The sequence below is a fragment of the Eutrigla gurnardus genome, assembly GCF_963514095.1.
Source record: "Eutrigla gurnardus genome assembly, chromosome: 14".
Classification (NCBI taxonomy): domain Eukaryota; kingdom Metazoa; phylum Chordata; class Actinopteri; order Perciformes; family Triglidae; genus Eutrigla; species Eutrigla gurnardus.
In genome coordinates, this window is record NC_139937.1 from 2,661,415 (window position 1) to 2,732,795 (window position 71,381).

General features: G+C 45.9%; 4 protein-coding genes across 6 annotated transcripts in view; 1 reads left to right on the top strand and 3 right to left on the bottom strand.

Moving 5' to 3' along the window:
• The first annotated feature begins 10,192 nt into the window (after nt 1–10,192).
• pitpnc1b (phosphatidylinositol transfer protein cytoplasmic 1b) lies at nt 10,193–26,068 on the top strand. Its single transcript, XM_084027345.1, has 10 exons — nt 10,193–10,408; nt 14,477–14,625; nt 15,727–15,815; nt 16,047–16,054; nt 16,204–16,275; nt 18,269–18,361; nt 21,412–21,567; nt 22,396–22,459; nt 22,623–22,709; nt 24,703–26,068. The coding sequence occupies exons 1-10, from the start codon at nt 10,361–10,363 to the stop codon at nt 24,858–24,860; spliced, it is 924 nt and encodes a 307-aa protein (XP_083883471.1). The 5' UTR covers nt 10,193–10,360; the 3' UTR covers nt 24,861–26,068.
• A 22,266-nt stretch (nt 26,069–48,334) lies between these two features.
• On the bottom strand, nt 48,335–57,470 carry LOC311024916 (uncharacterized protein). Of its 3 annotated transcripts, none has more exons than XM_084027514.1 (15): nt 57,332–57,470; nt 55,412–55,465; nt 54,672–54,727; nt 54,177–54,243; nt 53,413–53,538; nt 53,105–53,295; nt 52,809–52,949; nt 52,091–52,235; nt 51,808–51,967; nt 51,560–51,704; nt 50,852–51,439; nt 50,666–50,764; nt 50,394–50,531; nt 50,257–50,311; nt 48,335–50,173 (listed from the first exon to the last, which is right to left on the bottom strand). In XM_084027514.1, exons 1-15 carry the CDS (start codon nt 57,384–57,386, stop codon nt 49,722–49,724), a joined length of 2,472 nt encoding a protein of 823 aa, XP_083883640.1. In that variant the 5' UTR covers nt 57,387–57,470; the 3' UTR covers nt 48,335–49,721. The 3 variants fall into 3 exon arrangements, with proteins under 3 accessions (XP_083883640.1, XP_083883639.1, XP_083883641.1); XM_084027513.1 differs by having other exon boundaries at nt 53,413–53,541; XM_084027515.1 differs by lacking the exons at nt 54,177–54,243; nt 54,672–54,727 and having other exon boundaries at nt 53,413–53,541.
• Nucleotides 57,471–63,841: 6,371 nt separating this feature from the next.
• LOC311024118 (uncharacterized protein) lies at nt 63,842–68,890 on the bottom strand. The gene is made up of 3 exons (XM_084026380.1): nt 68,739–68,890; nt 65,386–67,758; nt 63,842–64,861 (listed from the first exon to the last, which is right to left on the bottom strand). The coding sequence occupies exons 2-3, from the start codon at nt 67,732–67,734 to the stop codon at nt 64,517–64,519; spliced, it is 2,694 nt and encodes an 897-aa protein (XP_083882506.1). The 5' UTR covers nt 67,735–67,758; nt 68,739–68,890; the 3' UTR covers nt 63,842–64,516.
• Nucleotides 68,891–69,126: 236 nt separating this feature from the next.
• Nucleotides 69,127–71,381, bottom strand: part of ntd5 (ntl-dependent gene 5) — an 8,106-nt gene continuing 5,851 nt past the window's right edge. Inside the window, exons 5-8 of the mRNA XM_084026861.1 lie at nt 70,964–71,040; nt 69,945–70,127; nt 69,593–69,790; nt 69,127–69,507 (exon numbers count right to left, since the gene is read on the bottom strand). Of these exons, the coding sequence (XP_083882987.1) occupies nt 69,425–69,507; nt 69,593–69,790; nt 69,945–70,127; nt 70,964–71,040 (541 nt within the window). The 3' untranslated portion in view covers nt 69,127–69,424. The remainder of the gene's footprint in view (nt 69,508–69,592; nt 69,791–69,944; nt 70,128–70,963; nt 71,041–71,381) is intronic.

Below are 71,381 nucleotides of genomic sequence, written 5' to 3' on the forward strand. Positions count from 1 at the left end.
GTTGGTTAGAAACTAATTGTAGATACTGGGTTTAGGCAATCTGTAAGTAGAGCTAGTTGTAATATTTAGTCTTGTCTCGATACCTTGTAAATTCTTGTGAAGCTTCACAAGGTCCTGTGGCATCTCCGCATTATCTGTTACCCCACTCACCATGTCCGACCACTTTGTGACTTTCTCCCTCCCCATGAAGCCCACCACGTCCCTCCCCTCTACGCCTCGAACTGTCACCAGCCGCCGCAACCTGAAATCCCTCACTCCCTCCGCTCTCTCCTCAACTGTTCAAACCTCACTACCATCCACAGAACAATTCTCCTTAATGCCTACTGAGGAAGCCTCCTCCATCCTGATGTCCTCACTCTCCTCTTCTTTGGACACTCTCTGTCCCCCAATCTCACGACCTGCTCGATCATCTCCCTCCCCTCCCTGACTGTCCGAACCTCTGCGAACTAACAGATCAGTGTTGCGAGTGGCAGAAAGAAAATGGAAGAAATCAGGCCATCACGAGGACCTTGCTCACTATCACCACCTCCTCTCTGACTTCACCTCAACTGTTTCGGCAGCTAAATCTGCCTTCTACCTGGCAAAGATCAACTCTTCTGCCTCCAACCCCAGGAAACTCTTCTCCATGTTCTCCTCCCTCCTCACCCCTCCTACTCCTCCCCCTCCTTCCTCCCTCACTGCTGATGACTTTGCAACTTACTTTACCAAGAAAGTAAATGACATCAGCTCCTCATTCACTCATATACCCTCCCAGAAAACATCTCCCTGAACTCTCAGCTCTGATGGCCTTACCAGCTTTAGCCCCCTCACCTCTGAAGACATTCATGCACTTGTTACGTCTAACCGTGCCACCACCTGCTCCCTTGACCCGATTCCCTCCTCTCTTCTCCAAGACATCTCACAGGACATCTTGCCATTCCTCACCACCCTGATCAACTCCTCCCTCACCTCAGGAGTCATTAGAGTGGCTTTCCAGACGGCTACAGTGAAGCCACTCCTAAAAAAAACCACCCTAAACGCTGCTGACATCCAAAGCTACAGACCTGTATCTCTTCTTTCATTCCTCTTTAAAACCCTGGAATGTGCCGCCTACAACCAACTGTCATCCTATCTTTCACAGAACAACCTCCTTGACCCTAATCAATCAGGATTCAGGACTGCTCACTCCATTTAGATGGCCCTCCTCACAGTGACCGAGTCCCTGCGAGACGCCAGAGCCTCATCCCACTACTCCGCTCTCATTCTCCTCGACTCTGCTGCATTCGACACAGTCAACCACCAAATCCTCCTCTCCACCCTGGCTGAACTTGGCATCACTGACTGCTCTAACTTGGTTCACATCGTACCTGACAAATCGCACCTTTCAGGTCACATGGAATGGCTCTATGTCCAAACCCTGTTCTCTGGACACGGGTGTACCTCAAGGCTCAGTACTAGGGCTGTTCTCATTATACACCAGATCACCAGGCTCTGTAATCACATCACATGGATTCTCCTACCATTGTTATGCAGACGACACCCAGCTATTCCTCTTTTCCCCCAACCTCCGACACTCACATTGCAACTCGCATCTCAGGCTGTCTGGCAGACACCTCTGTCTGGACAACTGCACATCACCTTAAGCTTAACCTAAATAAAACCGAACTACTCTTCATCCCGGGGAAAGACTGCCCTCGCATGGACCTGTCGGTCACTGTCGAGGGCATCACAGTATTGCCTTCCTCAACTGGAACCTGGGTGTAATCCTTGATAACCAACTATCCTGCACCCCCAACATCACTGCTGTGGCCCGATCCTGCAGATTTGCCCTCTACAATATCCGCAGGATTCGGACTTTCCTCACAAAGGATGCATCGCAACTCCTGGTCCAAGCACTGGTCATCTCCCGCCTTGACTACTGCAAATCTCTCCTGGCTGGACTCCTGGCCTCGGCGAACCATTGCAGCACATCCAGAATGCTGCAGCACGCCTTGTCTTCAATCTACCCAAATTCTCCTCCGTAAACCTCCACTGGCTCCCTGTTTCAGCACGCATCCAATTCAAGACGATGGCACTGGCCTTCAAGGCCATCAATGGAACAGCACCTATCTACCTTCAAACACTGGTCAAACCACACGCCCCGAAGCGAGCACTTCGCTCCTCTACTTCAGCTGGCCTCAGTGGTGGAACGAACTCCCGACCAATGTCAGGACAGCAGAGTCACTGCCATCTTCCGAAAAAGGCTGAAGACTCACCTGTTCAGACTTCACCTCGACTCTGCATAGCATGACTCACATCAACACCCCCCTCCCCCACCAAAAAAAAGCACTTCTATGTTCTTACCTATAGCACTTTGATCATAGCACTGTTGTACTTAAGGTATGTTTGCTGAACAGCTACTACTTTACTCAGATGAGTACAAAAGTGTCTGCTAAATGCCCTAAATGTCATGTAAATGTAAATATTGCAATGAATAAGGCGATGTAAGACAGAGACGCGTCGCCACGTTTGTTGGAAAAGAAAAGAGCAGATGGGACGACGTTGACCACGAGGTTGTGAGAACACGTGTTGTGTCTCAGAGGAGTCGTGTTGACCGGCAGTGACCTTGAACTCGGCACGGTCACAGCGGTCACACCAGTCACACCGGTCGTATGGCGAGTTGGAGAAACAACATTTGGCTTCATCGCCGCCTCGTGAGTGCTGCTTTGCTGAAACGTCTTGTCATTTTCTGTTCTCTGGTCTCCTCTCACTGTGACTGGTGGGTTCCTCCACCTGGCGTGGATGTTGTTAAACATCCACATTGTATTTCTTTTTTGCAGAATAGTATTTGCCTTAAAGCTATTGGGATGACTGTCTGGATGGACTGCACAGTACCAACATTAAAAGACACGGAGCTGGAAGGTATGATGGGAGCTGGTTAGAGCAGCTGGAGACAAACAGTGGGCAGCCGGTTTAGTAAAGAAGAGCCACGGAGCACCGCCATGTTTGTAGAGATGCCATTTCAACTTTCTTTAAATTCCTCCACCTGGCACAAAACACATTTGCACTTTGCATTCAGTCGCCGACTCTCTGCACCCCCCCCCCCCCCCCCACACACACACACACACACACACACACGCACACACACACAGAGTGAGGGGAAAGTGGCAATTGAATTTCCTTTCTGTGGCGTTGTGTGGAATAGGAAAAAGTTCAGGGCCACAGTGCCAGACTCTATCTCACACAGACACAAACGAAGCCCAAATCCATTCCTCTGCCCTTCCCCTTTCACACACGCTCGTCTCCAAATCCCCTCCATTCCATTCCTGAAATAAATTATTTCATTTCTCCTTGGTCCGCAGCATTTTGATTCGTCTCTGTGGCGCGGCTCGACTTCTGTCCCCGTGGAGAGCCCTGATGAATGTGTTGGGCTCACACCCTCTGATCATCCCTGCTCTGAACGCCTTTAGATACACACTGGCTTCTAGCTGCCTCCGATGCACATAAGGACTCGCTCTCCTTCCCTCACCCGTTATCTCTCTCTCTCTCTCTCTCTCTCTCTCTCTCTCTCTCTTTCTCTCTCTCAGACTCACAAATACACAAAGGAATAATGCAAGCTATAGAATAGATCTGGATCCTTTATCTTTCCCTTTGTACACACAAACTCTGCGGAGACAAAAACACATTTTCACTCTCCTCTGTGGATCTCAGCCGGCACCGTTGCTCCTTGTTCAGATTAATGATGACATTTAGGAACACTGAACAATTTCAAATAACATCTATAATTCATCTGGGAACATGCGTTCGACAATGTATAGAATTCAGAACTATATGCAGAGCTCATGAATATGGAGAAAAGCCGCAAATGAATTATTCTTTTTCATAATTGGAGTCTCAGAACTTGATTACCAGAGCAAGAAGCCTGTCCCCGTGTGTGCATGTAATGGCATGTGTTCATATGTGGTGCACACCGAGCGCGCGCGCGCGTGTGCGTGTGTGTGTGTGTGTGTGTGTGTGTGTGTGTGTGGAGGAATTAATGAAGCCAGGACTTTCCCTCATGCCAAGTTATCATGTCGGGGTGTTGCATTGATTGGCGTGGCCTGGAGCCCCTAACGATGTCGGATAAGACCCCATCTCCATGACTGGTGCTGCACGTCCGTTCTCCCACCGGGACGCAGCTTGACAACACAAGATTGGGATTCGATAAGGATAAGTGAGCGCTCTGTTTCTTCCAGGTCACCGGGGGGATTCACTTCTAACTTCTAATGGACCAAAAAGCACACACACACACACACACACACACACACAGATAGAAACTACGTTCCCCCCCTGGCGGGCTCGTCCTCCAGTGGCATCAATTAAGGAGCTGGTCCAATCAATGTCTTAGCACAAGCCTGATACTCCACTACAAGGAGATTAAGTCTAAGCTTACATCTTAACACAGAGGAGTGAGCCACACAAACATACATACCCCCCCACTCAGAGCCTATTACACGTCAGAACACACAGAGATGTTAGCTCAACCAGCAGCCTCCCTTTTGTCTGCTGTGTGGTCGTATCTGGCGGCGGTAGCGCTCTGAGACGCTCCGCGAACAGAAGACAATAATGGAATGTGTACTTTTTTTTCCTCAGTCTTATTTTTCTCTCCTCTTGTCTCTCCCTTTGCTAGGCTAAAGTCTGACCTAAATACTTCAAGTTTTTGATGATTGGACCAAAACAGAGATCAGAGGCGTCCAGCAGGCTTGTCGTGGTAGGGGAGGGAAGAGAGGCTGAGGATCCGGACGCACTCAGAGAAACACCGCTGCTTACCACACTTCAGAACTGTACAACACAGAGCTCATGAAGCAGTCCGACCTTATCCACACGGACTGCTGAATTCATCATGTTAAATCTCGCTCAAAGCCTTACCTTTCACCCTGAGATGAAAAAGCTGCGGCGTATCAACTCCACGCCCCCACACCAAGCCACCACTAATCCAGGCCCAGACGGGAGGGCACCATCATTCACACGCTCGGAGGGGACACCAGAGAACCTTTGACCTTGGCTTGTGACCACATCTTGAGATTGGAGAGTCAGTAATGCAGCAGTGGCAGGCAGCCCACCAGTTAATGATCTGCTCCTTCCCGTTCTCCAGCTGCAGCTCCGCGCTGCTCTCCAGCATCGCAGCAGTGACACCCGGTCACGCTCACACACACAATGTCTTTCTATCAGACACGCACGCGTATGAACACAATCACAGCAGGAAGCACAGAGGTCAAAGAACGCCTCACCAGTTTTTTAAGTGCACCCATTCATTTTTCATTTGACGATGTGAAGGGATGTGATAGGTGTAAGCACCGTGATGAAGTCCCCTCCAATTCCATCAGCTCCTCCGTATTGCAGGACGTTAAGTAAGGACAAGCAGCTCCGACCAGGAGTCAGTTCCAACATCAGGTTTTAACATTCGGCTGCATTATGAAGTTGAGGGCAGATTCGTCAGTTTCACAGTCACAAGAAAAATTATTTTCTAACTTGCAGGAACATTTCTTTCATTTTAAGTTTAACATATTTGTCAGCTTTAAGTTGATTGGAAAAGCAGCGATTCTGTCAAAGTCGAATGCAATCTTTAACAAAAATATGATGAAAGTCTGGCTGTGAACCTTTGACCCCATCGACACCAGGCATGTACATTGATATCTCGGGGCCATCCAGACCAGAAAGAACACATTAAAGGTCATATTGATAACATTTTTATGTAAACGAATAATTAAAAAATAAATACATCCACAGAGCTTTTAGAAAGGAGCAGAATCATAGGATCTCTGCTTGTGAAAAAAAATGTTTGATTGTGAATTAATTCTGTCCCTGGTTCGCCGCGGACGGGCTGACATTATACATTTACTTTCTTAAATGTATTCCTGTTTACAGTCGCATTATGGCCACATTATAGACCACATGTGTTAAAGGTAATATTTTATATATCATTTTTTTAAATGATACATCCACAGAGCTTTTTACAAAAGGTTCAGAATCAAAGTATCACTTCTCGTGAAAAAACATTTTTGATTGTGAATTAATCATTTTAAAAAATGTTGTCGGTCCGTCATTACTGTTTTGTTTACCTCTGTGTAGATGTGTGACGTGTGGCTGCAGCTTCTAGCAAGGCTTGTGAGCCAATAGAATAACGGCGTTGGTATCACGTGGTATCTCTGTAGTCAGGGGTCAAGAGTCTTCGGGGTTGCCAGTTAGCGTGGAAAAAAGGTTGAGTTTGTCAGTAAGCAGGTGGCATTTCGGAACCAGTCCCAAGTGCTAAGTGACAAAAGGAGGAGCGAGACCAGAGTGAACGTTGGTTCAGGGTTTGATTGTCGGAATCAGCTGAAGGAGTTTCAAGGACTGAAAAGCAGAGGTGGCTACTTTCCTTCTTGACCGTAAGATACCGTTGAAGCTAGCTAGCTAATGAACTGGCAACCCATTGAGGCCGCGTGTGCTTCGAGCAACAGCTGTGTTGTGACGTGAATGCAATGGAAGGGAGTGTGACATCTAGTAGCTGGATGTTATCAATGTTGTCAACAGCACCTTTAATGCACGCTGCGAGTGCACAAAGAGCACATTGTTAAGTGAATGCAATCAGCCAGACCACATTCGAAGGAACTGTGATGCGATCTGGGCCGGGTGTAAACGCAGCTTGACCACATTCTTAAGCTGAAAACCAAATTCACCCACCGAGGTGAACGTTCACCTGACTCGACCTCTGCCTACTCACATGGGAGCTTCCCACCAGAAGCTACACAAAGCAGGTCGGTCTGTTCTCCCCTCACTACTTTGCATTTGGAGATCCAATCACAGCGCTGACAGATTCAAACAATGAGAACACTTATTAATAGCAGGTTTCCCGCTGATCAGATGTGATTATCCAGATAATGTATCCAGATACGATCACATGTTGGTACCAGGAGTAAATGGGGCCTTTGTTGCATCCATTTCCCTATAATCATCTCCTTGCCCTCATTCCCATCATCTCTCTGTCATACCTCTAATTAAAGATGTGAAAATACTTTTTAGAGTAAAGAAAAAGATTACAGACATTTCAAAACAGTGTTTCTATGAATTCTGACTTGGATCTTTTAAAGGAGGCACAGAAAATATCTATTTTTGTTTATTAATTGATCAAGAAACCAATCTTTTTATCAGCTCCATCATTTGAAGGATCAGTGATCCGGGAGCGTTATCAATATTCACCATGGTTACCATAAACCAACCCTCAAAACTCAATTAAATAATCAATCTGAGCAATCGATGACTCGATCACCTGCTGAACACACATTGAAATCCCCACCAATCATCCTTAAAACCGCGGCAGTGTGTGTATGTGTATGTGTGTGTGTGTGTGTGTGTGTGTGTGTATGTGTGTTAGAGGTCCAGAGAGATCGCAGGCAGAGACCAGTGAAGCACACCTCAGGTCTCTGAAGTGGCTTCTCTCCTCTAAACGCTGATCTGATGAGAAGGGAGCAAACCCAACAGGAATATTTTACGATCATTGTACGAAGAAACTTCACAGGGATTCTACTTCCTTACTACTTTGAGTACGTTTCAGAGCCTGTACTTTTACACTTTTACTCGAGTAACGAAGTGTAATCAGTACTTCTTTTTGAACAGTATCTGTACTTCTATTCGAGTAGAGAACAACTTCCTCCAGCAGAATTAGTGCGTATAAAGGCTTATAAATGAAGGAAACCTGCTGAGATATATATATTGGATATATATATATATATATATAGATAGATAGATAGATAGATAGATAGATAGATAGATAGATAGATAGATAGATAGATAGATAGATAGATAGATAGATAGATAGATAGATAGATAGAGAGAGAGATAGAGAGAGAGAGAGAGAGAGAGAGAGAGAGAGAGAGACTTCCTTCCCATTGCCATAGCTGCTTTATTTCCACATCTACCACTGTGAATTAAAGTCGGTGGTTGTTGAAGCGGTAGCGAGGAACGAAGTGTGTTTCTGTTGTTTGACTGGAGTCAGGTGGCTTTGAATAGAACATATTAATTATATGTATTGTACGTTAATACTATACTTACCTAATCCCTGTTTTTAAAGGGCTTTATTAAAGCAAGTCAATTCCACTGGAGAGTAACGGCCCTTTCAAACTAGACAAAAAAAACAACACTTACACCCACAAACATCTGCCTTTTTCTTTTCCTGGGAAAGGTTATAATCGGCGTTCATTAATAAATGAGTCTGCCTTAGTCACGGGTATTTGTGGAGACATGACAGCCGGGTGGACATGTTCATTTTCACCCCTTTCTTCCGGTGCAATTCTATGTTGAGTTCTATGACGTGAATATATAATAAATACAATTATCAGGTATTTGGACAATTATTATAATTGATTTATGTTCAAAACATTCAATTACTCTGCTCTCCCCAACGCCGGCAGACTCCAGGACAAAAGTCATCTTCCCTTGCTGACTGTCGAAACACTTCATTCAGACTTGACAGAAACTAAATAAAACCATCATATTACTCTTTCCACTAAAGGCTGAATGTATTTTAAGTAAGTGTTCATTTTACTGTTGACTAACCTTTTCTAAGGATTGTTTTGTCTTTTTTTACATTCAAAGTTTCTATTGACTAAAAGCTTGAAATAAAGCTTAGAATATGGGTCATCATATGTTATGATATCAGCTTAAACAATATGATTGTGTGTTATTGTGGTTAAACAGAATTCATTCATGCTGCTTGTGTACGGCAACCAGGAGGACAGTTGTTTAAAAGTTGTTGTTGGCTTATGCCGATAAATGTGGATTGAAGCAGAATATTTTCATTATGTAAAACATCTTCATCATTTTGGAAATGCTTCCATCCGTCTTTTTTCAACACATTTTGGCTTGGACTGAAGACTGAAGGAAGGCACACAGCGCTGCACAATCGCCTATTGTTTTGTTTATTTTTCCCAATCCAGCAGATATGAGCTAAGTTTGGTTATTGGTTCTGGCCCCCCGTCAGAACGACCCGGGGAAGCCAAACATCTGCTTCTCTTATTTGATGAGGAGGCAACAATATGTGCTTGGCAGACACCATCAGCTCTCGCTCACACAAAAGAGAGAGCGAGAGAGAGCAGCACCGTGACTCAAGGACGGACACGGGCGAGAAATTATGACTGCTTCGATTCCTCTACTCATTGACTAAACACGGATTCAATTAAAGCCGGCTGAAGGTCGTAAGATAATACAATGTTAGCGAGTCTGGCATTGTGCTTAATGGAAGTTCTCATGGCTCTGGTAATAATTAATCCAATGGCCCACTCCCCCGTGTGTCAGCCATTCATACACCTCGAGGGGGGGGGGGTGTCAACAATCTGTGTACTTAACTTTGCCAGATATAGAAAGATGACAAGAGTGAGTTGTTGTTGAAAGCTGTGTTGGCGACAGAGGGGAAAGAACAGATAAGGATCAGAGAGAGGGAGGGGAGGAGGCGACACAGGTGAGGAGGTATTTAAGTGCAGTGGGCGGGGAGTGGATACACTGGGAGGGGAGAGGAGAAAAAAAGAGATAAGGAGGGAACAGGCAAAGGAATTTGTGAGGAACTGAAAGCAGCAGAGGGGAATGGGAGGAGCAGCGAGCAGACACCAAGGTTACACATGAGCAGTCTGAGGAGGAATTAAACAGAGGACAGGCAGGCAGAGAAGGGAAACAACAGGTAGAGTTGGCTGGCTTTCAAACTCACCTCGAGGCTAATTACTACTTTCTCACCGTGGTGGCAGAAAGGCCAAGTGAGAAAAACAACAAACAGGAAAAAGGCAGCTGAAGGAAGGAGAAGCGAAAGCAGAAGGACAGAGGAAAGGAGGGAGAGACACTTGGGTCTAGGACACTAAACCGAGGAACGCAACGAAACAGGAGGCGAGGTTGCAGGGAGTGAGCGAGGGAGGAATTAGTGAGGAACCAGCAGAAACTCATTGACAGGAAGTACTGGACTAAGCTCAATGGATCGCTGACTTCAGCAAAACACAAGAAGAGGAGCGTCAGGAACGAGGTCACTGTGGTCTAGCAGCCGTATAGCTTGCCTGGGCCTGTTGACTATGAGCCCAAGACAGCCGAGGTAGACAGACTCACAGACCTGGTTCTCACACAGACCTGGTTCTCACACAGACCCAGTTCTCACACAGACCCACTTCTCACGGAGACCCGGTTCTCAGGCAGACCCGGTTCTCAGGCAGACCCGGCTCTCACGCAGACCCGGTTCTCAGGCAGACCCGGTTCTCAGGCAGACCCGGTTCTCAGGCAGACCCGGCTCTCACGCAGACCCGGCTCTCACGCAGACCCGGTTCTCAGGCAGACCCGGTTCTCAGGCAGACCCGGTTCTCACACAGACCCGGTTCTCAGACGGACAGTCCCTCTCTGTAACGGCACCATGTTGATGAAAGAGTACCGCATATGTATGCCACTGACTGTGGATGAGGTGAGTGTGTTTGTCTTTCCCACGCTCACACACACAGACACACACACACAGATACACAGACACACACACACAGATACACACACAGACACACACACAGATACACAGACACACACACAGATACACACACAGACACACACACAGATACACAGACACACACACGCTCACACACACAGATACACAGACACACACACACACACAGATACACACACAGACACATGCCTCCAACAACTTTAAATTGAAAAGACGGGAGAGGGTTGTTTTATTTCCAACGTGTTGTTCCAACGTGTAATCTTGAAAGTGTTAATGTGCCGATAAGAGAAGCGCCCGCCGAGCACACCGACCTCCTGCAGCTGCTCTGTGGGAGCGTCGGCACACGGGGGGTAGCGAGGAATGTTCAGCGCCGACGGGCTCGGCCAATCTGATGCAGCCAAGGAACAACACCTGGCCGGCAGCATCACAGCGCCGCTGTTGTGTCTAAATTATCTCCCCATCTGTCCTCTTCTCTGCTGCTCTCGCTTGTGTTAGCACGCCTAGCAGCGCAGCAGAAACTAGTCCGACTGGTTACGGCTCAACTCAAACAAAAGGCCGGCAGGTTTAGAAGCAGAGGCGATCCAGCTGGAGTGAAACAATGGCCAGTGAGGGAGTTGTGCACCAAAGTGCCCTTCAAAAGGAACGTCCTCACCCCCCCCCCCCCCCCCCCCCCGCTCCTCTTCACATCTACCTGTTACCACAACAATGACAGTGACAAAGAGCAGTCCAAAGTAGGATTTACACTATCGGTTCAGGGCACACAGAAACTTGAGCTGGCAGCAAATCCTCTTTCACCTGACTAATGTTTTAGTGCAGCTTATTTTATCAAATCGCGATAGTTCCCTCAGTCCAAACCATTTACGGCGTCCTAATGCTGAACTGAATGCTGTCAGTTCGGATGTGATATATCCGGTTGTGTTTCTGGAACGCAGTACAGCTCAATGCATGTTAAAGAGCGGCCGTTGTGGTGGTGGTGGGTGGGGGGTTTTCAGCAGGGGGTCCCCGAAATGATTTGATCCTATATATGTCCAAAAATACACATTAACATAATTGCAGACAATTACATTAAGCAAATACAAATGTTCCTATTTTTAAATGTTATGTTGTGAAATTGTGATGTAGAAATGCCAATATATAATTCAAATATGGTTTATAAATATATGAATCTGTCAACAATTATTTTTTGAATGGCTTCGCATTGTATACATACATTACAAAGTACTTTTATACATGGCACTACACCTTATTATTGGCCCGGTTTAATAAGCAACATAATTTAATAGGGTATGTAATGGGGTCCCTCCACTGTGTCACTACAAGCTGAGGGGTCCTTGGCCTGAAAAACGTTGAAGACCTCTGGTGTAGACAGATTTACAGCGGTGCAACACTCCTCACATCATTGTGCTCCGGAGCCGAGTACAAATATTTAGATACGGTTGTTGGCTTTGTTTTTAGTCTAATTGTCAGCGGACAGATCCGGGATCATTGCTCTTAGCATTTTATCACCGTGATACAAAAGTTGCCCTGAGCTTTGCTTTAAGTCGTAACTTCTTTAATGTCACCGTCACACTGGCGCTACCTGCAGAGTCTCCGCCCCCCCCCCCCCCCAACCACAAGCTATATTTACACACAGGAATTTATGACAAATTCACAGCTTGTAAACTATCCTCGCCTTTTTTTAAAAAGACAGCGGGAGGAAAAATACATGCCAGGAGCACCAAAGAACGACTCCCGCGGCGTGTAATTCATCGCAGCCATTCAGAGCGTGTAATAATAGTGATTTAAGGACAGATAAGTCTTTGCAACTTCCCGCTGACATTAGCTGTTCAGAATGTGAAAAGAGATTCACAAGCAGTGTGGGAGGAGCCTGCTGCTCCATAGTCACCACAGTGTAAAAGGCACCCATCATTGTGATTAATTAACCCGTAGATACCCAATAAGTAAACACTGGATGTTGACATTCCAACAGAATTGGGACAAGGGGAGGAGGGGGAGGAGGAGGAGGGGGAGGAGGAGGAGGGAGATGATGTCAACAGAGCACGTTGAAGGACAGCAGACTGAGATCTGCCCTCCTCTTTCTACTTTTAATTAAACAAACGCGTTAGTGGCAAACCAATAGGGCAACACAATGAATTACATTACAGTGACCACAGCAGAACCCTTCAGCTGTCTCAGCATCTTTTTATGGCTTTTTCATACCTACTTTCAAACCAAAAAAAGTTCACCGAAGCGTTTTGCAATTAGAGCAAACGCAACGCTGCATCGAAACACGGAGGCGAACGCAGATAGTTCCGGAAAGTGAGGCGTCATGGTGAAACGGTGTGTCAGGCTGAGCTCGTTGAGGAGGCTCCAGATGCCCAGAGGCCACGTCCTCCTTAGACCCACTAACAGAGAGCACACCCGCCTCATCAGCCTAAAGCACAATCTGGCTGCAGCAGAGAACAAAGCCCCCCCCATCCCACTCTTAATTTACACTCTCATGCATTCACCCTCACTGGCCAAATGAAATTTTGATGTCAGATATGGTCACTTGGGGGAAATCTTTATACACAGCGAGTGACTATTTAAAAGACGAAGAGCAAATCAGAAAGCGTGCTGTTAAGCAGCACTGACTGAGTGCCTGTCGAGACAAAGTCAGACTCAGCAACTATGCCTGAACCTGCTGCTCGGAGGTTTCCTGTCAGCACTCCCACCAGCTCCTCCCTCCTCGCCCGCTGATGGTTATTATAATTTCCAATATGGAGTGCAGTTGATTGATTAGTAGTAGTGGTATTACTGTATTGAGTGGTTACTGAAGTCCTCAAAGTTTCTTGCTACCCTGTGGCTGCCAGTGTGTAGAATTATCTCTCAACTTTCAATTTAAATCCTTCTTAAATATCAAGCCTTTTTATTTACATAAGCTCAAATCACAAATCTGCCTCTCAGGGCTTTAAAATCTACAGCAGGTCACGCTCTCTCCTAAACAGTTGAGTCATTCTAAACCTATTAAATTCCTGCTCATGCTGTGCACCTATTTAACCATATATGGAGCAAAATAAATACATTTATTCACACTATTATAACTAAATGAATGGTCTTTACTTCCTGTAAAACTGAATTTGAAGTGTGCTTACATAAGCTACTGACCGATTTCAACCAATTATATCACGACATCCCTCCATCCATCATTCAATCAATCAGCATGCAACTTTTAGAGACGATGTCGATCAAATATTGTGTTTCACTGGAGGATACGTCACAGGACAGAAGCTGAAGACCTGCTAACTTCCATATAGGACTTTAAAGGGAAATATCTGTATAGAATACCATGTGTGTATCTGAAGTGGCTACCAACCCACAAGCTATGAAATAAAACAACCCGTTAGTTTAACTGTTACTTTTAAGATTAGAAACATGGAATTGGCTTTTTGTTATTTTCTTGCAAGCCAATCAGAGCAGACTGGGCTTTTGTTTTTTTTTAAACATGAAAGCATGTAAATATTAGGGGTGTCCTCTGTGAGCTGATAAAGGTGGTGTGGCAAATGATTGCATGAGAACATAAGATTATGTCATTTTCCTTTTTTGAAAAGTTTAACTGATTACAATAATGCAAATACACAAAGGAAAATCTAAGACCAAAGATTACATTAATTCAAGCTTTTAGTATTTCTCAGAGGTTTTAAGAATAACAGGTCATACAAAAAACTAAAATGATATCACATAAATAAGATTGGCTGGCTTCTTAATGTGTCATTTCATAAACTTGCATAATTAAATGTGTTAGTATTTCTCAATTCTCATGTTCTCAGTGACGTGAACATTTTTACAATCTTCTTCTATCTTTTTTCCATTACATTTGCATCGTGGAACGCTACAATAGACACTTTGTGAATGAAACCAATGTTGTCACTTTGGACAGCTTTTGATGATTTTGCCTTGTGTTTCACATTTTCTCACCAGTTTTTTTTTCTCTCTCTCCCTCTTCCCCCCCCCCCCCATCCCCCCCCCCCCCATCCTCACCTCCATACAACTCATCTCAAACCCCTGCTCGGGCTCCAGTACAGGATCGGGCAGCTGTACATGATCAGCAAGCACAGCTGTGAGCAGAGTGGCGGGGGTGAAGGGGTGGAGGTGGTGAGGAACGAGTCGGACACTCACCCCCAGCACGGCCCGGGTCAGCTGACAGAGAAGCGGATCTATCTGAGCAGGTAGAGTCACTCCACTGCGTCGCTGCACCAATGATGCACCGGAACTAGTCACTAGTCACAGCCGCATGCTGTCGTCAGCCGTATCGCCGCCATAACCGATTGTGTTGGATCTTTGATCTCTCGCGTGGCTGTAAAGCTCCACGCTCCATAGATCCACGTGGTGGGATCACCGCTGACAAGCCATAAAACACCATTTCAACACAGTCACACCAACAGTGCAGCGTAACACACATCCAAAGTCCAAGTGGCAGCTGCCTGAAATGAGCCGAGGCCTGCACACTGCAGGGTCACCGTAGAGCATGAGCTCATCTCACAGAAAACACTTCAGGTGTTCTGATGTGGAACTAGACTCTCAGCTGAGGAACCACGTCATCCCCGACGCCAATGAAAACATCAGGCCGGTCACACATGGAGAAATAGATCTGCGTATAAATCAGCCATCAAACCATGGCGACACTTAACCACCGGCGTAAGCATTTACAAACAGTGTGGACACACTACCTCAGTGTTTTATAGCCATCTTTATTCCAGTTGTAAGCAGATATGAGATCATTTGAAGTGTTTTTTGAAGGAACGGCCAGTTGAAGGACATTTTGAGATCAGAAAAGCTCAGAAAAAACACTAAATACTATTCCAACTCTAAATTCCTTCCCTAACCCCGAGCTAACCTCCCTCATCACCCGAATGTAACCTCAACGCGTAGTCTAATCACCACTATAAACCCAGGGCCTAATCCTGAAATAAACTCTCACAGAAGTAAAGAAATGTTCTCACTGTGGAGGATTTCCCTAATCTGTCTGTGCTTGTGGGACATTTGGTCCTCATTAGTCAAGATATGCTGGAACACACACACACACACACACGTGAGTGCAACATGTATTTCACCTCAATCATGTTCTGGCGTGACGTAGAAGCTCCAGTAAGAGTTCATCACCACAAGTATAATTGGGTATGAGTCATAAAAGTGAATGGCGTGTTGAGAGTGGCCTACAGGTAATCTGGCTATAAAACCACTTAGGCTCTCTCTGCCTCCCTCCTCGATCTCCAGCTCCTCTCCCCCCTCCCTCTCTCTCACTGCGACTCTTCTCCCTTCCCGTCCAGCAAACTGCCGTCATGGGCGAGAGCTTTTGTCCCGCGGATCTTCTACGTGACGGAGAAGGCCTGGAACTTCTATCCCTACACCATCACAGGTGGGGTTTGTTTGCCTTAAACATCAGGTCGCTTTCACCTCGATGCATTATACAAAACCTATTTACTTTAACAGCTGTTTTTTCCTGAGTGCCATCAAACATTCATCACGACGTATGCATGTATTCCCCCGTGGTCACGTGTGTGAGAGCGATGGCATGCTCACTGCTCATGCATGTGTGAGTAACTAATGCCGTCTCTTCCCTTTCCATATTGACGTCCCGGTGCTGCAGAGTACTCGGTGAGTATTCTCCCATCATTTAGTGCACGTGAACACAACAGAGCTCATCTCTGCGCAGCATCGGCGGATCTAATCTGCAGCCTGCTCCCACTCTTTATCTCTGCCCTCAACCCCCTTTCTTTCCTCCACTACCTCTTGTCGCCCCGCAGGTATCATTCCTCCCCAAGTTCAGCATCCGCATAGAGACGCGATTCGAGAACAACAACGGCGACAACAGCAACGTGAGTATGGGGGGAGGAGAGAAATGACTGAATGAAAGTTGATCACGTTGATGTGGCCATTACAAGGAAAACAAGCAAAGCACAAAATGCAGTATTGGCAGGTCTATTAACCAGACACTCTGCTTTTAGTCCAAGGCGAACGCGTATAAGAGCACATGGAGAAATTCAGTAACAAGAACAAATTCGTCAAAATACAGAGATTTGCATGTTGCTTTGTAGAGTTTGATCAACGCACATCGCTATGTACTATGTACTACTACGCTCGAGGTACTACAAATTTGAGGTACTTTTACTTGAGTATTTTCTTGTAATGTATTCCACTATATTAATGTATTATCATCCAACAGCCGTATTTACTACTTTAAAAATGAGCTATTACACACAATGCATATGAATGGCGAACAAAGTACAGTTCCTTTGTTAACAGATTAAACTACCAACGTTTAAATCATCACCGTTCAAACACTTCGATCATCTTTAATGTCCGTTTTCAAAAATCCCAAACATTTCATGGTTCCAGGACCTCAAAAGTGAAGATTTGCTGTATCCCTTGTCGTTATTATAATTATTTACAAAAAATGTAATTTGTCCAAATACAGGTCTCAATTTAAGAGAAAATAATCAGCAGATTAATCAATAATGACAGTAATTGTCAGAGACAGCCCTATAGTCTAGAGTTTAAAGATGAAAGCACGAGTGAATCTAATAAAATAAGACACAAGAGTATAAACTCACTCAAACTGTTCATACCTATACTACATTTTCCTGGTTTTACTTACATACTTTTAACTAATGAAGCAGCCAACAATGATTTGCTGTGTCTAGATATAGTGGCATCCTGTCTACCTGGGCAGTGAATGAAGTCACTCTCCATGTGTGAGTCCGGTCTCAAAACCACTTTATTGCAGTCTTGGACCCGTTCCTTGTTGGACTGTCTCGTCTTGGCTCGACCGACAACACGTTTCTCCCGTGCATCATCGAGCACTGCTGCTAGAAATACCCCAAACAGCCACAACAAAAAAAGGGATGATACTGCAGTTCACTGAGTGCTGGAAGACAGCGCCTGGGCGAGAGATGTGACCGGATTATCATAGTGTAGAAAATACAACACACCAGACCTACTGTTAGAACCAGCCTGCTGCATGCAGCGTGCACTGGAGCGCTTCATGTGAGGCGGTTACTGCAACACATTCCCAACGATACCGTCCTGAACATCGCCACGTTGAGAGGCAACACACGCGCTCCCCGTCTAGTGTGTAGCACCTTCAAGCCACGTTTCCAATGCAAGACTTTGACTTGTTACAGAGCTTGTGATGGACTGTCCACGTCGCTGTATGAATATCTAGAGACGACAGAGGGATGGTGACGAGGAAACCATGAGAGCGCCATGCCCCGAGTCCATTGTAAAAAGCAGCACAATTCATTCAGCAAATGCAACTCAATGTTGGACAGGTGGGAGCGGGACCTTGGGCAGGCCAACGACTGCACCACGGGAGCGTAGCAGGCTATTATCTAAAGGTTTTGTTTCTTATTTGTTAGTTTTCAGATTTCAGCGGGGCATTAGAACACATTTTAACCAAGGTCAGATACGAGCCTTCCTTCTCTCCCAGCTTACATCCATTCTCTCTCAAGGAAAAGTGTATTCTGCTCTCATATCTCTTGTTTCCCCCTCTTTTAATATCTTTCATACGTCCTTGTTTTTTCCCTGCCCGTCGCCCCCTCCTCTCTCTGCTCCACTGTGATTTGTTCCAAGGGCCTCAGGGTGGGATATAGTGAGGGGTGTTATGGTGTGTGACCTCAGTTTTCTACACAGTTACTCATCTGCTCTCACCCCCCCACTGACTGAGTGACTGTATGCATGTGAGAGTATGGGTGGTGTGTGTGTGTGTGTGTGTGTGTGTGTGTGTGTGTGTGTGTGTGTGTGTGTGTGTGTGTGTGTGTGTGTGTGTGCTCTCATTACACTGTATGACCTCCCCCATCTGTTTGGATGCAGGTGTTTGGGGACACACCGACCCCAGTGGAGAATGTGAGTTTCCTGGATATCCTGAGTGACCCCATCCCTGAAAAGAGCTACAAAGAGTCTGAGGTACCGACTGTTCTGATACATGCACACAAACACGACAACAATTATGTTGTACCAATGAGGTTTTTGCAAAGGAATCACTGGTCACGTTCAAGGGGACCGATGTTGTTTATGTTGAGGTACATTTGGGGTTTCTATTTACATGCTTTAATGTTAAAAAATATAAATATTTCTCATACTCTCTACCTGAATATACCTATATTTACCCTCTGACTTCTTCGTGGGCCCCGTCGCTGACTTGGCGGCATCACCGGGGCCGAGGACGCGCGGTGTGTGCTTCAACTATACAGAGTTTAGCTGCACTTCAACTGTGAATGATAACCAAAGTAAAGTAAAACCAAAACATCACACGACACACACCCGAGCAGGAATCTCAATCGAAATCTGGGGGAAATGTACAACAACTGCAAGATTACAGGACTCCCTGATGCTCTGCTCCGGTAAATAATGCTATTTATATTTCTCTCTCGCATGAAGTCAGTTTAGTATTCATGCATAAACTGTAAACCGTTAGAGAGAAAAAAATGTGATAATGAAGAAGAACAGTGGGCGAATGATTCACTGTTTGACCAGAAGAAGAAAGAGATAAGGTGTTAGTAAGTATGGAATGTAAATACAGTACATACAACCGTCAGCTGTGGTGGAGGGAAGCATGATATGAAACAAGAGACAGTAGTCAGGTAAAAACCCTCCTGAGCAGCATATGAAGGTAAAGTTATGGTAAGTTATTACTGGAGGAGCTGTCCTTGTCTATACACACTATGTCTGGACCAGTTCAACTTCTGAATCCTGGAATAGAAATTGCTGCTGGCATATTAATAACTGCTCAGCGCTCTGTTTCAGCAGCTACTGTGAGCTACTTGGATCTTTTCACTTGAAGCGTTTGAACCTGACAGTTATCGCCATATTCGTGCAGTGAAACGGTCTGTTTGAATCACATTCCAAAATAATTCATATAATTCAAACTGTGGAACTAACGTGTGCTCTGTGGCTTCACGTCAGCATTTCTACCTGTAGTTAAAGATTTCATTTGAACAGTCAGGAATTAAATGGAGCATTCATGAGTTGATTAAGTTAGCATTTCTGTTTTTTTCAAGGTCACATTTACACACGTGATGCCAACGCCTGATTTTCAGTGCAGGGACATCACACACACACATCACTTCTCTAGCATGGGTGTAAAACAAAGTGAAAAATAAGGTGTGGAGGAACAACAATTAAAAACATTTAGAGGAAATAACTTCATCAGATGCTTATTAAATGGTATGCCTTCACCCTAAGGGCTGCTCAGGTGAACTGCAGTGACCGGCTCGTTAGCCAATCAGCATGGAGTAAGGTGACTGTTGAGTTCAATTCTAAAGTTTTTATATATTTCAATCTGAAATGTAATCTTTTGGTTTTTTTCTTACAAGAATATTGAATAAATGCAGTTGTTTGAGTTCCACAGCAATAAAAAGAGATATTATTCATAATTCCCTTTAACACTCGCTCTATAATACATCATTAAAACAACTAATGACAAGGTTTCTTTTACTCAAAGCAAAGGTTTAAATAAAAGTACAATCATGTCAATAATACATTGTATCTTTTTATATTAAAGACATTAACAAATGAAAAGGATAACATTTATAATGTTTGATGGTTTACGCCGACGTCAGGACGTTTGAATGGATTTCTCAGGACAGTTCCGGAGGAGGAAAGCGAGACTAGCTTTGTGGTCAATTCTAGTTCTTAACAAGAAAATGAGAATAGGCAGGTGAGACTTTTAAAAAATAGGAATCAGCCAAAAAAAGAAAAATTGATTACACAGAGCAATTGACTTGAGACTCGGTTTGTGATAAATTAAAAGCTTGTAGACTCAGTTTAAAGGTTTAAAAAGCGAGCTAAGCAGTGTTGGACTGGAGCCTTAGTCTTCAGGAATAATGGTGATTTGCTATAAACGACTTTCTGGTTTATTGGTAAACTAAGGCACAAGCATGCATATTCTATTAGTGTCCTGCAGGTTAACTAGGTAAGAACAAGTAATAGTGGTTTAATGGGATCTACAGTCTAATTATCTGCCTTTCATTCCTCGACCTCCCCGTCGTTCCTCGTTAGCAGCTCAATGCCGTTCGCTGGGTTGCAGTGGTGGAACATGTTTTGGGCATAGTGACAGTTATATTTGGTGGTTGTGAAAATAACAGTAACAATAAACAGACAATTCAAATGAAGGCGTCCGTCTATATATATATATATTCATATATATATATATATATATATATATATATATATATATATATATATATTTCAGTCAGACAACTCATGTTAAGAATATTTATTGTAGCAACAGAACATAGTTTGAGTTTGTCGTCTAGGCTCCGGCATCATGACTCCCCATATGCGATTACATAGAGATGATGGGAGTGATGATGATTAAATACCTTAACCCCCCGGAGCCTGCAGGTGGATGCTGGGGAGGTGGAGGGTTAGCAGCAAGCAGACAGCAATACTGGCGTGGCAGCGGTGGCACTGACTGCCGAAAGGGGGAGATGGGAAGTGTCGTAACTTAAATAGAGCGCCAAATAGGAGGATGTGAAGGAAGAATATTATTGGAGTATGAGGTGTGTCACATGAGTATGACGGAGCAGCTCGAGTTGTTCACCTGAACTAGCTTGCAGGCTTCGCTCCATATATAGCATCGTTGCATACACACACACATACATACAAATATACACACACACACACACACACACACACACACACACACACACACACACACACACACACATACATACACAAGCAGACATGCATGCAATGCAAACACTACTCTCATATTTAATGACTTCCATGATGTGTGTCATCACACTTTCCTCCTGTGGGCTGTGTTGAGCAACAATCTGCTTGCATCGCCAAACAGATCACACACACACACACACACACACACACACACACACACACACACACACACACACACACACACACACACACACACACACACACACACATAGTTTCCCCATCCCAATTTTTTGCAGACTCAGCAAGTGCCATATAGACCCGTTGTTTCCTCTGTGCAGGACCCGAGTCTCTGGCGGTCCAGTCAGACTGGCCGCGGGCCCCTGGAGGACGGTTGGAGGGACAACCACAAGCCCATTATGTGCTCCTATAAGAGGGTGCAGTGCAGCTTCGAGGTGTACGGCTTCCAGACCAGGACTGAGGAGTTCGTACACAAAGTGAGTCAAGCGTTCTTTCCCCCATCACACATTTCCCCTGTGTTGATGTAAAGACAGGCGGCTGAAGAAGGATCTGAAATCAGCATTACGAGCCCGTATAGATGGAATACAAGGTGCCAAAAAGAAAAGAAAATTGGATTGAATAAAGAGCTTCGCTTCATTTGAGCATTGATTTCTGCGTTTTGGAGTCTTAATACACTTGCAGTGAAAGAATGACGATCCTGATTGGTTATTTGTCATTTTAATGCGCCACGTGTTTAATTAATCATCACAATATTCATTTCTAGACACCAGTATAATTCCCAAGACCATCGCCAAGAAGGCTCTTAGCCTCAAATAACATCTCCACTGAGCTTTATGTAAACCAACATTGGACCAAATTTATAGGAAAAATTGCAATATTGTTTTAACCTTTGTTCTTCTGGAGCAAACAGAGCAAGTTTTTCAGAGTTTCTCATGGAGGACGTTGGTGTAACAAGTTAAAGAGCTGATAAAATAAAAAAAACACTCTCCAGACATTTATCCTCCACATTGAAGCAAAGCAATTAAACTAGAAGGGAAAACGAATGAAACTAGAGAAGCCTTTTTACAACATTGTTACTGCAAAGAAAGAGCGTTTATGGGAATGTGATTTTAGTTTGGACAAAGGAGAGCGCAAATAGTACCGTTGAGATTAGTTCCAACTTATCTAGGAAAAGTTATCTCTTATCTCAACCATGACTTCATTCATTAAAAGTCATTACACAAACGTATCGCCATGGTTTTGACAATGCAACATAACGATTTACATTTTCTTTTCCCTGACATTTTGTTTCGATATTATTTTAGAACATCCAGGACATTCTTCTGGTTGGCCACAGGCAAGCCGTAACTTGGATAGACGAATGGCATGGTGGGTCGCAATGCTAACTCTTACATAATACACATACCAGCAGCTGTACTTAGCTGTATTTTTGAATATACACCCTGTGAAATGTAACACATATTGTGTGTGTGTGTGTGTGTGTGCGTGTGTGTGTGTGTGTGTGTGTCTTTGTACTTTGCTGTCCCCACAGGGCTGAGCTTGGAGGAGGTGAGAGAGTACGAGAAATCAATGCAAGAGAAGACCAACAGCAAAGTCAAACTCAGCCAGAACATCACAGGTGAGGTTGCTGTTCCTGACCTGCACTGAAATACCACAGGGGGAAGGAGGGGAGACAGGGGAGGGGGAGACGGGGGGAGGGGAGACAGGGGAGGGGAGACAGAGGAGAGGAGACAGGGGAGGGGAGACAGAGGAGGGGAGACAGGGGAGGGGAGACAGAGGAGAGGAGACAGGGGAGGGGAGACAGAGGAGGGGAGACAGGGGAGGGGAGACAGAGGAGGGGAGACAGGGGAGGAGAGGCAGAGGAGGGGAGTAAGGGAGAGGCGATGGAATACAGCTGGATGTGAGTCCAGTGACAACAGAGAGAGAGAGTGAGAGAGAGAGAGAGAGAGAGGAGAGTGAGAGAGAGAGAGAGAGAGAGAGAGAGAGAGAGGGGAGTGAGAAAGAGAGAGAGAGGAGAGAGAGAGAGTGAGAGAGAGAGAGAGGGGAGTGAGAAAGAGAGAGAGAGAGAGAGAGGAGAGAGAGGAGGGAGAGAGAGAGAGAGAGAGAGAGAGAGAGAGAGAGAGAGAGAGAGAGAGAGAGAGAGAGAGAGGATCAGTAAAGAGCAGCACGTTGGAAATGCATATTTGTGCTCCACAGTAATAATTCTTGCAACCAATTTCAGCCAAATAAGCAGTGGATACAGCAGGAGATGTAAATGTAAAACAGAGATGCAAGAAATGGAGCACTAGTTTACAATAAATCTGAACAGGTTTTTTGTGTTCTATTTTTATTTAGCCCACCATTTTATTCATTGACTGCAAAATAGTATGACTGAGTTTGTAATGCTAACATGCTTGAACAGTGGCTGCTTGCTCCATTAGCGCCTTAGCTGTGGCCTACAAGTACCCAGATGGCTGGTGCACATCTGTGGGGGGAAATGAGAGGGAAGCAGTCAGGAGGCATTCGCTACACAAGGAGCATGGGGAGGGGGAGACAGGGGTGTATGACCAGGGAAGGGCGATAGAAAGACTGATGTAAGGGGGGGTCTGCTGCCTCATGAAGTGATAATGCCACTGCATCGGCCTGATAAACAGTGTAATGCAGCCACCTGCTGAACTCCCCCCATCACCAGCCCTCAACATAAATAACCAGCCATCGCAGCACTTAGCTACAAATGTCAGCCCTGGTGGGGATCTGTGTCTGGGCCTGTGTGTGTGTGTGTGTGTGTGTGTGTGTGTGTGTGTGTGTGTGTGTGTGTGTGTGTGTGTGTGTGTGTGTGTGTGTGTGTGTGTGTGTGTGTGTGTGTGTGTGTGTGCATGTGGTCACCCTGCCCCCTGCTGGTTAGTCTGGTGAACCTCTGCTGGATGTGAGAGATATCAAAGGTAGAATTTCCAGTATGGCCTGTAGCTTCTTGCTGCCTGTGCTCTCTCTCTCTCTCTCTCTCTCTCTCTCTCTCTCTCTCTCTCTCCCTCTCCCTCTCCCTCTCCCTCTCCCTCTCTCTCTCTCTCTCTCTCTCTCTCTCTCTCTCTCTCTCTCTCTCATGATGAGAGACATCAAGCTGCAACAAATCTGCAGTCATTGCTCAACCTGCTGCAGCTCGCTGCAATGCCATGACCCCCTACAGGCCAAAAACTGCCACTGCATCCATCTCTCCGCAGACCAAATTATGGTTTTCATGTCATTCATCTTCCGTTATAAAAGCAAGTCATTTCCACTGGAGTCTAATAAAAAAAAGTCGGGTGTGTGGGCTGAATATCAATAAGGGATTTAACTAATGGGAATCTAAGTGCACGACACAGATCTTAAGTATACTTAAATAAACTGAAGACTCAAACAGCCGTCCCTCTGTTTCTCTGCTTCTCTGCGGCTCTTTTGCTTTTCTTCCTCTTTTATCTTGTGCTATTGTTTTCTTTCATGTCATGTGTATCTCATTCTCTCTCCATCTCTCAGTCTGTCAACTGCAATTTGCTTTACTGGCATAATGTGAAAAGCACTTTGTTGTCAAAGCAAATAGAGGAGAATCGTGGATAATGGATCAAATGTAACCCCCCCCCTTCTCCCCCCTCCCCCAGGCCCACCGGCTGCCTCTCGTCCTGCCTTCTCTCGCTCCATCTCGATGACAGACGAGCGTTCCCTGAAGAAGATGGGAGTGACGACCGTGGCCATGTCTGACCCCTCTGCCTCCTCTGTGCCCAACAGTCCCATTCGCCTCAACTCCACCCCTGAATGACGCCTAACACACACACACACACTTACTGTACAGTGCATATACACACAGAAACCAATGTAGCGACAGATGTCTGTCAAATATAGGGTGGCAGCTAGCAGCTGTTTAGCTTAGCATAAAGCCTGGGACCAGAGGGAAGCTGCCTGTCCAAACATAACAATATCTGCTTGTAAGCACTTTGAAAGATCATTCATTAATCATGTTCCATCTTGTTTGCTTAATTGGTACAAAAAACTCTGTTTTGCACAGCTTCATGTTGATGTACAAAGTATTATTACATTACCATAAAACACTGATTTCTTATGACACTTGGATTTTTGTGCAGATTAAACAAATGAGATATCAGATGTTGATAAATAATCTTTGGCTGCCTTTAGCTTTAGCTAAGTTAGGCTAACTGGCTCCTTTGCTGTACAGATATGAGAGTGGTATCGATCTTCTAATCTAATTCTATGGCCGAGAGTGCATAAGTGCATTTCCTAAAATCTTCTTTAAGACCATAGAAATTAAGAAATATTGATCTATTTGAATGCATATGTAGTTCTCTTCTCTCCATGTTAAAACCCAAAGACTGCTGCACAAACGCACAAGAACATACACACACACTGTGTGCCGACGCAAAGACTACTGCTTCTCCTCACAGTGACAACCAGCACATGAGGAACATTTCACCACTTTCATGTCGGTTCCTCAGCCACAGTGAGCTCAGCGACCACCAGCGGGGCTGCGATCGCTTCCCCAACCCCCGCCCGGCAGCCTACAGACAGATGCATAAGGAGTTTAATAGAGTGGATCTAATGAGAGAAGAAGAAGAGAAACGGAGGAGGCTGTCAATGCTATAGATCTCTAGGCCTCTCCACCTCAGCCAATAGTTCAGACCAGGTGTATTGACTGAGGGCAGTGAGGCGGTGTATTGGTTCCTTGATCGCATAGCCCAGCGCTGCAAATGGGTCAAGCCAGGGCTCACCTTCAAATATGAGTCATGATGTGACCATTTATGTGCTTCATTTTTTTCCTTTTTTTCTCTACATTTAGAGGAGTGTGGGCTTTCTTCATCAGGGATCAACGGTGGACACAATCAAATCATATTTTTCTGTCCTTTCGTTTGAATTAAGTATGAATTGAATCAAGTGGTTGATGTATGCGGAATCTACACTGTACAGTATTTTGTAATGGATTTTTTTTTATCAATAAATACAATTTCTATCCGATACAGGGATCCGCCAGTGTCCTGATATCTACCTAGATAAGCAGAACATTGACTCACTGCTCACATTATCAGTCTTGTTTGATCAGTATTGACCTGTAAAGATGAACCAGCTGCTCTCACATCAGAGCACTAGTTTGTAATCTACTCACCAATTTCACACTTGTGTGCCACGGGGAAGCGGCTCCAGCAGCAGTGCACAAGAAAAGAGACAGCCACTTGGTCCAGCGCGGTTCTGGAGCTCATGGCAGTTTTCTCTCTGCAAGACGAGGAGAAGAGAATAGAATCAACGTTTAGCAGGCTGAGAGTCGGGGCGTGCATGTCTGTCATCGCTGTAGCGCTTTATTGTCAACACTCCAGGACCAAAGGGCTTGTCGTGGAGACACTTGGAAGTTCCTGTGACTGACAGAAATGGCACCTTGCTTCAAATGAGGGCGCTAAACAGCTCGCATTAGGGGGCTCATTATGGCGTCTTTTATCCATACAAATCAAGAGCCAGCATGACAATTTGTTATTAGCTTCCCGACAAAAAAGGCTCGCAGACGCACGTTCATATACATATGAATAAACGTAGGCAAAACTCGTCCTCTCGACGCGTCTTTTTCCAGCGGCAGCAGCAGGAGGCTGATATGAAAGAGCAAGTGCTCAACACAGGAGTGTTCAAGTGCTGCAGAGGGAGCACAAACTGCTGCTGCATTGCATTAACGCTACCTCGTTCCTTTTTACTTCTTTGTCTTTCCCCATTACATTTTCTCTCTCATTACCAGCATCTCCACTACTCTCCCTCTCTCTCCGTCCTCCTCCTTTACTCTCCCCCCCTCATTCTTGAAATCGGCCTTGATCTCCCTTTCTCTCGCTCCTCTTTATCTGTGTGCCCTCATCTTCCTTCCTCAAGAGGGCCTCTAAAGAAGATGTAGTGTTCATTATATGGAAATGTTCCCCGTGGTGCATTATCATAGATCCTGACCCGTAGTGCTGAATCATCGCGCTATTCCCAGTTCGCCCATCAGACCCCACAAACAGTACGGTGGAGGGAAGATGGGACGCTCTCTGTGGTGGGCACCACGCTCCACTGTACAGCCACTAAAACCCTAAGGTGCACCGAGGAGAAAGAGGGATGAAGGGAAGGAAAAAGTAGGAGTAGAAGAAAAAGAAAAAACAATATAAAAAAATGCAATTTATCCAGAAAGACCGTTTCCAAGTTCAGCCAGTTTGTGAGTGTGTGTGGGTGTGTGTGTGGGTGTGTGTGTGTGTGTGTGTCTACATCATCTGTCCTCCACTTTAATGGCATTTTGCCAAACCACACTGATGTACGAGCTTCTCCTCTAAATCAATAGGCGCTCTCCATTCACGAGACAGACACTAATGCAGCCGCCTCGTTTGTGTGACCATGTGTGTGCACGTGCACACGCCAGTGCGTGATCGTCTTTCCGAACCGATTCCCACTTCCTAGCAGCGCAGTGTCTTTAAGTCGGCCGTTAAAGTAGAGTGACCATTAAGCCACATAGTTTAGCATGTCACTGACTTAATAGCTCATTCCACATGCCAGCGTTGATTTAATGAAGGTCTAGCGTGCGGTGGCGTTCTTACACGTTCACCGACCAATGTTGGTCATGCCTTAACTCTTGCAGTGCGAGTGTTAAAGTGTGTACTCAGTGCTGCCCCTGCAGGCGGGAGCAGGGATTTTACCGGCTCACTAATACCTTTTTCCAAACTCCTCTATAGTGTGAATTGTGTTGCTATCTAAACATGTTCATCTATTTAATTGTCTTTTAAGTTCCTATCTATCACAGAGTGAGTTAAAACAATGATGGTTGATCATGTGACCCACTGATGAAAGTGCTTGTTGCTGCTTTGTCCAGAAATAGGATCTCCGTGTCTGTGGCCACATTCCCACTAAACTCTAAATGAGTTTGATCTTTTTCTGCAGTCAGCAGCGGTTGGTCTGCAGGTGGAGCTCCTCATAGAAGTATGCTGCGTTTACTTGGAATGGGAAATCAGTGACTTCCAACTGTTGAGTCAGGCTCCCTCCAGTCTAAAGTGTGACCAGGTACATTTCATTACTGCTGACTCACAATGGAGGATCAACAGGCAGAGAAAGAAGACCATTCAACTTCCAGTCCAAGAAAAAGAAACAACAAACTAATGGAAGTGAAGAAGGAAAGTCATCAAGAAGCAAAGTGACGCCAACGAGGGGAAACCAGGGACCTCCTTTCAGTGTGGAGCATTTGAAGGCATCACACAGCTGAGAGACAGTCACACTGGTGGGTGAGGAACCAGTCTCCTTTAACATGATGTTATTATACTTTTTGAGATCTCAATAAAGGAAAAATAATAAAAAAAAGATTCAATTGATATTTAAACAGGAAGCTCCACATTGTATTAAACTGAAGAACTAACATGAAGGCAGAGGATTTAAATGCATCAATTCTGTCATCAATTGTTCTACTGTAATATTTTCATGATATTGTTAGTTATTATTTCTATCTATAGATTGATGAAGGTTATTGATGACCATCTTGGCACATGATGATAGAAGATGATAGAAGTCAGACAAAAATCAGCCCTGCATTCATGAGCCCGTGAGCAGTGAGTGGTACCTCAATGAAGGCTTATTAAAGTCCCAGTCGGTAAGTCCGGCGGATGGAGGGCACTCTGTCAGATGTTGAATGTTTACAACTCTCACCTCCTCCCCCACGACCACCGAGCTCCTTCCCCTGGACGTCGTACCCTTTGAAATCCCTTAGATCACGCCACCTTTCAAACGCGGGTCCGATGTTGACTCTGGTTTTATCACGGGCACCGTCGCCATCTTTCTTATTGTCCTTCTTTTCCACCGGTGTTTGCTTTTCCTTGGTTGTTTTGGACCTCCTCATTTCGGTTTTTAACGAGGAATTGGAAGCTTGTTGCTACTTCAATCCCCCTCCCCCCTGTGATAGTGGTACGACCCGAGGGGGGAGGGGCTATGTGTGCACGAACACAGCCCTGTGTGCTGATTGGACAGGATGAGCCAGGCTCTGTCGATTTTTTGTAAAACAAACAGGCTCTACGTGCACGTAGAGGCGCGTTTTTTTTGTCTAAAACCGGATGATTTATGTCGTTCTATCGACTGTCTATTGCTGACTGGGACTTTAAATAAAGCTTCATTCATAACATGACATTATAATTCTAAAAGAAATCTGCACTCTTTTATGTGCTATTAAAAGGAAACTGATTAAAAAAATGTTTTAAAGGTGAAGACGAAGAAGGTATTTACTTCCATGAATGACTTAATTCAAGTTTAAGATGTGTTTTTGTTTTTTACAGCCCTATTTAGTTCACAAAAGATATTGCACTAATAGTATCACAGAGGCCATAACGTTGTGCAGCTGAGTGCCGTTGCCTTTTTCTTTACCAATTTGCCCTTTTTTACGTCTGATTGCAATTCTCTGTTGCAAAGTCTAAATGTTGCCTTTGTGCCAAGAACGCAGTGAAACAAGTGAAAAAAAAAAGGAAAATGTAATTTCCAGACTGAAAGCTCCACGTCCTGACCGGGTAAGAGCACAGGCTTTTCTCAAAATATCAGGCGAGAAATGTAAAGGTGACAGAGGGACGGTACATGTGATTTAATACACCATGGTGACCGCCGTCTCCGAAGACGAGAATCATTTCATTGCAACTGTGTGTGAGCGAGGCTCATAAGCATAGAAAGAGGACAATTTTGCGTCAAATGCATGCACAATACCTTGTTTGAAAATGTGCAAATGGTCAAAAGCGAGACCATATTTGCTTGCAGCATATAGTTACGGTGCATTTCACCTTTTGCGGGTGCTTTGAGACTTCCCTTGTTTCTTTCTGTCTTATTTATGCAGGTTTAGTGTCCACAAAAGCACTCCTGTTGTGAATTTGCCCCGGACTTCTTGTCTTTGATCAGGGAGAATGTTCAAGGAGGTGTGACGTGGAGAAAATTACACAAAAGATAAAAAAAAAAAAAAAAAGGCAGAAAATGCGCCTGTTAATTTGATTTTCCTTTTCACTGCCTTGTCAGTGGCCTTGGAATGTTTTAAAACCCATGTGTGAAAAATGTAATCCTTTTCAGTGATGTCATCACAAAGCTGGCCAACCGTTGCCTTTGTATCTGGTCGTACGGATACACAGAGTGGAAATCGCATTAAAAGGGTGACTTAGTGTTTCTGAACACGATAGCATTGTAGGATATTTACCTCCCATTGTGTAGTTAGTTATCTGTGTCTGATATGGCGTGTGTGTGTGTGTGTGTGTGTGTGTGTGTGTGTGTGTGTGTGTGTGTGTGTGTGTGTGTGTGTGTGTGTGTGAATTCCCACGAGAATAAGTGTTGCGTAAGACTACACGGCGAGGCCAAGATGCTTGTGTTCCCTCATTACAGTGTCAGCAATACAGTTTTTAGCCCACTCAACCACATAAATGACTTCAAATCCTCTGTGTGTTAAGCCCCACCACTGGGAACCCAATTTGTAACCTCTGCCCAGTAATACGTTAACTGGACTTTATCTGGGGACAGGCAGAGTGTAAAATTCATACAGTATCTGAGAGAACTAATTGAACCAATTAAGAGAGTGAATATGGATTACTGTGGTACTGTGAACACAGGCGTCCCCTCTGGAATGGAGTCGGAGACCACTGGTTCGGTGCGATAATGATTGTCATTGCAAATGGATGGCGGTGCAGGGTCTCGGCGTGCGGTGCGACAACGCTCCCCCGAGTTGGCCGGCTTTGCATTCACGCTGATTGTGTTTTCATTTTCCTTAGCAGCTGATCCCAGGGCTGCTATTCTGGGCACTAATTAATTGCATGCCGGTAAAAGAAAAGTCAAGGATAAGTGTTAAAACTGTTGGGCGTCTTGTACGTACTCTGGAATCGCACACAGACACAAAGGCGCGGGCTCGTTTTTCACACAAACACACACACTTGCTGCAGGACACACAAAGAAATGGAGTACAAACAAGAAGATACGCAGAAACTTGCACAAAAGTAAGAGCCTTGGGCACTTCATGCTTTAAATATCTTAATCAGCAAGCCCATAAAGTCTCCCGATTTTAATTGCCCCACCATGACTATTAATTACATAACCGCCATTGCAGCCAGCATGCCCATGTGTTTGCTAATAGGAGAGGATGGATTAGGTGAGTGGAATATATTAGAATACAATGTCTTTTATTGATCTCCAAAGGTAGAACTACATTTCCCCTCCAGGATGTACACAGAAACAACAGCAATTATATTCTTACAAGCTCCAAAGAACGACGAAACAAATGGCAGGAGACACTTCAGAAGCTGAAAGAACAATGTGCCGCATTATTGTAAAGAAGCTTCTAAAACAAGATCGCTGTAAAACAAGACAACCAAAGTACAGTGAAACAAAGGAGGCTCAGTCTGCTGCAGGAACAATGCAATGTATTGTTGTACACTTTACACAAAGTTATAAAGATGTCATTTCACCTCACACATGGGTTGGGAAAACCTGCGCAGCAAATGAGAAGACTGAAGGCAAACTATTCAAATGAGTCATTTCTGGGATCAAACGCTTTAAACTGAGTTCAGCAACTTTCACCACCTTATCATGTTAACTTGGAGTTGCCCCAGAAACACCTTAGCAGTCACTTGTAGACCTTGAAGCCTGCTCTTCTAACGACTGGTCCGGAGCCACAGGTGGGCCTCAGAGCGCCACCTAGTGGGTCGTTAAATATAATTTATTTTATTTTGGTCATTTAAAAAGCTAGTTATTTTTACATGAAAATGTGCTCAAAAAGCCACTTAACTACAAAACACAGTCATTAAAACAAGCATCAATCATCTTAATCCAACATGACACATCATCAGAGACAAATGTGTTGTCTCACAGCTAGCCAGCTAGCGATCTCTCTCTGATGCCTGTAAAAGCTCCAAAGTGTGAGGAAATATGACCCGGAATACATATAACAATTTGGATTCACAACGGCCGTGACGGCTGAGGGTAAACAGAATATTTATTTTGGTGGTTGGCTGACAGTGGACAGTTTATCCTGGATCACTTGCACTAGACCATCACCTGTTGAGACTGGAGCCCTACAACGCTCACAAAGTGACCCACATCATGTGTGCTGCCATCGTTTTGTTGATGTGATGGGTTCTGGTTCATTCAACTCACTGACCAAGACCGTTGGATCTGGTTGAATGTACACCTGCAGATGTCTGACCTGCTGATTCTGATTCCAAGACCTAGAACTCACAGACACTTTTCTAGCTTTTCTTTGATGGGAAATCAAATTCAATGATATGTCATATAAAATATTGACCATTAAAAACGTTTCCCCCAAACTGCACCAGGTTTGAGGACGGTGTTGTTTTTCTAAAGATTGTTCCTCTGTGGCTTATTTTGGAATTGCAAGTGTTAAAACTGTGTACGCATTGTGCATGGTGTGTGTGTGTGTGTGTGTGTGTGTGTGTGTGTGTGTGTATTTACTTGTTGGTGTCTGTAGCGTTCAGACAGTGTGTTCCACCTAACTAGGGCACTTAAACCCTTAACTTCCTCCGTTTACATAATTAACACGGTGAAGGCCGTTTTGTAATGAGACTGTTCTCATGAATGTAATGATTAGCATATTTTATGATATATATTCTCTCTGAGCTCAGTGTAGCATTGTGTCTGGCTGGGGGCCGCGTCAGAGCTCCTGGTAAGGTGGGACGCACGTCAGCAGCCGATTGGCTCTCGGGTGGCGCTTCACGATGACAGCGAGGTGCCAGTGGAGCAGAAGGATCTCTTCTCCCGGCTCGCTTCTGTCTCCATCATGACTCGGAGCAGCCCACGCCTGCAGTTTGCACTTTGTCGGCTCGTTGTCTTTACTTTTTGTTGCACACAGAGCTGCCAGACTTGTTGACAGAGACGATATTTCTTTCTGTTCTTTATACTTTGGAATAGAAAGAATTTCTTCATTTAAAATCACATCATCCTGTCTGTGATTTAACTGCTTGAGTGGAAACTTGATAAGGTGCTCACACTGTTTTAAATGTGAGTAAATGTACAGTTTATACGTCTATTCATTGGGGACGAAATTTGAGGAAAAACCAATGAAATACTCTGAAAAACGGAACGGTCTTAGACAATATGGTAATGACTACCCAAGTCTTAATTCCATAGAAACGCCCACGTGCTTTTTATTCTCCTGCTGCTCACATAACATCTATTACAACTTTCCATAGCTCTAGGCACAGCTTTCCTCCTCCTCTCCCTTTCTTCTCACCCTCTGTGTTTCTCCCCCTCTCATCTGCGCTCCTCTCCAACTTTGCCACCGCACTCTGCTTTATTTCCAAATCAAAGTAATGAAATGGATCTTCTTCCACTGAGGTGATTTGGGAGCGAGCGAAGAGGGATGTCATCACTGCATCATGCAGGCGGGACGATGATAAAAAAAACAGGAGGGGGAAGTGAGCGGAGACAAATCAAAGAGACCCGGCTGCCTGGCTCACTTTACTTTCAAGTACCATCTAGATCTATAGCCACGACCTGAAGGATAAATCCCGCTTTGAATGCTCTTACACTGTTGTAAGGTATCAATCTCGCCGTTCAGTGTTTGGTAGGAGTTCGTTTGTCACAAAGTGTTGACATTTTACTGGATTTCTTCCTGTGTGAAGCTGCTCTGCTTTGATTCTGAGGTGCTTTTTGCCAAAACCAACACCGATGTTTCAGTTACTATTGAATTAACGTCATTTTGACGTTCCATCAACTGTGTTTGGACGACGTTCATGGGGAAACAAAACTAAGAAGACTCCATTCCTGCTGGCAGCTCTGAGACCGTACTTTGAGATACTGCAGGTTACACATGTTTGAAGAGCTGTAAATGCATCCACATGACTGAACTGTGGTGTAAAACATCAATGCTGGGCTTCAATTGACATTTCTTACCAAATGTATAATATATGATATAGGATTTAGGCACGCGTCTGGATGAAAAAAACACTCAGAATAATTGATCGTGGTGAATTTCCATTACCAGGATAATCGTAAATATCGTCGAGGGCCTTGAAAAAGATGTGTAGCTCACAGTGAAGTGAAAAATAGAGCCTGATTTTAAAAATACAGACAAAAATGTATTTATCCTTTATTTATCAACTGTATGATATGAGTCCATATGATTCATGATCATCTGGGATTTGTTCAAAGGATGTTCACTAAGAAATTTGTGTCTAATCTCTGATGCAATCAAAATATTTGTTCTCAACTAAATGTAAAGTGATCCCAGTATGTTTTAGTGCCATCGGTAGTTTTAAGCACATCTTGATAACTATCCGGATAACAACAAATACTCAGCAACGCAGAGAGCAGCTTCACAAAAGAGTTTTTTTTTTTCAAACCAAGTCATTGGAAATAACAAATGGTGCTATTTAATTCATTAACTGAAATTTCTGTGAATTCCCTGAAGTAAGCGGGTGGAACGGAGCTCACGCCTGAGCCTGGGTTACTGTGGGCCGCTGCTTTGTGCTGGCGTGTCTACCTGCTTCACTGGCCTATTATAGAGACATCAGGGGAGTAACAGAGGCCGACAGAGACAAACAGGTCACCCTTACCTGGGCTGTAGGATAAACGATTTCCCCTCCACTGCAGCTCTACCCCCCTTATTTTCATCATTCTCCTTGTTTCTACCCGTCTGCCATCTGACTGCTTCTTCCCTTCCTCCATCCCCTCTCCTGACCGACCTCCACCCTCCCAACCCCGTCTCTGTGCCCCATCCTGCCCCGCACCTCCCCTCCCTTCCACCAAACAGAATTAATATTAAAAAGGTGTGTGTGTGTGTGTGTGTGTGTGTGTGTGTGTGTGTGTGTGTGTGTGTGTGTGTGTGTGTGTGTGTGTGTGTGTGTGCGTGTGGTTAGAGGGAGGGGGTGATGAGCTGAGGACATTGTGTACAATGACCTTACTTGCAAATTGTTGCCTCATGTACACCAAGCATGTCCTTGTTGTAACAGCATGACAGCCCCGTACCACAGAACGGCAGAAACACACACACACACACAGTCTCAGTAGTATGTGTGCTCATCATGTACCCTTAAAAACTCAGTTGACTTGGTTGGCATTTAATAAAAAGTACAAGCGATATTCCATTCTTGTAAGTGCAGCCAAGCATAACAGCTTTTTTTAGGTCTGACACCTCAGTCAGGTGGAATAAGGAGGAAGAATGTGCCTGCAGCCTGTTCCTCTTTAACTGTCAAAGAAAGGGACAAATGATGTCAGACTCGGTTGCCACTGCTTCAAAGATGCACATGTCCTTTTAAAAAGCCCTGGAGCGCTGGCATTTAACATTAACACAAGACAGGTGCCGCCGTGCATTCGGCTCCGTGTCATCAGCGAGATCTTGCGTATTTATGCATGCGGCCTCATCCGCTGATATATGATCGCATGCATACTGTATTCATGAATGCATAGGTGTGTATGTGTGTGTTAGTTTGTGTGTGTGTGTGTGCGCGCGTGCGCACGTGTGGGTCTGTGCTGCCGTGGCATAAATCACTGGAGCTGAGCAGGGGGCTGGTGCTGCTCTCTCCATCTGTCTCTGTCTGCAGGGGTGAGGTATTTTACACTGATGAGAGGGCGAACGGAGGGAGGCGAGAAAAAGTGAGCCATGCTCAAGTCGTGTAGGACGGACAGAAAAATAAATGCCGCGGCAACGAAGAGCAGCGTGTGCATCATGTGAGCATGTGCAGAGACTCGGGGGAAGGGATGCATCGAAAAACCTTCAGTTCAGCCAATCTGCATCTCTGCAAGGCTGTTTACTCACAACCTAAGGTCCGCTTCTGTGAACCGGACTGTGGTTCCAGTGTTGAGACGTGCTTACTGGATGCATATGACGGCACCTGAAAGTCAGGCATATGGACATATGAACACATCATGTCCGTTTACGGCCGACATTTCTCGTTCCCTCTATATTCAGCGTGATTCTTAAGCCTGGGAACCGGCTCCATCTTTGGGAAGGCAACTGGCCGTCCATTGGTTACCTTCCAACAATCCTGCTCACCTCCTCTTAACAGGATAAACCGAAGCAGAACAACTCCTGAAAAAATGCATCCAGTCCTCCTAATCAGGCTGTCACACTGACGAGGGAAACACCCAATAACCTCAAAGCGCTGAGATTCTAGCATATGACATAGAGCTTGTTCTGCTGAAGTGAAGCGATGCAATGAATCCCGGAAAACCCTCCAGAGATTCTCTGCAGTCTGCCGTGAATGTACAGAGACAGCAATCAAACAGCGGATGTGCATGTAGCAAACTGACTTGCAGCTGGTCTGCACATCACCCAGCTCGGACAGCAGCACGGACCCTCCGCCTCGCCGAGCAGTCTCCGCTCCAGCTGCACCCACAAGAAACGCAGAGCGCTTAGCGGGAAAACACCTCCAAAGCTTGAAAAGGTTTTGAGTCCCAATGTATGACTCATGTTGCATCCCTCATCCCTCTTATCAATTTGGATTACAGAGTTGTTGTTTTTTGTTCTTGGGAGAGACTGAATGTCAAGGACAGACACGAGGAGAGCGTATACGGATCTTGCATTGAAGGAGAGGTGGTCATACTTGGTTGGCTCGGTTGTTAAGGTAGAGGGAGCAGAATCTCTCCTGACAGAAAACCAGTAGCTCAGCACAGAGCAAGATTTGGTTCTGGGTTCTGAGATTAGCTCAAGCATGGCAATCTCTCCGTGGAAGCAGTCTGGAGGGCTTAAGTGGCATCCGTAGAGCAGCAAACACAACTTCGAAAGGACAGAGCCATGCCAGGATTCGTTTTTTCTTTTTTGCAACTGAATTCTGCATAGTAACAATGTCATATGATTGTTGCTGCCTGGCCATGTAGTCTGATGTTAAAGATGCAATGAAAAAAAGGCCTTTTTAACCCTTTTAGATCATATTGTGTACTTTATTATTATATTAATGTACTTATATTAATAACATATGAAAACGAGAGATGGGACGATCAGGGTAAAAAACAAGTTAATTTTATCGTCATGAGTTGACTTGATAAAGTGGTCTAGCTTACTATCATGGTAAACAAGTGAAAAGCATAAGCATATTTTGATGATGATCATGTCATTTTATATAATATTTGTGAGACTCTGTCTCCCGCGGCAACACATCTGCTATCGACAGTGTGCAAGGACATGCTGTTACCACCTTAACAGGCCAGATATCTCAACTATGTGATGCACAGTGGGGTACTAACTGAAATCATTCCATGTTTAAAACCTTCTGAATGTAAAACCAGCACCGTTGATGATATGGGTGAGAGGGATTGGTGCGCCTTGAGCACACATGTGGATTAGGATATACATGCCTACATGTTTGGTGACGAGGTCAGTCTAATCTGTGTGTGTCCTTGGTGGTGTTCAGAGCATATGGAATAGGGATGCAGGGGTTAGTTAATCCCTACAGTACTCCTCCAGTGTGTATGACCTTGGAGGGATGGGAGCCCTGAGATCCTCATTAACATGGATGGAACGTGGCCACGGGGCGAACACACCTACCAGCTCGCCCCGGTTCCCAGCAAACTAATTGAGGAGGTAACACTTGTACGCCCATACATGCACGCACAGTTGAGCGAGCAGCCAGGCATGCATAACCCCCAGCATCTATTTTTCATTATTACAATGCTACCAGCTGGAGGCAAGGTTGGGCTGTGTTACGCTGCGGCTGTGCAGACGCTGCGTGTGTGAGGCGGGCCATCATTGACACTCGGCCTCAAACACGAGTCGTTACCCAGAAGTACAGGAAAAGACCCGGCGGGGAGCAGGTAGCGGTGTAGTCTGGTACACAGCCTGCACTGGAACTCAGCTGTGTCATCACACACACACACACACACACACACAAGACAAGACAAGCTTGTGGCGCAGGCTTTGTTTTATCTAATTTGGCTGTAATCTTGCAAGACAATAAGGACGACGCTCCGGTTCAGGTGCAGGGAGCAAAGCCAAGAGCACAGCTGTTTGTGTTATGTCCCGTGTAATGTCCTGTCCTGTGTTTTATATGAAGAGGTCCATGTTTTATCAGTTTATCAGACCCTTTATGTACATAAAATAATGTTTCTGTAACAGGATCTATAAATTGGATGCCCTGAAAGTCTAAAATATCAAGTGTAGTAAACACCTGAGAAAGATGGGCCTTGTGCTCAATTTACACACACACACACACACACGCACACACACACACACACACACACACACGCACACACACACACATGCACACACACACACACACACACACACGCACACACACACACACACACACACACACACACACACACGCACACACACATCCAAGGGACAGTTGGATCCGAACGCTCCTTGATGTGTGTTTGATGTGATTTTTCTTGCACCTTTGCCCTTTCTAATAAAAAGATAAAAAAACTGCATTATTAAATTTCAATTTCAATTTGGACCAAATTGACACTCACGGTCATATTTCTAAAATTAACATCATTGTTATGCAAAGTAACTTGACAAGCAGAACTTTAGAGGATACACAGACAGAAGTAAAGTGGTAATTTGTGGAGGAGTGAATCACAATTCTTTCATCCCCCCCCCCCTCATCTGCTATGTCTGCTGTTAAATCCAAATTAAAAAAAAAATGTGTTTGTTTGTTGAAATGTTCCTTTTATGTAGATGTTGAAGACAAAGGTCATTTATTTCCACACAAGTTATGCATTTGTTTCAACAATGTGTCTTTTTTCTCCCTCCTTCTCCAGACTTCAATGAACAAAACTACAAATGTGAAACCAGGGCTGGCCCAAGCCTTTTGGGGGCCCTAAGCAGAATTTGATTTGGGCCCCCCTCCCACCACCATCACAAATCACACATCCTGTGATATTTATCTCTGGGGGCTCATTCAGACATCATAACCCATTATAAATGGTTAAGGGGCCCTATTAAGACACATCACCTACTGAATTTGATCAGGGATCAGAGAAGATAATATAACCATTGCTATTCGACTTATTGAGGTAGTGACTTCCTCAATAGGGGGGGGTTTAGCTCAGGAGGTAGAGCGGGTTGGCTGGCAACAACAAGATTGCCGGTTCGATCCCCGGCTCCTCCTAGCTGAGTGCCTGGTGTCCCTGAGCAAGACACCTCATCCTAATTGCTCCTGACGAGCTGGCTGTCGCCCTGCATGGTTGACTCCGCCGTCGGTGTGTGAATGTGTGTATGAATGGGTGAATGTCAGTCATTCCTGTAAAGCGCTTTGGATAAAAGCGCTATGTAAATGAGGAACATTTATTTCAAGACTTGGGCTTCATGGCGTTTAATACGTAAAAAACCTCTACACACAATTGGGGCCAGGGGGGCCCCAAGCAGCCTCTTAGTTCGCTTATGCCTTGGGCCGGCCCTGTGTGAAACTTAATTAATAATTACATTATCTGCTGTAGCATACCCCGCTAACTAGCCACAATAGCAAACTCTAAAAAAAAGAAGAAAAGGGATGTGTCATCAGCTAACTATATGATTATGTGGTATACATATGAGGAGTATTTAATAGTAGACAATGGCTTACAGAACATTTTAAAAACTTCCATATGAATCCAAATAGATAAGTTCCATTAAATAAACAGATACAGATAGTAGGTTACCCCTACGTAGCACCCCCCCCCCCCCCCCCACCCCCCACACACACACACACACACATTAATGCATTGAGACTCTCATTTCCATACTATGCTATACTATCGGTTGTCGTTGGACCAATGTCCTGAAGAGACTAAATTTCATATTCAGTTATTCACAGGACCCACAAAAGTTTTGCGGTCTTTTACATTATAAAAAAGTGGATAATGGAAAGTACTGTCTATATTTATCCCACACTGAGCCTACAGCAAGCTAGTATGATTTTCAAGATAGGGATTCTTACCAAAAACCCTCTGGGTTACTTTTTTTTTGTTGGTAGTGTACAAGACAATGTGTGTGCTACAGAGTGGAGTATTTTGGGGGCTGATAATATGAAGTACTGCAGCAGTAAATGATGAAAACGAGGCACAAAATCTGGTTCCTCAGCACCAAGTAGAGTTTAGCTACCATGCATACTGTAGAAACAGAAATACAATCCTGTCCATAGAATCCCAGCATTCCATGCTGCAGTTGATCACACTTCACTCCGTATGTGTTATTATTGAGGCAGAGCACTGTTGACTTCATGACGTCTTCACAAATCTTCAAACGATCTTTTTGTTTTCAAGGTAACACTCAGCAAAGGAAAACGAATAGAGGTCAGACAAGAAAAGTGTAAAGTTGGTTAAGCTGGCGAGAAGCCCGGTTAGAGCCGTTGAAGCTCCTCCCCTCGTGGCGAAGGTCAGTTAAAGAAGCAGCACATCAGAAACACGTCCCTCTGTTTGTGTCAGAACAGGCCTGATAACACCACACTGGTCTAGCCTTTCAAATGAATCTCTTTTCTCCCTGCATCCTTTTTTTTCTTCCCCCAACTAAAAAGAGGCCAAACATCTGCGGTACAGAAAAACTGTTCAGTCAAGCCATGTTTTGTTGCTAATTAGTCCCATTAGCCTTCCCCATCTCCCCCGGTTTGAAACAAAGACGAGCAGCAGCGGCGCTCAGCTTAACCAGCTCCTTCAGTTTGATGTACGGCCGTGCTGGAAAGCTGCAGAAGCCGCTGGTTACAGACACAGAATACTTTAAACAGCTTCAGGGCATCCTCCCTCCACAGGGTAGAAGCCTCCCTGCCACCTCTTTAGAAACGTCTGTGGATGTCCCTTCAGCAAGACTGTAGCACAGAAACATGGTTTAGTTGAGTCAGGCTGCAGTTGGAAGGTAAAATTCCCCACAGCCGTCACTTCATGATTAGCGATGCTGAAGGGCACGTGCCATATTGGCCGCGGAATTACAGATTCCACGAGAAGGAGCAAATGAACCAGTTAGATGCAGATGTTCAGAGAACTAGGAGGGAATTAGTTATTCAGAACATAAGAAGAATAATTAATAATCCCTCAACACCAGCCTCTTCACAGAAGCAGTTTGTCATCATGAATCAAACCCCGTCTCCCCTCAATTATTTCTCTCTTATTAAACACAAATTATACAAATAACTACCTTCTAACGGCAGAGAGAACAACTAGAGAGAGCGTTTGAATTTTTCAAATACTTCCTGCTTGAGGCAGAGCGGCAGTAATAATTTACCAGTTGCTGCAGCAGAAAACAAGATAATATCTGTAGAGGTTTCTTTGAATCCCCGCGATTCCAAGTTTTCGTTTTCGTTTCCAAGTGGAAATGATATATTCAGTTGTTTTTCATTTCTTTCTATAGGCTCCACTTGTAGAAGCAGTCTGAGGGTCCATAAAAAAGTCTAAAACTGTATTCACAAATGCCTTTTCTACATGGGCTGCTGAGTTGGAGTGGAGCTGATCCTGTCGTGTGCACTTCTCATTCACACCATGTTTTTGTGCACATGCCTGTCGGGAGGTTTTCATGCTTTTGAGGCCATCCAGTACAATGGTGCCAGTAATGAGCAGGGGAAAAGTCTGAATCGCTTCTACATGATGTGTCTCAAGGCCTACAATACACATTTATTGAACATAATAAATTAACATGAGTCACCATACTAATTGTAGGAGCCATTTATTTGTTGTTAGTATTTAATTGGTGATTTATTAATTAGAGTATTATTGTTTTGGTGGTCTACTCTAAGTTTGTTGCAGATTTGATCTTGAATGTATTTTCTTTGCAAGTTATTTGTTTAGTTAAGTATTTTCTTGGTTAGCGTATTTAGTTTTTGGTAAAATTGTGGGCACCTGAGATTATATAGGTGGGTAGGCAGGTATAGGACCAGAATGCATCTGGATGGGCCAATGGTTTTCTACCAGCGCAACAGAGGCAGCAGCAGACATCCTTTGTTATTCTGTTTGCTTGCTTGCTGGAAAATAAACCATCAGAAAACGCCAAAACTTGAATGGACAATTCACTTCTTTTGGCAGCGTACACCACCTCCCATGATGCATCAGTGGCCCTTTGATTATGATTAAGATTGATATGTTTGACGGCCACTACACTAATGTATTATCAGTGTTCATTTACTTAAATGTAATGTCCAATGATTAAATGTTACGCTTATGACATTTCTTTAGGGACTCCTATCCAAATAATATGCAACATTAATATTCCATTAATATTAGGGAATCTGTCGGTTGTCTTAAAGACAGCTCGTGTGCATGTGGAATACCTCCTATCGCTGCATCAAGATGAATCTTCCAAATGTTGTTTTTTTAGTTCAGTGCGTATTCTTATCAAACATCGTTTGGTGTAATGTCTCTTGCAGGACTGTTTTCCTGTCGGCGATTGATAATCCTGAATCCGTGATCAGCATCGCTCGCTTCATTGTTGGCGTCTGGTGCTGCTGCGATCGTTATGCTGAGATTATCAGGGAGGTTTCTTGGTTATATGCTTTACTCGCAGGTGTATAAACTAAGCTGGATATGAAGCACCTAGGACAAAATAATATCACATTAGTTTCTGAAGAGATAAGACGGATCAGCAGATCTTATTTTTGCAGCAGCGACTGCTGCTTGCATATAAGGGGGAACACTAAGCACACTGACTGTAACTGCTGGGTGTGTAAACAGTTGCTTAGACATTTGCCTTATCAACTTAGTTGGGGATGATATGTAAATGTATCCACGGCTTCTTTTCGCCACCTCCAAGTCGCCACAAAATCGGTTATTGCATTGTTGTGTGTTGTGTGGTGTCTAGCAGGTGTGAGGAGGTGGACGGGGAGCCAGCGGAGGTCCATGCAGTCTTCACTGAGTCTTTTATAACCACACAGCTCACATGGTAAAGAGATTATTAAATGGATTCTACATCCCATGTTGCCATTCCCTCTACTGTAAACGTGATTCATGTTCACTGTTGGCTGAACTGACACGCGGGCCACAGCGTCCCTCTGCCTGCTCTCACGTGGGTTATAATTGCAGAGCGAACCTTTCAGAGGTGCGCCACTGAAATCAGACCATGGCGACCTTCTGCCAGTGATCAAAGTCTTCCTCACCCGCCCCACCTCCCGCCACCCAACCCTACCACAACCCAAGAGAGGGTGAGGAAGACGGGGGGAGAGACGGAGGAAGGGAGGGAATCTACACAAACCCTCTCACGTCTCAGCAAGAGCTATCTGCTTTACATATGAAACACACCCCTCTCCCTTTAATTCCCATGAAATCGCACAGCAAGCGGTTACTGCGGAGGGGGGGAGGAAGTGATGTGGAACGGCTAGAGGGGCCATTGCAGAGCATTCTCTCATTACACCCTGGTCACAGCTTCGGAGTATTACCCCTGTGAAAACACACTCTCACCCCTGGGTTGATAAGTCAAAGAGAGTAAATTGTCTCATCTTATTCCTTCTTTGTGCCTGGTCTCTAGACAGGTATGGCAGGGTTCAACTCGTCAACATACGCATCTTCAGCTCGCTGTGCAACCATCAGACCGGCTGCTTTAGATCTATCCCAGCTGTACGCCAGTCTAACCAATTGCCTGTTGTATCTTTATATCCCTGCCTTTGATTGCAATGGAGATGGATCCTCACAACACACCTTGGCATGCGATCAATCAATCAATTAATCAGCCCACCTCCTTTAATAGGGAAGCTCATTTGCAGCGGCAACATCTTAACCACTAAAGAAGACTATGAAGCCAGATGAGGTGTGTGTGTGTGTGTGTGTGTGTGTGTGTGTGTGTGTGTGTGTGTGTGTGTGTGTGTGTGTGTGTGTGTGTGTGTGTGTGTGTGTGTGGAGACAGTTCCTTAAGGCGTCTTCTTGCATTGCAGGGTAATATGAGTTGTTTGGCAAGACATCAGAGTGGAAAAACATCCTGACTCATCCATCAGATACATGGATCCATTAAGTTTCTCCATTCATTAGGCGATGCAGTTTACAGTAGAGCAGGAATATATTAAGAAATGCAGGAAAAAAATACATGAATTATAAAATACATGAGCAACACAACAAGAAAAACAGCTACCACACTTAGTAATGACATAGTACAAGTTGTACCACGGCTCTGTGGATGGGAGTACAGGTCCATTGTGTCGGTCCGCGTCTTTAGACAGGACTGAAATATCTCAGCAACTGTTGGGATGGATTGTCGTGGGTTTTTGTACAAACACCCAATGTGATCAGAGGATGCATCCTGCTCACTCTGGTGATCCTCTGACTTTCCCTTTTGGCTTAGCTGATTTTTATGTTTTTGAGTAAAATGGCTCAACAACTTGGATGGATTGCCATGCAATTTGGTAGCAGCAGACAATATGGGGGGTGTCGGGGCTTAGTTAGTCATAGCGGGTGAGAAGCACTTCATTCTGAAAAAAAATGTTTTTTGTTTGTTTGTTTTTTTCCTATAAATCGCCTTCGACTCATAAAATGAGGATGTTTTTCTTGTGTGTTCCATTCGATCAAACCAGCTTTAACGCATACACACCCTTCAGGGAGTCGAGGACTATGTTTATGTCTCGCTGTGACTACAGACTACAACTACACCGTGCAGACATGCAGACACAGAAATCTCTTTTTATACAGTCAAACATTGACAGATGTGATACAAAATGGTGCGTCAGGCTCACACTATTAATTAATGATCATCATTTGTGTGCTTAAACATATTATAGGTTGTAGCCAGACAACATCGCCGTCAGTGGAATGGCACTGACACCTATTATCACCAATGGTCAAAAGAATTGAGACACAGCTGACACAAACATGAACAACGCCAAACACATCCGACCAATACAAACGAAACACGCCTTGTGGACAACAGTGTTGGAGGTAGGTGGAGCCAGCTGACCTCCCATGAACGCAGTTAACTCAAATAACTGTGGGGGTCTCTGAAAATACAGCTGCATAATGTTTATGACAAATGAAGCTATTTCCCCTTCCGCATACGGAGTAATATTGACGTTCAGGGTGAATAGCTGAGAGTAGCCTAAACATTTAGTAAAGCATCACGAATGCAGCATGGCTGCACTACACCACACCACCATGCACAAACTATCAATTTGAGAGCTTGTGTGTGTGTGCGTGTGTGTGTGTGTGTGTGTGTGTGTGTGTGTGTGTGTGTGTGTGTGTGTGTGTGTGTGTGTGTGTGTGTGTGTGTGTCTGTGTGTCTGTGTGTCTGTGTGTCTGTGTGTGCGTGCATTGCTATACATTTTGCTGCTATCATCCCACAGTGTTTTTCGCACCTCTTTTAGGGATCGTTTTTTGCAGTCAGACTATCTTCACTGTCTGAACCTGACACTTTTAATGGTGCTTGGGTAATCTGCCAATTTGTATTATATTTAGAGCCAAATAACATTTTAATTGATTCTGTTTTTGAGTTGCTACTGACCAATATGTAAGTATTTTTTTGTTCGTTGATGATTTTATTTGGTGTATTGGGGGTGTTGTGGTCCTGAGGCTGCCTGGCCCTGGTCATGTGAGGCAGGCTGGTCATGTGATGCAGGTGGAGCCTTTGGAGCAGCTTGTTGAGGGGACTTTTCTCTGGCTTCAGCTCGGGGCAGTGTGAGGGTCTGGGACTCACTAGAATGTAGGTGTGGATCAAATTAGAGTGCCATTTTTTAAATGTTGAATAACGGGGGGATATTGGCCGAGGTCAGGTTCTTAGGGAACTCAGTATGGAACGATTCAATTATTGTTTTGTCTCTACATGTCAGCCCTGTGATAGACTGGTTACCTGTCTGTCTCTACATGTCGGCCCTGCGATAGACTGGTTACCTGTCTGTCTCTACATGTCTCTCTGTGATAGACTGGTTACCTGTCTGTCTCTACATGTCAGCCCTGTGATAGACTGGTTACCTGTCTGTCTCTACATGTCAGCCCTGTGATAGACTGGTTACCTGTCTGTCTCTACATGTCGGCCCTGTGATAGACTGGTTACCTGTCTGTCTCTACATGTCGGCCCTGTGATAGACTGATTACCTGTCTGTCTCTACATGTCAGCCCTGTGATAGACTGGTTACCTGTCTGTCTCTACATGTCTCCCTGTGATAGACTGGTTACCTGTCTGTCTCTACATGTCTCCCTGTGATAGACAGGTTACCTGTCTGTCTCTACATGTCTCCCTGTGATAGACTGGTTACCTGTCTGTCTCTACATGTCAGCCCTGTGATAGACTGGTTACCTGTCTGTCTCTACATGTCTCCCTGTGATAGACTGGTTACCTGTCTGTCTCTACATGTCAGCACTGTGATAGACTGGTTACCTGTCTGTCTCTACATGTCTCCCTGTGATAGACTGGTTACCTGTCTGTCTCTACATGTCAGCCCTGTGATAGACTGGCTACCTGTCTGTCTCTACATGTCGGCCCTGTGATAGACTGGTTACCTGTCTGTCTCTACATGTCAGCCCTGTGATAGACTGGTTACCTGTCTGTCTCTACATGTCTCCCTGTGATAGACTGGTTACCTGTCTGTCTCTACATGTCTCTCTGTGATAGACTGGTTACCTGTCTGTCTCTACATGTCGGCCCTGTGATAGACTGGTTACCTGTCTGTCTCTACATGTCGGCCCTGTGATAGACTGGTTACCTGTCTGTCTCTACATGTCGGCCCTGTGATAGACTGGTTACCTGTCTGTCTCTACATGTCGGCCCTGTGATAGACTGGTTACCTGTCTGTCTCTACATGTCGGCCCTGTGATAGACTGGTTACCTGTCTGTCTCTACATGTCAGCCCTGTGATAGACGGTTACCTGTCTGTCTCTACATGTCTCCCTGTGATAGACTGGTTACCTGTCTGTCTCTACATGTCGGCCCTGTGATAGACTGGTTACCTGTCTGTCTCTACATGTCAGCCCTGTGATAGACTGGTTACCTGTCTGTCTCTGTCGGCCCTGTGATAGACTGGTTACCTGTCTGTCTCTACTGTGATAGACAGGTTACCTGTCTGTCTCTACATGTCAGCCCTGTGATAGACTGGTTACCTGTCTGTCTCTACGTGTCGGCCCTGTGATAGACTGGTTACCTGTCTGTCTCTACATGTCAGCCCTGTGATAGACGGTTACCTGTCTGTCTCTACATGTCAGCCCTGTGATCGACTGGTTACCTCCACTTGTTAATCCTTCCAATGTACCATATCACAGCAATAACAAATGGAACCAAATAGAAAATCTATTAAGACTTTAATTTTCTTAATGCTTTTGAAAACATTTTGGACAGTGGTTGATATATTCTTGCATGAATAAGTTACATAATAAATAAAAGCAAACACATTTTCATCTTTTCTCACATTTTCAAAATAAGGCATTTATAGCAGCAGAAGTGGCCAACAGAGTCTCCGTTTCCCGAAACACCCAAGAGTTTCCAGTTGACGTCCGTCCTCAACAGTTTCAAACCCAGTTGAAAACCTGAGGTTTACACCTGCGGTTCAGTCAAACCTGTGAAACCGCCTCAGAGGTGTGTCAGGAACCTTCGCACCAGTGTTCGGAAATTACATGAGAAACAAGGAAAACACTGGTGTTGGCCCTAAAGCATTGGAAGTCACAGGAGGTAGCATCTTACTCTCCTGCCAATCAATTTTCTTTTCATTTTTTTATTCATGCAGCAGGCAATGTTTATTGATCGCTATGATTATCATAGCCACCCATCCACATTCCCCTGCATTTTTCATAGTCTCTGTAGTGAAAGCTGTACAAGAATGCTTTGACGTAAAGCTGTGTGCTGAAGGTTTGCCTGTGCACAGATCTCTTCTTCCCATAATTAACCGAGGCTGTCTTGCTTAGTAAGACGGCGGTTTATCATCAGAGCAAGGAACCGGCTGGCAGCAACAATGAAACGTGCGTACAAAAAACATGACATGATGACCTCAGATCTGCCAGTTTATGGGCCCTTTACACAAATCATATTGCACTCAGCACTTAACCTTAATTTTAACACATACTTTGGAAGCTGAGGAGCTGAGAAACAGGGTTATTTTGTTTTAAATGAAGTGGTCTTACAGAAGGACATCGAGTTAGTTAGCACATTATACAAACATATTCCATATGAATGAGCCAATCAGAGCCCTCCAAAATGATGGAGGGGATATGCAGCCAATTAAGGGCAGGGTTTGACTTCATATAGACGAGATCTTGTATCTAAATTACATTTATCTGGCAGAGCAGAGGTTAATGGCAGCTAACCTCTGTCACATTTTTTTCATTAATGTCATTATGTTAAGTGGGGCTGAGAATGGACATAACTCACCAAGAGTGGATTATGCAAAAAATGTGCTGTAGATTTGCATGGCCAGTAAATCATGTTGAATGATGAAAAAACAAAACCTATGTCTCACCTCTGGTCACGCTACATATTCTCCCAAACATCATTCTGTGCTAATTCTACAGTGCATTTTGTTCATAGAAATGGTCGTTCTGTGTGTTGAAAATATACAGCAAAGATTTAACAATGTCAAATGATAACACGTGTGGAATTAATTTACACTAAGTGAACAGGTGTGGCCTTTGGGTTGGGTTTTCGATGTGCTAAATCTGGCAGGCTAAGCAGCGTGCAGCAGGCCAGACACAGCCGGGGGTTAATCAGGGAACAAAATGACCACCTGTTTTTGCAAAGCGACGAGGAAACTCTCACTTGTCTGATTGGAGCATTTGTATGGGGACTATTTTTGGGTGCAGGTTGCCTGATTGCTCTCCTGGAGAACTGTGACTTCAACGAGGAAATGCGGCCGTTCTGATGGTTATGCTGCATATCTACATTAGAGTTACTGCCCCGCTGGCAATGAGCCTCCAAATGTCTGGTGGGAAATTTGGAGACAGCTTTTTTTCCTGTGTCTTTCACATGCATCCTCCCACACACACACACACACACACACACACACACACACACACATACACACACATACACACGCGCGCACAGACAAGCACACTTAATTGAAAGCAAACAAATAAACTACAAGTGCATTAATGCTAATGAATGTACATGGAAGCAGTTGGGTGTTGACACGTACAAAAGAGCAGCCTCGTGTGCTCAGTCACACGCAGTCAGACTTACTGAACACACACATACTTAACGCGTGAGCTTTTCACATACACACACACACTCGTGTGTACACACTCGCATCTACACACAGGCGGCGTGCACAACAATGCTCGTTGGCAGCCTCTGCCGGCTTTCTCTCTCTGCATGCCGACTGTGTGTCTGGCACCGGGGTTAAGGTCTGGAGCCACACACAAGCTGTGTGCTCTGTCTGGCTTTTACACACTCTAAATGGGCTTTATGAATGGCTGGGACTCAATGACTGAGTCAACACCAGGGGCCGCACTCAACCCAATCTGACAAGGGGTTTTTGGAGATAAGTCAGAAAGAAGCATGTTCAAATTAATATGCCACCAGGTTTTCTTTTGTTTTGCCGCCGAGTGTGTCAATCCACAGATGTGCTGCTTGTTTGCCTGGCTGAGCCCAGAAGTGCTTTCACACGACGCTCCGCGGTGTCTGTGTGTGTGTGCTCTTGTTGCCCTGTCAAAGCCATGTTTAATCTGTTCGCTGCAATGAATCCAGCTCTCGACGTTGCGTGGAGCCGGCGACTCTGACAGCCTTTCAGTGGTGGATGGAAGGATGGAGGCCGCTATTCACAATCTTGTGCCCTCGGTGGGATGCATGTTTACCCCATTGAACGCTCTCCTAGGCTACTGTACATACAAGCAACTATGCACACACAAACCCTCACCACTTCTCTATCATTAGATCCAATACTCGACTGACATTCAGATCGGAATCCAGACTGAAGTCTGACTCGACAAAAGGAGCTGTCGGCGGAGTAAGGGGGCGGAGGCCAGACGTCAAGGTCTCAAGCCAGTCGGCGGCATCGAACGATGTCAGAGCCCGTCGTTTCCGTGACTTCCCTTTGGACGGCAGAGGGGAGGTACAGATGAGGGGTGGGGGAGGAGCAGGAATCACCTGGCTGGGGTTTATTACAGCAGGAGACGGAGGGAGCTCTAGCAATAGAGAGGAGCAAAGAGGGGAGGGCAGGAAGCTGTCATCCCTGTGCTGCTGGGAGGCCTGGGACTGGTCAGGCTGAGGAGGAGGAGGAGGAGGAGGAGGAGGAGGAGGAGGAGGAGGCGAAGGACCGGAGACGCCGTGGGGAGGAGATTTACGATCACAGACATTGACAGAGTCTGGAAGAGAGGTCGTAAAAAAAGATTAGATGCTGAAAGAGATGTCAATGCCATTTAAGTTGTATTAATTATGGGATACTTACCAACACAAGTCATGGGATCATCCAGAATGTCATCGATGGACTGCCGAGGGTCCATCTGTGGCCAAAAGAAACACTTAAATCCCACTGGGCAAAAGGAACTCGTGGTGATCTCTTCCTGTTTGTCTGCGGACTCTAACCTGTGCTTTCTGGATGGCTTCCTGCAGTTCTTCCTCCAAGCTGCGAACACCGTTCAAGGTCTGAACTGGACTGGCTGTAATCTGCACTGGCAACTCAAAATCCTGCCCAATCATATCACACGGTTGGCAGCAAAACACCTGATGGGAAAGCAGAAGTGAATGAGTTGACAAGCGGGTGATGAGAGTATTCTCACATATTTGATTGATGGCTATGTAGCGTGCCCTTGAAACGTGATTATGCAAGATACACGTGTATTGATTTCTGTGTTTACCTGTGTAAACAACACCTCTGTGTGTGCATCTGTTTCTGCCTTCCCTCTCGAGCATCCAGGATCCTGTTGCAGGAACGGATGAAGGGATCCTCCAAAAGACTGCAGGAATAATAATAAAAGAAGCATAATGATTGCAGTTGTGTAAAGCAGCCTGTTATTCTCCAGCTTGTGGCTGTGTGTGCTCACCTCGTTGCCGATGTTCGTGGAGCGGTCCCTGGGCCTGCTCCGTAACCTCTCCCTCATCTCCAGCTCCACGCTCAGCTCCTGCTGCTGCTGCTGCTCCTTCTCACTTCTCCAGGGAGTCCCACACTGCCGGGGTGAGGAGGACGACATGGGTAGACTGGGACTCGGGGTTCCTGAGGCGGTGCACGCGGGAGCCAGGAAGACAGTGTTGGAAAGACACTGTTCACCAGCCAAACTGACAGACACGGTGTTTGAGAAGCCCATCGGCACGTTGTTCAGAATTCTGCTTGGAACTCCATGATGAGCGTCACTGAGAATCTCATTAGGCACTCCCCTGTCAGGGATGTACATCTGTTGGTTCGGGCTGCTGCTGGGGGAGTCTCGTCCAGTGCTGGAGCCTGAGTCTGGGCTGTGGTTGGGTGGCAGGGGGCAGGGGGCGAGGGGCTCCAAGCTGGTACCCAGCTGGCAGAGGGGAGTCGGGGTGAGGCACGAGTGGGGAAGCTGAAACGGGCGGAGACGCTGCAACAGAGCCGGCTTGGTGCCGGAGACGGGGAGGCCGCGCTTACGCAGCTGCTGCCGCAACTCTGACACCTGGAAAAGGGAAAAGGCATCGATGGAGATGAAAAGGACGCTTTGCTTTGTTTTCCTTTACCACAAATTGTAAAAATAAAAATAGGTATCATTCTTTTAGTTCTTTTATGCTTTTCTTACTGTTAGATCAACCAGATTTGCAGGGAGAGGCTCAAGCATGGACGCGAGGTTTGTGTCGGCGGGGTTGTGGTTTGTTGTGGCGGGAGCAGGTTGGGGGTTCAGGGGCATGGCTCCAGAGGACTTCACAAGATCAATGTGATCTCCACTGGAGGGATGACAGAAGCATTAACCCACCAAAATCTATCTGAGCACTAATATCTTTGCCAAGTGTCTTGATGGCGCTGTGCGACAGCAATCCGTTTGCATACCCGGACACAACAGTGAGCTGCTGTGGGTGAAGCTGCTGCTGTTGCTGTTGGTGGTTCTGGGGGATTTGGAGCTGGAGGAAGACCTCCTGCTGCTTCGGGGGATGAGAGTAGGCCGGGTCTCCAGACTGCGTAGGAGGAGGGCTCTTCTGTTTGGCTCCACCTGGAAAACAAGCAATTTTTCAAGGACAATTCAAACATGATGCCACAAGAGGAATCATTTATTGGACCAATTACTTTTTCTTTTTTTTTAATGATTGTAAAGCATTATATAGTTATATGGTACCTCCAGTCCCAGACCCTCTCTGGTCTGGAGGAATGTACTGGTGATATTTGAGTTTCCTCATTTTGGGTTTGGTGTCCCGCTGTTTCCGTGGGCGAGGGAGATGGTTGAGGGAGGAGGAGCATGTGGGGCTGGGAGGCCGAGCTGTCTGTAATGACACACATTATCCACATCTGAACTGTAACCATACCGTACCGGGATTTCAAGGTTATAGCTGTAGAACATCACGGAGAAAAATTAAAGTCGTTCCACGTTGTTCGACGGTATTTGCCCAGTGTGAAGGTTAAACTCTTAAATGAAATGTACAAATGCCTCACAAATCTCCGGATGACAGCCTGCGCTGGTTCTGACATACAGCCGCGCTGCCGGTGCGTGAATGTGTTAACCTACGGGCCAAATACTGAGCTCCCCCAGAAGTGCAAATTGACAGTAATGAATGCAGAGCAGCATACAGCGGGGCATTGTGTTTGACAAAACAGACGATTGACCACCCTGTTAGGTGGAAGACCTCTACAATGCTCTTTCTTGTTTCTGAACACGCGCACACACAATACAAATGTGGCTGTTTCTCAATGAAAATGTCATATTTCTACATGTATTTACTTGCATTCTTGACATTACAATGTTATGTTAATTATGAGAAATTAAAACAAGCCACAACATGAAAAGTAAAAGCGATATTGTTTTGTGACAGCATTAGGATGCTCAGAGCCCACGTTACCTTTGGCAGCAGGGGTGTGGTCTGAGAGGTCAGATACATCCCATTTGCTCTCCCAGTTGTTGCCATGGAGCTTGATTCACTCAGTGTTACACTCATAGGTTGTCTGATGCCCTCGGTTGCCGGGAGCAACGCCAAACCAGACTGTAGGCAGAATATCAGATTATCAGAGCTGACATATGAGGCTATTTATAAACTCAGAAGTCTGTTAATATTCACTATAATGTTTCCAATCGGAGGTTATCAGTGGAATAACTCCCTTGTGACCGACGACCTCCTGCCAAGTGTCGTTTTCTCACCTGAGTACGACTGGGGCTGTGGTCAAGGGGCGGGCCCACAGCTGAGATGTCACTCAGTAATTGGTCACCCGATAGCCCTGGCAGTGAGGAAAAGGCTGGTGATTGGTGATGTTGCTCGGCGGGCGAGGAGGAGGGGCAGGAGGAAATGTCATCTTCGAAGACATCAGCGGACACGGGGAAGGAGGCCGTGCCTGAGGAGATGAAAAGAGAAAGGAAGGTAAGGTCAAAGAAGGAAGAGACGAGGTTGGAATAAAAGTGTGTGACGCCGCCTGTGTGTGCCGGTGCATGCAGAATGGGTGTTGACTCACGGTTCTCCGGGGGCAGCGTGTGTTCGTGCTGCTGCTCCACCGGCCGGGGCGGACGGTGGATCCTCTCGGTGAGCTCCTGTGTCTGGCGAGCCTTCTTCTGCCTCTGGGCGCCACACACAGTCCTCTCTGCTGGGGGGAGACGGATGGACAAATGGGGCATAAGTGGACGGATGGGGGGACAGATGGGAGATCAGCAGAGAGAGAGAGAGAGAGAGAGAGAGAGAGAGAAAAGCAACAGGATTTCAGAACATATGTGATGTGAGCATGCACAACAGGCAGTCAGTCCCAATTCAAACCAGCAGAGGCATAGTAAACACAACATCTTTAAAAGCACAGGAATCAGATATAATAATAATAATCATCATCATTTCAAATGAAAAGGAAGCTTAGAGGGCGTCGAGAGGAAAAGGAGAGAGAAAACGATAAAGAGAGAAAGATGTCAGGAGGCTAAACGGTGACTCAGATCTCTGGATGGGAGGCTTTATCATACGCTGTCAATCACTGATATGTTTGCAGGCTGCTCAGAATGCAGAGTTGCAGTGTGCAACAAGGTCACTTATACATAGTGGATGAAACACTGAGCCCATTGCGAGATTTGCACACTTCATTTCCTCTCGCTGTACAACAGGAGGTGGAGAGCAGGACAGATGTGATCAAAGACAGGCAGAGAGAATAGAGAGAGGAAATGTGTTACTATGCACTGCTGGGAGCACACGGGGTAAAGCAGGGAGGAGACGGCAACAGTACTGTAGGCAGGCCATCACCTTGTGCAGTTTCAGTATTCAGACCACTAGGGGGCAACTTCTGAGCGGCACCATCGTCAGTGAGACGCTGCATCAGGAAACAGCAGGTCAAACCAACAGCCAGGGGCCCACAGATCACAGAGCAGTTCATTCAGGGGGAAAGTTAAAGAAAACTTCACATTGTAGCCTGATGAAATAGTCATTTACACCGCTGTTCCCCCGGAACATCTACAGGCCGTTTGAAGGAATTCTTGGATCTGTGCTACATCTGTGCTACAAAGATTCAAACGTGTTCTCTGTGGTGAGGGAAACACGGGCCGACACTTCATCATTCCTCACAAGTCACGTTTATGAATTTCTTATGAACGTACATCTAAATGTGGTCTCATCCTGTTCCAACTTTACAAATTCATATCAATGAAACAACATATGCAGAGGGAACATGTCCCGACATCTGTACTTGGTCTATCGTGTATGAACTGTCATGCTGGGTATTGTGGAGAAGATGCTACTCACCAGAGCTTCACTCTGGTCCTTCTCTGGCTTTTTGGGGGGGCACACAGATTTCAGCCCTGTGCAAACAGACGAGATGCGGTGTTACATGAGCTACGATGCAGAGCGGAGCGATGGAGGCGATGCTGGTGCGGTGGAGGAGCGGCTCAGGTGAACCAATGCTCCTCCCGGTGCTCCTTTGTGTTGGCAGGCATCAACATGCTTCTGGTGCAACCGGCTTCAGCCTCAGACAACGAGGAGCAGCCGTCTACAAAGTCGTGTTCTTGTTTCCATAGTCTGCATTCATGTGTATTTGATGCTTACAGCACAATATCTCTGTCACCGTTATCTTCAGATAACACCTGATGTTTAGAGCGTGTATGTTATGTCATAATGTCATGTAATCTGCATTTTCTTAGTTTGAACATCTTTGATACCTGCTGTATGGTTTTGTGAAAACGTATTTACGTGAATATGATCATTAATTGCATCAGGTTGCAAATGTTGAATTTTATGAACATAGTTTGGTTCATCCTGAATGATATGCAGCAAAATGACAACTTGAACCAGAGATTTCAATATCATTAAACACAGAATTTAGACTCCAAATGTGAAATTGAAGGAGAGTAAAAGCTGGTGAATATAATACAACCTACCAAGACATGTATGACTCGTATGTGGGATCAAAGGTGACTGAAGGTAATTCATATGAAACCTGCAGTCGTAGTGATCAATCACAATGGAAATGATAGAAATAGACTAACCAGGGTCTGCATTGATTTCACTCTGCCTTCGGTTCTGAATCCTCAACTGCAGGACTGAAAGACAAAGAGCGGAGACTGAGCTGGCTGCATTCGAAAAGAATTGAATGAAATATTAAAAGTGAAACAGGCAGAATGGTGTTTGAAGGACAAACGGTCGGGGGAAAAGTTGAGCACTGCAAGATAGCGGGATCACTGTTAAATGATACGGCCTTGAAACGTATATCACCACATGACTTTGCAATGTTTATAGATTGTATATCTGCTTGCATGCCTGCACACATCTACACACCACACATATACACATTAGTATTCAGTACACACACAAACAGGTGAAGCGGGGCATGATACATTTCGGTGAGTTTTGAGACCTGAGAGAGCTGACGAGGGGAGAGAGGGAGGGGAGGGGGAGGGAGGGGGGAGTAACTATTTATCTCTCAGTATGTCTATTTCTGTTGGTCCCATCCCCCCTTCAGCTGTCCCACTCTCTCCACAAGCCTCTCATACATCCCCTCTTCCTCACATCATCCGCATTTGTGCTGCTGACTGTACGACTCTCTCACCACTCAAAACAAAAGTTAAACGTCGTGAAAATCTGGATTTAAAGCAGATTAACACGCCGTGCTCCGCCTCTCAACAAGTTAATGAAGCCAAACTCATTACACTGGGGCTTCTGTTTAATTTCACTGTGTGTGTGTGTGTGTGTGTGTGTGTGTGTGTGTGTGTGTGTGTGTGTGTGTGTGTGTGTGTGTGCGTGTGTGCGTGTGTGTGTGTGTGTGTGTGTGTGTGTGTGTGTGTGTGTGTGCATGTGTGTGTATACTGTTTTTTTGTGATTTAACTTGAGGCCTAATACAAGTCAATACAAGCAAATTTGCTGTAAAAAAAATATATACTTTCCCTCTTCAGGCTTCTTAAAACATTCCAATGAAACGCTCTTATGCAGTTCTCCTAACGTGGATGTGATGACGGGTTGCAAGTCCATTTTACTTTAATGGCTGGAAGCTGCTATGACACCAACCATACGGACAACAACATTTGGCCCTAAACATGCTTACTTTGTGGTGAGCATCACAATGGAAACTATTCATCGTTAACAACTAAACAATGAATACAAACTGTATCATATCATACAATGGCTTTTTCCACAAAGGATCAACATCCGCCTGCTGCGCCGGTAGACTTGATAGAGCAGCGTGAACTTTGCGATGTACATACATGATGTGGAAGAGAGCAGCTGCCCTAAGGAATCATGTTTTCCAGCAGGTGTTTGCACACCTAAGGGACACCGTCTAAGTCATTTCCCCGCCTTTCTATTTTACCAGCCGTTAACGACAGCTGCCTGGGAAAACAACACCAGCCGCTACAACTTGTAGGGAAACTTCAATTATGCAGTTAGAAACCGTCGTTCAGTGACGGTCGTCTCCTGAACGCTGTAATCAGGAGAGTAGAACATCAGATTAGTGGCGAAATGTGAAGCTGTTGTTCAAGGATGATACAGGCGGATGACATCATCAAGAACTCTGCATCAACTTCCCCAACTTTAACACTGGTTGTTGCTCATTTAGACGTGTTAAAGTTAAATTATAGATTATAAAAGGGGGTAAATAAAAAGGCTTTCCTGTTTTCCATGCGTATCAACAAAGCAGCACATATTGTGGTTAAAGTGTCACCCATTAACATGCAGAGATCCATTCAAGACATCTCTGTGCAGCAATCGCTAAATCCATTCAGCGTGATCAATACCGTCACTCTATTGATCACATGATAGACAGCGTGACTGACCAGCCAATAATCCTCATAAACACTCACACACATTGATGCTAATGTTGCCAATCATGCCCGAGATGTAAAGTCACTCTTGTGGGGGGGGGGGGGGGGGGGGAGAGAAATCTTTGTTGAATCGGGACCTTGTTGGTTCCTCACCTGAGCGGAACTTGTTCCGGATGAGGAGCGACCTCTCGGAGGCCAGTAGCGTCATGGTCGAAAGGAGGTGGGGGGTTGGGGGGGAGCAGAGGCAGAGAGAGAGGAAATTCCTGGTGTCACTCTACCAGGAGGAATGGACCCCTCTCCTTCTGTCTCTCTGTGTTGCAGCGGAGCAGAGGAAACAGGGGAGCGAGAGAGACAGATGCTTGTTAATCCACTGATAGACACAAACCAATATTGGTAGAGGCACACGAGGCACAGTGAGATAGATGGAGGGGGGGGATAGAGACGCGAAGCCTCCCAGACCTACAGGCGGACCCAACAGTGCAGTGAGCTGCTCTGGCAACCAACAGGCCTCCCTATAGACAGCCTGTCATAATCACACAGAGAGTCACAGAGGCCCGCCCACAGCCAGCCAAGTAACGACACAGAGAATTAAACAGACAAGGAGGCTTTTAGAGAGAGAGGAGCCAGAGGAACGGGGTGGGGGGGGGGAGCAGATACTCAGACGTCAGGGGCTGGAGGACTGATTGTGACGGACAAACATGAACTCCCAACACCTACAGCACTGCACACACACACAACGTGACAGCAGGGCCGGAAATGTGACATGCACTTAGAAGTGGACCTGCCTGAGAATCTACATAAGCTCACACATACACACACACACACACACGCACACACACACACACACACACACACACACGCACACACACACACACACACACACACACACACACACAACCTATTAACAATATTGATTTGAACTGGCCAGCCACACAACACCCAGAGGAAGCCTGTTTGAAGGGAACGGACAAACATGTATACAAAGTCACACACACACACACACACACACACACACACACGTGCTGTGGAATAGCTGAGGTTATGCATACTAAATCACCGCAGTGGTCTTCCTATTCCCAATCCCGTAAATGTACACGCGCCTCACTTATTTACAGCAGGAGTCCAAAAAGGAGGCCACTCACTCATTAATGCAATCAAATAACTGGCAATTGATTGAGATTTCTTCTCTGGCACAGGGCGTTATTTCACAGCAGTGCACTGGAGGAACAAGAAGGTAGCGAAAAACACTGAGAGAATAAAAGCAAGAGAATGAAAGAGAATACTTACAGGAAGAGAGAGAATTGAGTCCCTTGGGGGAAATTGGAGTGGATTTAAGATTAAACTGAGAGAGGTGCAAGATGGAGGAAGAGAGGGAAAGAGAGAACCTCGTAGTGCGTTTAATGACGATTTCTTTCTTTCATGTTCTTTTCATATCCTTTTTTTTCTCCTTCTCCCGCCCAGCCCCTTCTCTACACTTCTTCTTTTCCCCTAAAGGTGAAATGCAAAGAGAAAAGGGGATCAGTGGTTCCTTCGTCCCCTCACGATAGAAACTCACCCTCTCTACCTCTGCCTCGCTCTCTCTGCCCTCTCTCCACCCTCTCCCCATCCGCCCCAAAGCATCCTGGATCCTTGGTGCCAACTGTGAGCGACTGTCAAACTTTACCCCTCCCCCTCCATGCCCCCCCCCCCCCCCCCTCCCCCTCGCCTCCTCTCCCTTTGAGCCCCCTAGACATCTGCTGACTGATTGATTAAGGAGCAGATTCAAAGACAATAAGCACTTCTGTGTTTGATGGCACGTTACTTTGTCTAAACACTGATGACATCAGGGCGGTTCCTTAATGTTAGGAGCTGCTTTTGCCACATAATGTGATGGATTGAATCCTAAAGCAGGATAAAGAGATGGTTTATTACAAGGCAGTAGGAAAAAGCCCGGGAGTGTTTTGGACTGGCATCAAATCATGTACTACAGCAAGACTGCAGGCTCGTACGCTCCCGTCCAACACCTTCGGGTCGCCCTCTTAAAGTGATTTAGTAGGCCTGCGGTTTGCGTGCAAGTATACGTGCGTGTGCATCGCGTGTATGTATGTGACACCAGTGAGAGTCGCAGGTCAGCGAGCCAGCGTCCGTCAGCATACACTTTACAGTACGGTGGCCAAACCAGCCAGTTTCACCTCAAGCTTCCAACATGTTTCACTGTGTATGTGTGTGTGTGTGTGTGTGTGTGTGTGTGTGTGTGTGCACATGTACCTCCAGGGGAGCAGGGGGAGATAAAGTGGGGGAAGTGAGGTCGTGGCTGCAGCACCTGTTCTGTCGACTTGACGGACAGGCTGGTGTGTGCTGGTTCAGCAGGTCATAGAGAGGGGGGAGACAGAGAGGGGAGGTAGAGAGGGGAGGTAGAGAGGGCGAGGGTGAGGCAGAGGGGACAGCGAAAGTCGGAGAGGAAGGGAGGCCGCAAAAAAACTTGGGGAAACCTTTAGTACGGCGACAGGAAGAGGGCTGGACGTAAGGGAGGGGAGGAAAGGAGTTTGCTGCCCGCTGGAGCCGATGGTGGGAAGAAAGACATGACGTGGAGAGCCACTGATTGGAGAACACAGAGCAGAGATTAATAATAATAATAATAATCATTTTTATTTATTGGCGCCTTTCAAACACCCAAGGTCGCCAGACATGTCAAATCACAACAGAAGTCATCTCAGGACACTTAACACATTAAGCAGGACTAGAATACGCTCAAAATTTCAAGAGTCAACACAATTTCAAAGTCCCAACATCACCCAGGACCAAGCGTTACAGCGACAGTGGCGAGAAAAAACTGCCTTAATAGGCTTTTAGGCAGAAATCTCGTGCAGCCCAGGCCCTTGGGTTCCAACTGCATTTGTGTTGGTAGTATAGTAGTAGTAGCATTAGCAGTAACAGTAACAGATTGTGTCACAAGGGCCAATTACAGTTGCCATTGAACAAAATGGAACTACTAATGGAACACAAAATGAATGGGAACTTTAATTCAATACGTGGTGATAGAAAGATGGCTCTTTTGTGCCATTTGCTTTTTTTCCCCCTCATCATAGAATCTCACCTTTGACTGCTTTTCATCTCATGCCCTGTAAATGCATTTCATACACACACACACATATATATAAACCCTGACAACACTGACAGCATGACATATTATTGAGGGAAAGGTGATGTAATTGCTTATTCCTCTGGTTCCCCTCCATAGCCACACCCTCTCCTCTACAGCCTGGACTCCCTCTCTGATTAACACCTGTTACCCTCCCTCCCTCCCTCCCTCCCTCCCTCCCTCACACACACACACACACACACACACACACACACACACACACAGGCGGAGTGTTAATCCTGCACTGTGTCTGGTGAGGAGGCTTGCACGCTGTTAACCTTTCCCTTGTGAAATATCATATTTCTCTGTTTAATTCTGGACTGGTCTTTTTCGTGCAGGGCCCTGCAACACACGCAGGCATCAAACAGCTTGGAATAAAATGATAATATGGGTTATCTAATATTTATGTCAAACTTGCCTCCTTCACTGCTGAAACTGCAGAGTTTGAACGTAGCTCCAGTCCTACCCCCCCTCCACCATTTGAGAGAGCACAGACAGCACGGGAACGAGCATGCGACGCATCACAAGTGTGAGTGCGCCCTCACATGGCCGAACTGTGCAATGACGAGAACGGAAAATCCACCCGCGGTGAGTTCAGCGCTCCATCACGCTGCCTGCCGGTGGCCGGTGGCGTTAACGGGAGGTCTGCGACGCAGCGGAACGGATGTACAGCAAACATATCAAAGGGAGTGAGGAGCTAAAACACACCAGTCACACACACTTCATCACACCTGCTGCGTCTCCGCGGCCGTTCATCACCGGCGTCACCGTCTAGTCCCGCCCTCCTCTGCTCCTCGACCGCCATCACTTCAATCACTTGGCCGTGTGCCACCCAGAAGCCATGCTGGCCCTACACCTCACGTACTGCAAACACACACACACACACACACACACACACACACACACACACACACACACACACACACACACAGACTGCTGTCTGCATGCTGTCCATCATCCATCTGTCTGTCAGTCACTGCACTTTGAAGCTGTGTGCAATCTGGATAGCTACCAACCCTACACACACACACACACACACACACACACACACACACACACTATACTGTGCTGCACACACAGGTCTCCAGCTGGACTGCAGAGCTCACGTGCTCGGCCAGTTGAATATTCATCATCATCATCATCATCATCATCATGCACTGAGGACCTTGTAGGCTCAGTGATGCAGCCACCCAGCGGTGTCAATTAGGGGACCGGGATCTGTTTTGTGTTACTGACAGAACAGCATTGATTTAATGGCTGAACCCTGAGTGTCCTTAATAATATGTACGCAGCCCTACAACGAGCTCCTACACCGAGGAGGAGCGAGGGCAGATCGTTAGTTAGAGGCCCGTCTTCTATGGAAGGGGTTCCCAAACTTTTCAGCCCGCGACCCCTAAAATGACGGTGCCAGAGACATGGTGACCCCACTAAGAGAACAGCCTGACAACCATGATGTGATGTTACATAAACAATTTACTATCAGATAAAAGCAGAACATCTCAGTCAAAGTCATCTCCATGGAACAGATGAGTGAACATTGTTGCTGTCATGTGCAAACTTAATTTCTATGTTACCAGAAGAACATCTCAAAGTCATGAACATCATCTCGCGACCCCCCCTCGGTGTCCCACGACCTCCCAGGGGTCCCGACCCCCGCTTTGGGAAACCCTGTTGAGGAGGGACACAAGACCTTGAAACTGAAACAGCTGATGCTCACATTCCACCGCAGGGTGCGAAATATGTTTAACATCTTCAATTCAGGTAGAAGTCATTATTATGTATTTACTGGCAAGACTGTGTCACCTTCTGGAGTTCATCAGTGAATGTAGTGCGTTTCTATGATTTGCATATTATGTAGAGAAAACCAATTGAAATTGTTGATGCAGGGCTTTCACTTTTTCATCTATGTCTGTATATCATGAATGTTTTATTGAAAGAAAAATTTAAAATGGTGAATTATTTATATTTTCAGTGATTTACAGTGGCACACAGTAGGGATACGCTCACATTTGGATTGTGAAATAGTTTGACTTCTTGTATCTAGCACATTTCTCGAGTCGTTTTTCTGGTTCCCTGCAGCTTTATAAGACTGAATGATGAGTTCGGCTGATACCAGAGTGTGGTTAATAAGGATGCATGTGGGGGTAAGCACAGTTTGAAAGGTGCTAAACCAAAAGTATCAATTCAGAAAAAATCAACAAAAATAAATCCTGCAAATCCAATGACACCAAAAAGCAAACCTGCAGACATACTATCAGAGATAGTCAAGTACAGACTTCAAGTCCATCTAAAAATATGACTCATAAGCCCAGATGCACATTGAAAATTAATTTGTTGCTGTAATCATTCCCCCTGTTCACACTGGAGCGGGACAACAGACAAACAAACGTCCTTTTGTGTTCTACAATCCAGCTGAAGCTAATATATGAGACTTCAGGTCTGACAAAAGTCTAATCAAGTGGGGATTTGTTAAAGTTACCCCTCATTCTGGTTCCACGGATTCCTTGTTGAGCTGCGTTAGAAGTTTAGTAACACTCAGGTTAAAAGAGAAGGCGGCTTTGAAAGAGTCACACTTGCTTTGTCAAACTCCCATTAGCTTCAGCTGAACCGGGTCCCTCCGTCTCAGACACTGAAATAGCATTAGGAAAGGATCCTGATCCACATCCGATGTGGACAAGAGCAACAATAACAGCAAGCAATAAATCAGAACACATACATGAAGCATAGTTGCATATATAAATTGTTTTTGGAAAAATGTAAACCGTCTGTTAAATGAGTAAATGGCAATTACAGCTGAATGTACGCCTAACAAGAACCCTCTGTTATTAGAAGTTATACATCCAAAGGTGAAATAAATAAAGTTCTAAAGTAAAATATGCATTAAACATCTGCACTTTGTTTTACCAGAGCAAACACTCTCCACTATCTCCAGGAACAGACGCTCTCTCGGCTTCTTCATCCTCCGCTTGGTTAACCTCTGCTCTTCACACCCTCCACACCGCTCTCTCCTTCCACTGACCCCACAAGAGTCGGTTTGCCCAAATCAAATACAGCGGAGCGTAGCGCCGGCCTTTCAGCACGCTGGAGCATCTCTATTCACACAACGAGCGGCATAGAAATGAGGAATGGGTCGGCCAACGAGGACCCGGTCAGGTCATTTGAGCGATACGGTATTTAATAACTTATCTCGAGCCGAAGCTCCGTTAGGCTCCGTGGCTTAAATGGAGCAGAAAATTGAGAGTGCGCAAAAAAACAGAGGACTGCCTTACAAACTCAATTACGCCCCGGAGGCAGTCCAGCAGATATATATCAGGGGGGGTTTCTTCACAAATACCATGTAAAGTCTGGTCCCATCCTCAGTGATTAATGTAGAGAAGAGAATCAACCCAGAGGATCAGCTGAAATGAGAGGAGAGATGTGGCCCGAGTGCTCATTATCAAGGAGCGTTATGTGTCATTCATATGAAAAGACACATGAAATATACTTTTGATTCTTTCGACATCTGGACAAGAAACATCGCAGAAGAAGAGATGAATATTCAGTTAGAGTTGATACAATTTAATTGAAATAAGTTAACAGAATTCACATTAAATGAAACAAACTGGAATAGCATTAGAATAACTCCGTAGCGTTTGGTCAAACTCCCACATGATGTGAATGACATACGTCAAATCGACAGCTGCAGCAAAAGATAAAGTAAGCGTTTTCCTTCACAATATATAAAAAAAGTGAATATTGAAAAAAAACAAGTGCAAGTGACTCACAGTGTCTCTGACGGTAAGAAAGATAAGATTAGATCTTTCACATAGTAGTGCAGAAGTGCCGTTCTTACAAATAGTAGTCTTTATATACACACAACGAGAGCAGAGGACGATTTAGAGTAAGTGGGATCCTCCTGTTCTGAGGACTTGAGAGGAACTTCTGAACTCACATAAAAACCATTATGTCAAGTCTGAGCCTTCTCTTTCATAAACATGGTTCTACATAACTACGTATGCAACTTGTTTCCATAGAAGAGAGCTGACTTCTCTACGTTGTGACCACTAAACGGAATGAGAAAAATATACATTCATATAAATAAAATAGCTTAAAAATATTCAAATAAATATTGCAAGTGCTCCCTTTTTTGAATGTTGATTAATGAGGAAAGTTTAGTGTCCGACCAGAGTCGACGTCCGATCACGCTCCTCCCCCTTCTTTGCATCTGCAGAAGACTCCTAGGTTTCCATCTCAGACTCGGAGTCATCCAGGTGAGACACAGTGGAGCTGTACCACTCAGCGCTCTCCTCCTCCTCCTGCACTCCGGACCCGGCGCCGCCTCCTCCTCCGTCCCTCCTCTCGTTCAGCATTTCCATGGCGACCTGGTGGTATGGGTGTTTGCGCTTGGTGTGTCGGCGGAGCGTGTTGCGCTCGGCGAAGCGCGTGTGGCAGAGTTGGCACTGGTAGGGTTTCTCTCCGGTGTGGACCCTCTGGTGGCGCTGCAGCTCGCCGGCCTCCCTGAAGCGTTTGGCACAGATGGGGCACACGAAGTTCCTCTGGCCCGTGTGGATGTGCTTGTGTCTCTGTATAGGAAAATAGCACATTTATCAAAAGTCTGCATTGCTGGTTTTGGTTTAATCTCACAGCAGCGCGTTTGGCCACAGCTAAAAACAAAGCTCTAAAAATCCACACTGCACTTAGCTGCTCAGCACCCAACGACAGACGGACAGAGTTATGGACGAGCTGGTGAACACGGCGGAGGAGCGTTTAGTGGCTAAAGAGTCAGAGATTTCCCTCGGGAGTTGGTAAAAACCAGCCAGACCTACATGAGAGTCAATATTTCACCTATTCATCAAGTAGCCACAAACGTGACTCCAAATCAATGCTAGCATTAGCACCCATTCATCCGCGTCTGCTGGATGTAAATAAGCAACTGTCTGCTAACTTATCAACTTCACAAGGTGACAAAATGCTGCTGAAACTTGCTGCTTTGTTTCTGTTGCACAAGTGGCTCAAAATTCAGCTGCTGCACTAATAATTAGTGGCATCTGTCCAAGTGACTCGTGCTGCTGAAGGAATGATGGTATTAATGAGCTGTGCGACTGACCTGCAGATGGCTGGAGCGTTTGAAGGCTTTGCCACACTGCTGGCAAACGTGAGGCTTTTTCTGCGAGTGCGTGATGGCGTGTCGCTCAAGGTCGGAGAGGTAAAAGAAGACCCGCGGGCACAGCTGGCAGTACAGCACCCTGCGGGAGGCCATGGCATTGGGTGAGCCCTCTGGAGAGAGAGGATCCAGCGGGTCCAGCTGATCAGAGGGCAGAACAGGCCCGATGGGAGGGGAGGGGGGAGCAGCGGCGTTAGAGAAGTAAAGATGGTCGTCCAGAGGTAAATGTTCTGAGTGCAGGTCAGAAGGGTCAAATCCGGACTCCGAGGCCGGCGACTGGGCCTCCGTGCTGGGCTGGGCTAAGGGGTCATATGTCAAACCAGCAGACTGCAGGTCTGGAGAGGACGCTGTCAAAGTTGATGGCTTGTTGCTTTCACTTGAGACTTCTTCGGTGGACATGGCTTTGCTTCCAGGTTTGGATTCGGAAGAGCTGATTTGAGAATGAAGAGTCGTGCTCCTGTGGTCGCTTTGAAGAGCAGGAGAGGACGAACGGATGGTCAACGGGGCGAGAACAGAGGTACAGTTCACATCGGTCGCTCCCGACAGGATGTCAGGGGGGTTGCTGGGGCTCAGTCTGATGGCGGGGTGGGACAGCGCAGGCAGGGGGGGTCCCAGCGCGCTGACCTGACCGGAGGGCAAAGGGAGGGAGATGGGGGCCGAGGCTGCTGTGATCTGGGACAGCTGACCGGTGGAAGGGTCGAGCACAGCGATAGGGGTGGAGGCAGATGCAGGGTCAGAGGTTATAGATGAAAGGAGGAGGAACACGGGGCTGGAAGCACCTGGGGAGGTCTGAGTAAGTGGAAGGGGAAGTGAGAGACCCACCTGAGCTGAGGAGAGCTGAGGAGAGGAAGAGGAGGATGACAGGATCAGGATAGGAGTGGTGGTAGAAGGGTTGGTGAGGATCTGGATGGGCTGGCTGGGGACCGACATAACTGCATTACCCTCCTGAACAGACTTAACACTCGGTTCTGCAGCCTTGGAGGGATACGAGTTTGTAATTAACCTCACGAGAACGTCCGGAGTCTTTGTCTGATCAACACTTGGTGGTGGAGACTCAGCATCAGGGGCTGGTGAGTTGTAAAGGTGATCGGAAGGTGCGTTTAGTGCATTTTCTAAACTTTGGCTGAGGCTAGGGTCCGTTAACGTGGACAACTGTGGCGACCGCCTTCCTTCCACCTGATCCTCCAATGTGGAAGCATCAACTTGTGGCACTTTGAGGCCATTCGGATTGAGCGTGTACGGGATTCCCTGGTCGTCTATGAGCAGAAGGTTTTCAGCGTCGCAGTCTATGGAGGAGAGGGAGGTGAAGCCCGAGGAAGGGAAGAATGAGGGAGACAGGAGAGAGTCCTCTCCTTCCCCATCATCGTCCTCTTCCACTACATCTCGGTCTCCTTCACCCTCATATTCGTCCACCTCCATGATCAGCGAGCTCTCGCAGCCCGAGTCGTCCAGGAAGCGTTCGCACCTCCTCTCCCTTTTCTTGGGCAAACTCAGGTCCAGTGGTTGTGTCTGTTCCTCCACCTCATCCAACATCTTACGAGACGCCAAGTCCACTTCGTGCAACACTAGAGGAATCTTTTCCTTAATGTCTCCCTCTGTCGTTTCCTCTTTAATCCCTTTCAGGCTCAATATTTTAACTGTGTGAGTGCTTGAAATGAAAGGACGTTCTGACCCATCTGTGTGAATGATTTGGACACCCGAAACAAGTTTCTCTCCGCACGTCGTTTCCCCTCTCGCCGCCTCGGCCTCCTGGAATGATTCTGGCTTGGCTTCCTCAGTCTTGTGATAAGTAACTTCCTTGATTTCTCCTTCATTCTTAACAGCAGATATCAGGATTTTACTTGGGAGTTTTTCTGCCCCTGCCGAGAGCAAAACGGGTCTCCGAAAATGTGAGCGAGCAATGTCTTTGGTCAGGCTGATGGCAGAGTCTCTGATTGGCTTCTTGCACCGTGGGGGCACAACAATTTTCAGTCTGATTGGTTGGCTGCGTAAAACAGGCACTCCAGTCTTTACTGTGATTGGCTGTCTGAACACACTTGTTTCCTGAGAGGCTGGCTTAGAAGTCCCGCCCACCTCTGGCTTAATCCCATTGATTGATGGAGCAGCCTGCCTGATGGTCAGTGCTGCTTTGACGGGGCACGGCTGGACGTTACCTGGTACAGTACTGGGTGAGGTTCTTTCCTTTGGGTCCAAACAGTCCTCTGTCACTGGCCCTGATCCCTCTGCACACTGGCTGCCATTTTGGACATGCAGGCTGCCACTGGTCAGGACTGAAGCCAGCTGAGAATCCATTTTGGGGCATACCCATTTATATTTCTATAAATAAGAATGGAATAAAATAATACATTAGAAACTCGGGGTGGCAAAGTCAGAAAGGAAATAAGCACATTTCATGGTGGCAGATTATGGAAATTAAAGAATGATCCTGGGATGGCTGGGGGGGGACTCCATGTCTCAGTGGTGATTATTGGGGTCAAGTTTAGTGCAAACGCTAATAATCAATGATTGTGTGATATTAATAAGGCAGACAGAGCCCCCCTAAACTCCTCAGTCCGAAATGATGAGCGCTCATTATATATATATATATATATATATATATATATATATATATATATATATATATATATATATATATATATATATATATATATATATATATATATATAGCCTCCTCCTCCTCCTCTTCGTCATCAGTCTAATTGTGTGAAACACCACTTCCTCTCTCTCACACACGCGCACGCACACTTCTATCGTGCACATGCAACACACACATGAAAACGTTCCATTTCGCTCCGGAACAATATTCATATCCCGTTAGGTTTGTAAACACAAGCCTGTTGTAACACGTTTTAAATGTGTGTTGGGGGGGGGGGGGGGGGGTGAAGCGAGGAGCAGTGCCCGCGGAGGACGCCATTACGCACAGTCCTCGGTCCGAAGCGCCGGTGTTATTGTGGCGCGTGTGCGTCTCTGACAGCTCTCGAACCCGGGACGACGCCGTCGCTCACGAGCCGTCCGGTCTACAGAAACGTGCATATTTACGGAGCGCCGCGGCGTCGAGCGGGTCCTTCCCTCCGCACCGGAGCCTCCTCGGACCTCCAGCCAGCCATTTTAGAGCCGAGGGTCCGAGAGAAAAGCGAGAGCGCGACCCGGCGGCGTCGGGACAAACTTTCCCCGGCGCGCTGTCGTCCCTCCGGCTCCGCGGGGAGAGCCGGCGGAGGACGCGTCCATACATTTCAAATACGCTGTATCCTAAACTCTACTCCACCCAGACGCTCGCTGCATAGGGACTGGCTTACCCGTGCTGTGGATCTATTTCCGGAGGACCAAATATGACTGTGCAGTGTAAAGGGTGATGCTGCGAATGCCGAGGGAGGGAGGGGTCAAGGGGAGTTGCTATGGTGTCGCAGCCTACCGGGTCCGACCAGCAGCCATGTTCAGCCTATGAGTACTGTTGAACCTGCAGCCTCGAAGACAGGCTGCCTGTCTGTGCGCCTGAGAGGCAGAGAGTCGGGAGGCAGAGCGAGAGAGAGGGAGGGGGGAGGGGGGGACTTGAACTCACACTGGAGGACCTCATGTGCCATGTAGACTACAGGAAGACACAGAGCAACACATTTAGACATTACTTTTTATTCTAAATCATTCAAAACTTACAAGCCTCAACACTTGATGCGTCAACAGAGAAATGAACGAGCACACAGTGAAATATCATCACAGAGTCGGGCCATTGTGAGTTACACGAACAGGCAAAACTGATAACGCATGTATTCATGCATTATATATACATCCTCCTATAGAGTAGCCTGTGTGCAAAGTAATAACTTGAGAGGTTGGCAGATTATAATTACGCCTGCACTTTCATAGCATACAGAAGAGAAGGGGGAGACGTCAGCGTCTAACAGGAGCACCATGGTAGCGGAGATAGTAAATAGCAAAGCTGCAGGATGATGCTAGTGGTTCAGGCGTGGTGGACAGGTCGAGGTCATCACTCCACACCATCGGGCTCGCACGCCTCAATCTCTGAGACCAGCCGGTGAGGGAAGAGTTTGTACTGCAACCACGTGGGCTCTGGAGAACAGAGAGGAAGGTGTGTGGATAATGTGAATCATTATGATGTTCTGAGAAACAAAGATGGCCTGTACGGGAGGGTTACCGAGGTAGCAGGCCGGGGGCTGCAGCTTCCCGTCGAAGCAGGTCTGGGTCTCAGTGAAGCTGCACTGCTGACGGGGGTGTTTGCAGTAGAACGTGACGTTCTCCCCGTGGGGAACCACGCCGTCTGTGACATCAAACGGCCAGCGCTTCACGCCACCAATCACCACACGACTCCGCTCAGCGGGGATGAGGCAGCGAGCTGTGGAGAAGAGCAACAAAGGTGTGGAAGTATGACGAGCATCAAACACAAAACACCATGCCATGAGTGTTCCACGTCTTGGCGGCCTGCAATGCATCCGTGTTGAAACTCATCGGATCGTACGTTTGGTTCGACCCTTTCAGACGTCTCTCACCTCGGCAGTGTGGCGGCGGAGCGCTCCAGTTGCCGTTGGATAAGCAGGTGACCTTCTGGGGTCCATCCAGCAGGAAGCTCTTTTTACAGAGGTAGTGGATGTCAAAGCCAACTTCATATTCAGTCTTCTGGACGGCCACCACGTAGCCCTGCTCCACTTCTCGGGGAGGCTGGCAGTACACTTCTGAGAGAGAGAGAGAGAGAGAGAGAGAGAGAGAGAGAGAGAGAGAGAGAGAGAGAGAGAGAGAGAGAGAGAGAGAGAGAGATGATCAGGCTGCTTACTCAGGAGATCCACAGTCTCCATATAATAGAGAGCTACTGATGATGGTTTTAAAGTTAAAGGAGCTCTATATGAGATCGCTTAACATGCTTTTCAACATGGCGACAGTTAAACCGGCGGCTTGCAGCTAACCGCGCTAACGGCACAAACTACGACAGAAATGCTGACGCAGCTAAGCATGTTTACCTGGGTGGGTGTGTCATTGAGCTGCTACACGTCGGCTAAAAGCACGCAGGGCGAAACTCGGCTTTGTCAAGAAAGCAAGGATAACAACACACACAGAGGGACGTTGCTTTTTACACAGCAAGGAGCCGTTTGCTGATTTCATTCATGCTCTAAATCTCGTATACTGCAACTTTAAACCCAAAGCTTGAAACCGCAACAATGCCTGTGTCTCATTTCCTGTTCCACTCTCTTTCTTTCCCTGCTACAACAGGCCATGCAATGCCATTTTTGGCCACAAGATGGCAGACAAGCAGCATGAAACAGAGCAGGAGGTCTCCACAGGAAAATACTTGAAAGGGTTTGTGTGATTCTGTCAGTCTCCTTTGATTCACTCTTTTTTCTTCTTCAACCAATACATGAAAATACCTTCATAAGTAAACATGCAGGCTGCCAGTCCACTCATTCACACATCGACCACCGTTCTTCTGCTAACCTTGGGAGATGCACGAGGACACACACACACTCACACACACACACACACACACACGGCCCAGGTCAAGGTACAGGGCACTTACTTTTACAGATGGGGTGAGGATACTGCCAGGTCTGATTATCTTGGCAGAAATTTTCACTGCTCCCCACGATATCGGCCCTGCAGCAGAGAGGGGAGAGTGATGGAGACAGATGGCAGTGTGTCATGTACAGTATTCAGACGGGGGAGCTTCGTCTGAACAAAATTGATGGAGAGAGAAAAAAAAGTGTAAACAGTTTCTTTTTAACACTCCGTCTCTCTCTCTGTCAGAGTGTCTGCATTTTTTTGCGTGTACAGTTCTGGCTGACACATCCACTCGGGCTCATCTTATCCCGCCGATGAGTCAGTGTGTACAGGGGAGTCAATACCAGATTAGGCCATAATGACCTAGTTAGCTCAATAGAGAGATCGTCAGCTGGGAGATCGACATGAATTCGCTGCCATTCATCGCTGATCACCCG

What these genes read in the sequence shown, in the direction of transcription:
- pitpnc1b (XM_084027345.1), top strand. Translation starts at nt 10,361, where the DNA reads ATGTTGATGAAAGAGTACCGCATATGTATGCCACTGACTGTGGATGAG. An exon ending in TTGGATAGACGAATGGCATG is followed by an intron (nt 22,460 to 22,622) that starts GTGGGTCGCAAT and finishes CTGTCCCCACAG; the next exon opens with GGCTGAGCTTGGAGGAGGTG. An exon ending in ACTCAGCCAGAACATCACAG is followed by an intron (nt 22,710 to 24,702) that starts GTGAGGTTGCTG and finishes CCCCTCCCCCAG; the next exon opens with GCCCACCGGCTGCCTCTCGT.
- LOC311024916 (XM_084027513.1), bottom strand. Translation starts at nt 57,386, where the DNA reads ATGACGCTACTGGCCTCCGAGAGGTCGCTCCTCATCCGGAACAAGTTC. An exon ending in CCACACCCCTGCTGCCAAAG is followed by an intron (nt 52,236 to 52,808) that starts GTAACGTGGGCT and finishes GTGTCATTACAG; the next exon opens with ACAGCTCGGCCTCCCAGCCC. An exon ending in CAGAGGTGTTGTTTACACAG is followed by an intron (nt 50,532 to 50,665) that starts GTAAACACAGAA and finishes CTTTCCCATCAG; the next exon opens with GTGTTTTGCTGCCAACCGTG.
- LOC311024118 (XM_084026380.1), bottom strand. Translation starts at nt 67,734, where the DNA reads ATGGATTCTCAGCTGGCTTCAGTCCTGACCAGTGGCAGCCTGCATGTC. An exon ending in AACGCTCCAGCCATCTGCAG is followed by an intron (nt 64,862 to 65,385) that starts GTCAGTCGCACA and finishes TTTCCTATACAG; the next exon opens with AGACACAAGCACATCCACAC.